Genomic DNA, 67621 nt, shown 5'->3' on the forward strand with positions numbered 1-67621 from the left:
GCCCTTCAGCGCCCCCATATTGCCTTTCGACTGCCGCTTGTCAGAGGCCAACGGTGTGGCTCCCCCGCTTGATCCACTCAAGTCATCTTTATTGCACCTTCTTATGTGAGGTAATCTTAAGGTACAAGTGCCTCAACGTCCCCTGTGAAGATCCTACGTATGCCCTGGACATGATTGCACATTGAATCTCACGTACCATCCAATGGGAGCCTTACCTAGTTAGGCTTCTCGATCCCGATTGTATGGTCTGAAGCTTAATACTGGCAGCCTATGAACCACTTGATCACTTAGTGCTTTGTCCTTTGCAGGTGCATACAGACACCCAGCAGAACAGACTTTATTATCTCGTTGCCTAACGCTCTTCGAACATTCTACTCAAATCATAATATTAGCGCCAAGGTGAGGCTTTTGTTGGTTCACCACATGCACGAGTGGAGTCGTTACAAAGGTTCTATTAACCTTTTTGACTCTGTTACATCAGGGACAGACTAAGAATTACAGTACAGACGGAGATTACCATCGCCTGCCTTGTTGGTAGTCTCAAAGCGGACAAAGAAATCTGACAGGAGTATAGGCGCTTCATACGGTAAGGAGGCTTCATACATATGACCAGAATGTACTTTTCGATAAATCATGAACAGGCATCCGTCAGCAAAGGGGGCTTACGATCCGTAGTAACACACCAACATTCTGCTGAGAACAAGAACGCACGAGGTCGTTTTTGGGTCACACATAACTTAATGGATGCAGAATCAAGACAGATTCTTGGAGGAGAGACAATGAAGATTATTTGACATGAGTTCCCACCTCAAAATCCGCCCTGCAGTCGAGCTATTCTACTCCTAATCGGGATAAGCCTTTGGCATGAAGAACATCTGTATGAAAGGATTCACCCTATACCCTCCTTGCGGTTTTGTAGAACCGGCATCGACTGGGTCAACTCCAGACAGTGGGCTCTCTCTCACTTGACTGTTGCCCCTTGATATAGATAAGACGCCGCTGTCTAGAGCCAAAAACGGTAATAACTGGAGAGTAACCAAAGAATTTCGAGGGGCCCTAATCCAGGATTATCTCTTCATCTAAGTGACGTTATTCCATTTGTAAAGGGGGGTTACTTTACTACCCCAGACCAACAGTCTTTCTGGTTCTCTGCAAGTAGCCTGGACATGTCCAAGGTCAATATTGCCACCCTCAACTGACTGGGCGTCTCTTGTTACCACTCTTCCATCAGGCCTCATTAACAGATCTCGATACAGTTATCAATGTTCATTTCATCATCACTCCTGGCATGAGGGAACGCCGGAGAATACTTGTTGGATTCTTCGGGACCGCACAGCCGTCTTTTGCTTCAAATTGGGCTGGTCAGCCAGATTTGTTCGCTTCTGGTTTCCCAATTGAGCATCTTGTCAAACCCAACAACAAGAGCTAACCTCGAAGTGTATGGAGTTGAAGCAAAAAGGAGGCCTTGACCAACAAGTGGACCCTCTGCGGTGTTCCTCTACCGGATACTGCTCCTGGATCCGCGATGGGATCCTGATACTGAGCCTTCCGCTATTCGAGCATGAGCCGGCAGCCAAGGTCTCGTTGAAAAGATCTTTCTGTGAGACATGGAAAAGCTTGGGAGTACAAATAAATGTTAATTTGGTAACCAATGAATCATCCACCAGGGGGGATTGCAGCATTCTGGCAAGGCAAGGCAAACAGGACCAAGGTCCAGGCCCTCGATAAGAGCTTCATTTTTCTTGATGGTTTGCTTCCAGGATGTTTTGATAGAGTATTCATCATGGGGTGCCTATCAGAATTGATAACTTAACAATACCCCAGGTTGAAATGAGATGACTTCCAATCAGCATGATTCGACTATTGCTCACCGGTCATCATTAGCAATGGGCAGCTGCCACTTTGTGAGAATACCGAAAAGCAATAATTTCTCTCTTTGACATGGGAATGGCGGTATAGCCTCAACCATGGCCATCGATAACCTTGTCCAGGAGCAAATGACTTTGGTGGCGAGGGAAGTTGTGCAACCCCCCAGCTCCCTGGATGAAACTTGGCACGCAGTTGTCCATAGTTCGCGGCGGCGCCTTGCCGACGAACGCTCAAACGATTCAGGAACCGTTGATCCATCACATCCAGGATGGAGATCCCATCGTTAACCCCAAGGGGCAACGAAGAACTGCCGGGCTTACCTTAGTAGCATCGCTTTCTGAAGCACTAGTCTCTGGGGTAAGCAAACATGACCAAAACAAGTAGCGGTGACAGATAACTGTTCCTATGATTAGATGACCAACAGAAATTGCAGGATAAAGTAGCGGCAGTTCTCAGGCTGATGCTCCAACTGCTGAGGCATGCAGGTATCCGGACAGTCTATCCAAGACCCCTGCTCCGACCTGTACGCACACATTTGAGACCCTTGACAACTGTTGTATCAGATTCTTTACGAAATAATTTGACTGACATGCTCATGACTTGCATTGCATTAGCTACCTTATCTGGTGAGTAGGTAGGTAGAGACCAATAGACGAGGTAGCGGATATCCTGATGCAAGATAATAATAGACCCCATTTCAAGGGTGAGTACAGTTCAGATCAGCGATTGGTACATTATAATAGCGTCCTCCGTATCAATCCTAGACCACACCTCCGCGCAGTCGTGTAAGTCGAGGTGAGTAGGTGGACATCCAATGCATACCTTATGCACATCATCGCAGGCCGGTGGGGCTTTTGTCTTGACAAGCCACGGCAATAGAGTGCAGTTATTACACGGCATTTCGTTACATTTGCATTTGGTCCTGAATGATCCATGAAAGGCCTGGTTGACTGAGTACAGACAAGCAAACAAGCAGGATTAGAGGCCATGCGTTATTGATTGGGCTTTGGCGGTGATTCAGATTTACATGGATTATCGACTCCATTTCCATTGTCTTATACCGAACATGGAAGTGAATGTGAGGCATGGAGTGCGTGCATGGGGCGTATCTTTGCTTGATATGGGCTGTTTTGCTATAGCAACTCCATTGGGGGAGTTTGTCAAATGATCAATATCTGGCAATCTTGTGATCCATCCGAGTTTGTCATGGTTCTGACAAATCTGCCGATATCATCTAGTCTATCGATATTCACCTCAACTCATGCCTCTCTCTCTAGGTACTCTACATACCTACCTACCTACCTAGGTACCTACAGTAAATGAGGTGTCTAGTGGGCAGTGGGCACTTCAGTCATCCACTATCAGGGCAACAGGGGTCCGATGACTTTGTGAGCGCCCCATCGGCAGTGGCTTGGCGCCTGTGGGGACACTAAGACCAGCCTGGAACTGCCGTCATGGGCGAAAAACAGACGTAATTGTTGGTTACCTGAGGACTCATGAGGGACCCATTCATTCATTGATGATGACTCTTTCGATCCTTCATCATTTCTCGGTCAAACTGGACTCCCACTCTACTACTCCCTGCCTCCCTCACTCGCTCAGAATTAGGCAGACGATGAGCGTCTACGGTACTTGCTTGACTCATCGAGACTGATACATGGTCCTAGACAAATAGACAAATACCCTCATAGCATTGTCGCACCTCGAGTGACTGATTGACTCTCTCTTCTCACTCCTCCAGCTTCAGCTCCAGCGCAGCAGAAGCAACAGCAGCCGCAGAGAGAAGTACACTGCTTGTCCCGGGCATGCCGAAGAAAAGGAACAACATAAAGTCCTTCAAGCCAGTCTCAACGGCTTCTCTGACTGCGTCAACATCGACGAATAATTCTGGTGAGTGCTGCAGTGCTTGCTTGCTTGCTTGCTTGCTTTGCTCTTCTGTGCTGTACAATCATGCCTGTGCAGCTGGACTGACACAAGCACACACCCCTCCCCTCTGCTCTGTTCTGCTCTGCTCTTAATCGCCCGGCGGCCGGCCACCTCTCGGTTCGCTTCCTTTCAACCCCCCCCCTCCCCCTCCTTCTTCCCCATATCTTCTTCAAACCGCGTGGTAGCCAAAGTCTCACAAGCAATACGCAGCAGACAGGCCCTCCCGAAGCGTCAATGAGTTGCTAGCAAACCTGCGTCGTACCTCGATCAGCCCCTCCTCCACCTCGCAGTCAGCCCTGCCTGTTGCTGCTCCCAGTGTACCCCCGGCCATCAGAGAGATACTCCAGATCCCAGACACACCGGCCCCTGCTCCTCGCCGTCCTGCCCGTCAGAGATTCGATAGCAATGGCAGGAGACTCCCTGCTGGCCCTCCTCCCCCCAGGAGCTGGGTTGCCCGTAATTCATCGGATGCTGCTCATGAGGCCTCCTCCATGAGCCAGTCGCGCTTGAAGTCAAGAGGATTGGAAGATACTTGTTTGCCGGGGACTTATCTCCCGAAACGTGGGAGTCTGATAGACATCGTGCTGCAGAAACTCGCATACGAGTGGGCTTTCCACAGAGTGTACAATCAGTACCATCTGTACTTTGTGCCCAACCACCTGAAGGCCGCTCTGATCCGCTATGTTGGAATCGCCAGTGAAGCTGGGCTGTCTTTGAGTGATCTGAAGCTCATTCTGCTGCCGCCGCCAGATACATTTGATGAGACCGAGTTGAATAGTCTGACGGTTTCGAATCCTGAAGTAAACTACCTCGATCTTTCGGGCTCCGCATGCCGGTCAATTAAACTGAAAGAGATCAGTGACTTGTTGTTCCCTGCCAGAGATGATCAACCCACGACAGAACTACAGGAATCCTGGGACGCTTCCGAGAGTATTCCAAGCCCTCCCCGAACTTTGCTGCCCAACCTCACCCACCTTTCGCTCGCCTTGCATCCCGGACATGCCTCGTCCGCATCATGGAAGCAGCTGCTTTCCCTGTCTCCTAAACTTACCACGCTCACGCATATGAGTCTGGCCTACTGGCCCGAACCATGCTTAACACCGAGGTCTCGCCTGGCCACCGTATCGAGCCCGCAAGGTCGTTATGCCTATGGCGGGACGAACCTTTATTCACATTCGCTTGATCACGATTGGAGTGAGGCTTTACTCGTATTGCGCATGCTGAGTAAGAATCTATATGCGCTCGAGTTCCTTGACCTCACAGGCTGCTGTCCTTGGTTCCCTGCACTGATGGCCGAAACTGGGCATGATTTTGTCAACTGGGCCGATCATTGGGGCAAGATCACTGAGCTTCGACTCTATACAGGGTGGACTCCTGGTCCTGATGCAATGCCATCTGAGAGATTGCGTTATCGAGAGGGAGTTCAAACGGCTAAGGATGTCGAAAGGCACATTAGAACCATGAGAGCAGGCAAGGGAAGATTCATTGTCGTAGAACGCGACAGTTTAGATGATATATAGACAGTAAACTCATAAAAGGATGCACATTGTCTCCCATCATTTGTCCTTCAGTGATTATTCTCCGGATCGATGTCCGGTTGCCCAGAGAGCTTTGAACTTGGCGCCTGATGCAAGGAGGCTGTTTGGTTCACCGAGCTCGACGACGCATCCCTTGTCCATCACAATTACGCGGTCAAAATCAACGATCGTATCCAGACGGTGGGTGATAAACACGACGGTGTGGTCCTTGAACTCGCTCTCGATGACGGCCTTGATGGTCTCTTCTGTCTTTTGGTCCACACTATGGCTCTATTAGTTCCGTTTCTTAGCTCGTAGTTGCATCGTTTGTTCAACTTGCCTGCTCGTCGCTTCATCCAGAAGCACAATTCTCCCGTCGCTCTTCCTCAGCACTGCCCGTGCTAGGAAGAAGAGCTGCTTCTGCCCGTGGCTCAACGTGTCTTGATCAAATGAAGCATCCAAGCCCCCATGTCGTTCGATCGAATCATACAATTCAACGAGACGAAGTGCCTCTTTGATTTTCACGTCGGAGTAGATACCAAGCGGGTCAACGTTGTGTCGAACCGTGCCAGGGAGTACGAACTGGTCTTGCGTCAGAGTGATGAGACGACTGCGGATCGTTTCTCGAGGAACAGAAGATAGAGAGATCCCATCGATAATTATACTGCCAGACGTAGAGTCTAGGAGTCTGAGGAGAGCAAGAAATATGGATGATTTTCCACTGTGGACGAAAGACGGTTAGAGCGAGAGAGGCATTGGGGTGAAAATACTGACCTTCCTGTGCGACCGCAAATACCTACCTTCTCCCCTCCCTTGATCTCCAAACTGACTGCATCAAGAGCTGCAATAACTTCTCCGTCTCTATCACCATACGATGCAGTCAAGTTGTTGATCTGTATAGCCCCTTTATCAGGCCACTGGGCTGGTGGTTGGTGTGTCTCTCCTGGTAAGTTCTCCTCGCCAGTCTCCTCAGCGAATTGCTTAATGCGAGCTACAGCACCAATGGATGTCTCGATAGAAGTCCAGAACTGGATAAGCATGTTCACGGTCTCACTTAACGAGATTAGCTGCACGAGAGATACGCCTGTTAAACCTATATCGACTCCCCCACGAAGACGAACCGCGAGACCAACGAGAAGAAGAGCCAGGGCTGCGGTGGTCAGGTCGAGGACGAGGACAAGCCAACGCTGGACGATCATGAGGAGATAGAAAGGCCTCTGTGAGCGATCTACGAGAGTGTGGTTGGCCTCAATCACTGCATCTCTCCATCCGAAGGCTCGTATGGTTGCTAGGCCGGAGAGTGTTTCGAGGAATTGGGTATATAGAGGGGCCTTTTCCTCGAGATCGAGCAGACGGAGCTGACGAGACGTACGAAGATAGCCACGTTGAAGATAGAAATAGACAGCTCCTAGCAGAGGGAATGTAGCCGCTATATAGGGGTTGGAAGAGGCGAGGAGGCCGGCTTTGGCGATAGCGCCGAAGAAACCTATCCTATTAGTAGAGCATTTAGTTGATAAGAAGGGGCCTTGGCTTACTGGCGAGACTCACAACGAGACCAAGAGGGAGGTGGTTGTCCACCATCCCTACATCCTGCGAGAACCTCCATGTGTTAGCTTTCGAAGCCAACTTCTGCGATGTCAGCTTACCGTGTTGTGATTGACCCCAGGTCCGTCGTGGTAAAGAGAGACAAAGGTGCCCTAAGAGGATTAGTCGACAGTCCATCCTTACGTCAATCCATATGCCTACCTGACTACCGTGGATAACAGTCTCTTGTGCAGGGTTATTCCAGACTTTGCCGCTACCAGGACAATGACAAACCTGCTAAAGTCAGTACCTAGTACGTGCAACGAAGATCTGTATAGGATACCATATAAGAAGTGCAAACCAGATGACTGCGGTAACCTGAAGAGCGGCATAGATACCAAGGTAGTAGCTCGCTTGATCGTTTCCCTTCGTATTGTCATCAGTCCATAATTTCAGCCAAATTGCTAGTCTATGTCAATATCTCGAACAGTAACCGGATGCCAGGTGACAAACTTGGGAAGCTTTCGAGAAAAGCCCAGATGATCTCGAGTACTAGAAGGACTATGATAAAAATACCGCCAGTGCTGCTGAAGTAGTATCGATATACAGTCGAGTCCCCAAGTTGTCTGCGTGTATCTTCTTCACTGGCCTGTTGCCTTGGAGTCGCTTGTGCTAGCTTGGAGGCCTGTTCTTTGATATCGTCAGTTGCAAGTGTTGGGGCTTCGCCCTCATGAACCCTGTTCCTCAGTAAGGAGTGCATATAGCCACCAGTGTCTTTGAGATCAGAGAATGTGCCCTGCTCGGAGATTTTCCCATCCTTGTTAAGACATATAATATGGTCAGCAGACGATAGAAAGTCAACTATGATCACGTTAGCAAGTATATTTGAAAATACTTGGACTGTTATACCCGATCGAGTCGCCAGAACAGTTGTCGTATTCCACTGCCTCAGCAAACCACATTCGCCAAAGAGGTTCTCGAACACAGTATGGGCAGTCTGACCATCCAACCCACTGAAGACATCATCGAAGAGAGCAATCCGAGGTTTTGAATAGACAGCCCTGGCCAATGCCTATATAGTCAGCTTGTGATCGATTGCTCCGTTGGTCTTGACTTACAACTCGTTGCTTCTGGCCTCCGCTGAGGGCCAGCCCCTTGCTGCCTATAACGGTGCTATCACCCTGGGTAAGTTGTCTGAAGTCCTTCTCTAGATCACAGGCTTTAACAACAGCTTGATATAGAACAAGGTCGAAGCGTGAGTAGCCGATGATGTTTTCACGAATTGTCCGGTTCTGAAATGTGAGCTTGGAAACAGATAAGAATATCGGATAGGCATACCAGGAGCCAAGGACTTTGCTCACACCAGGCAATCCCCTTACTATGAACGTCAATTGATCCAGTTATATTGGGAACTTCTCCGAGAAGTGCTTTCAGTAGAGTGGTTTTGCCACTCGCTACTGGGCCGAGAAGTAGGACAAGTTGATTGCGGCCCAGGGTAAATGACAAGTCTCGAAGAATGACACGATCCTCTGACCACGCGATGTCGGCGTCGGAGACTTGAATAACAACTTCTCTCATACTAGAGTTTGCTGTAGATGTCAATGAGGGTTCCCTCAGGATTCCTAACTCGATAGAGTCTCTGTTTCCTTGATCAGGTCCGTTCAACTCCACAACTGATTCTTGTTGGCGAGAATCTCTTCGAGAGTCTTGAGTTAAGAATGTTTGTATTCTTTCAAAAGCGCCTAAAGCAGCACTCATGTCAAGAATTACCTCAAACATAAAGAAAAGTGGTTGTGCCAGGAGAATGATCAGGGATAGAGCGGAGAAAAGTCTAGTAGCATCAAGAGTCTCGCCGGAAACCGAGGCAGCCCCTTGGAAGAGAGCAAATGCCGCAACAGGAGACAGGAGTAATGGGACTTGAGCAATTGCGGACGTGACACTGCTGACAATCCTAAATGGTCTCGAGGCTTTGATCTCATCTGCTCGGAGGTTGAGGATTGTGTCAGATAGGTTTTGAGCTAGGCCTGAACATTTGATGCTCTTGATGTGTCCAATCATGGCAGAAGTTATACCTGGCTAGTATTAGTAAGTTCATGATGGATGAAAGGAAACAGGAACTGACCAACTCGTTTCTGTGTCTTGTCTAGCCAAGAGATCTGATACTTGCGTGCCAGAGGTGAAACGAGAACCGTTGCAATGAGTGCCACGAGCGACACTATGATGGGACCTACGGCAGCATAGCCTATGTGAGTGCTCAGCAGCCAAGTAGCTATGGCAAGTTGTATGATGTTTGCCCAGAACTCGTGGATCTCTCTGACTGCCCTCACAATAACATCGACCTAGGAGATAGTTAGCCTAGTATGTGATTTTGTGAAAGGGTCCTTACATCAGAGGACATGAGCGTCACCGCCGCTGAGTCGTCTGTTATCGTGATGCTCAGATCGGTGGCCTTGGAGAACACGGCAGACACCAACATTCCGCGCAACAGTGTGACAGATCGAGCATTGCGGTGCCAATAAAGGGCTTGTGAGAGAGCAATGCCAGAGTAAACAAGACCGTAGGCTGTGATGATACCGTAACCAACATTGATAGACTGAGAAGTATCGTCGAGGAATACCAGCAGTCGGTTGAGAATGAGTGGTTGGCATATAGTGAATGCCAGAAGCGCCAGTCGAGGAAGAACAACAGTGATGATAGACCATCGCAATGTCATGACGCAACATAAGATCAGCCGGTTTTTGCGAGCCGGGGCTAAGCTGGCATTTAGTACATGGACATCACAGAAGAGTTTAAAGTATGATACTATATATGCTATCTAAGAGTGGGAATGGGAACAGACAGACCTTTCTGAGTATGCCAATGCCTCCAAAGCCCGTCGATCAGTCTCGCCGAGCCCATCTCCTCGTCCAACTCAAACAGATCCATCGGCCGTAAAAGCTTTCGAAATCCCGTCAACAGCAATGGAGTCACCCACGCAAAGACGGCTCGGGCGTACAGTCCGGCCGTGACTTCGGGAGAAAGGGGCCCGGAGCCGGCGACAAGATACGAGGCTTTGCTCCACCCTTCAAGAACGACAATAATCGCTTTCAGAGCAAAGGCCGCTGTGAAGACAGCTGGAATGGCGGAGCTCACGGGAATCAACCAGAGGGTACGAAGGAGGGCGACATCAAGGAGCAAAGACACGGCGAGAAACAGAGTCAAGAGAGAAGATGGACGAGGAGATTTGGCATGTTCGACACGAGAGAGGACACAGGACATCAAGCTTGAGGCAAAGGATACACATGCAGCAGCGACAGAGACGCGATCTAGACGCGAATTAGAAGGGCGCGTAGTCCAGAGCACAAGGAGCACGAGATGAAGCACGGCCAAAAGAGCGATCAACGCCAATTTGACAGTGCGAAGACGGTGGCCAGTGACTTTGACGGAGACATTCCGAAGACGAAAAAGACGAATAGGAGCGAGGATGAGAAGAAGAGCGGCTGGAAACAGCACGAGAATGGATTGCTCAAAGACGAGAGTAAAGTCGAAGCCATCGCGACATTCAGGGCCAACAAAGGGTCCGAAAGAAGCGTCGACAGACGAAGGGCACAGATTTTCAAGAGAATAGTTCATTTTGATCGAGATAGTAAGTGAAGTTGTAAGAAGAAAGAAGTAAAAGAGCTGAGGGGAAGTGAGTGACTGTTATTTTATTTGGGAGACACCCTGGCCGCAAGGGATAAGACGAGAGGCAGAATTAGGAAGGTGGTTAATCACTGTAGTAAATAAGGATAATAGGGTAAATTAATACTCAATTAATATCAACCTGAGAATAACAACAAGATCACATAAGAGATGAAGATAGAGATAGGTAGAGATACAGCAACTCAAACCATAAGAGGAAGGACAAGGGAGTATGACTCAAGCATGCACCAAAATCATATAAAGTCAGTCAGAGCGCCATTTCTCCTGTAAAATTGATGTTTCTATCAATCGCAGCGTGGGGAAGTCATTCGGCGTGAGTCACGCACTTGTAACACCACTAGGTACTAATAAGTTGGAGGCGACAATGCAAGCAAACAGTCGCATTACGAATAGGGAATGCGAATAGTACGACTAACAACTAACTAACTACTAAGTTTTTCAGCCAAGAAAAATATATCGAAATTATACGGAGTACACTGTGCATGTAGATCCCCCGACTGTTGAAGAATTAATAAATAAGACCAATTCATCGATATCATCAAGCCTTGTTTTCAGGGCAGCTTCGACTTGTAGCGATTGCTTTCCTATTAACTCAAGTTCGTTCATCTTTGGTCTTTTAAATCGTGTTAACTCCCTCCATCATGACGTCGGCAGCATCTGAATCTGTAGCGACTATTCTTTGCAACTCCAAGCAGACGCGCTTTCAAATCACCAATCATCGCGAGGTTTGTCACCAATTCATCGCTCATTCTCTAGGCACTTTCTCACCATCGATAGCTTGACATTGATGGAGTCAACATCACCGTGACTTCGGGCGACAAACCTTCTGGCAAGGCCAAGTCAAAGGCAAAAGGCGAGGGCATTGAGATTCTAGCTGGGGCCAAACTTCGACTCAAGGAGGGCCAACGATATGCTCTTGTAGGCCGCAATGGAACTGGAAAGTCCAGTAAGAATGTGTGCTTGGTATTGCTGTTGATGAGGTGCTAACAGTGATAACCCAGCACTGCTCAAAGCCATCGCCGAGAAACTCATCCCAGGCATCCCAGAAGAGACTAGAATTGCTATTTTACAGCAAACAAGACTCACTGATAAAAAGCCTGAGGACAAATCCGACACCAACAATGGCGACAAAGCATCTGTGCTGGAACAAGTCATCGAAAAGGCTACAGCCAAACATGCCATCGAACAGGACATCATAGGTACTCACTCCATCTACCATTTTAACCCAGACCTCACCTAACTCTTTATCCAGACTTGACAGAAGGAATAAATTCCTCTGATCCTTTTACCCCAGTCAAAGCATTGAGGCATCTGAAGCACAGAAAGCATCAAGAGCGTCTCTTCCGTCTCGATAAAGATGCTCGGCTTCGCAGTGGTGCTCGCGGTATGCAAGCTCGCAAGGCACTCACTGCCTTTGAAAAGGTCGTAGCTGAGTCGAATGAATTGTAAAAGAAGTATCCTTCATCTTTCGTCGTCATATCTAACTCACCATAGGCTGGAACAACCCCATGAGGATATCTCAGCCCAAACTCTTCAAGCTGAGACCCAAGAAGCAGTCGATATGCTCGCCGATCTTCAACTACAGGTCGATCCAACTCGCGTATCAGAGATTGAGTCCAAGGCTAAAAAGATTCTGACTGGTCTGGGCTTTTCTGAAACTCTTATCCAGAAACCCATATCGAGCTTGTCTGGAGGCTGGCACATGCGTGCTTCTCTTGCTACGGCTCTGGTTCAAGAAACTGATATCCTCATCCTAGATGAGCCTACCAACTTTCTCGACCTCTTGGGAATCATCTGGCTTCAGCGCTATCTTCAGAATCTAGAAGAAGCAGAGAACCCACCGACACTCATTCTTGTATCGCACGATCGTGACTTCATCTCTCTTTGCACCGATTTGCTTATCCTCAAAGACAAGCAGCTTACTTACTTCCATGGCGATTTTCCCACTTACGAGGCATCGCAAAGTGAGCGCAAGCAATGGCTCACTACCATGAAAGAAGCTCAGGACAAGCAAAAGGCGCACATCGAGAAGTCCATCGCTGCCAACATGAAGGCTGGCAAAGCAAATGACGACACCAACAAACTCCGTCAGGCCAAGTCTCGTCAGAAGAAGCTTGATAACCGCTGGGGCTTGCAGGTCAGCGCCAGGGGCGGTCGTTTCAAGCTCAATCGGGATCTTGTTGGCTTTCACTTGACCGCGCGTGATGATATCGACATTCCACCAGAAGACCGCCCCGTCGTGGTGAATCTTCCTGAGCCACCTGACCTGCGCTTCCCTGGTGCTCTGATCTCTCTCGAGAAGGTTGCGTTCCGGTATTCTGCCAAGACACCACTTGTTGTCCAGGATATCACTCTTTCTATTGGCATGGGGGATCGCATTGGCATTCTTGGCCTCAACGGAGCGGGCAAGTCGACGCTCATCAAACTCCTCGTTGGTGAGACTCGGCCTACATCCGGAACTCTAAATACACATCCCCGGTTGAAGCTGGCATACTACTCTCAACATGCCGTTGAGGCACTGCAGTCTCTCGGTCGCGAAGAACCAGCCCTTACAGCTCTTGCTCTACTCACTCGCGAAGTCGAGGGCGAACTCACAGAAGGAGATCTCCGCGGTCTTTTAGGCCAACTTGGTCTTCCAGGTCGTATTGCATCTGGCGTGCCCCTGTGTAAACTATCGGGAGGGCAAGTGGTGCGTTGTGAGCTTGCTCGTCTCCTATGGCGACGACCTCATTGTCTTGTTCTTGACGAAGTCACGACTCATCTTGATTACGAGACTGTGACTGCGCTGAGAGAGGCATTGAGGGATTGGGAGGGTGCTGTAATTTTAGTAAGTCACGATCGATGGTTTATGCGAGGAGTGATTGAGGGTGCGGTAGATGAGGATGAGGAAACAGACGAAGGTGATGACGATGAGGAAGTTGTGCGAAGACGAATTGTGTACAGGCTGAAAGGTGGTAAGATGGATACATTGGAGAATGGTGTGGATGAGTTCGAACGGCTCATGGAGAAGAGGGTCAAGAAACTGCTTCAAGATTAAAAAAGGTTTATTGACGTGCATGGAGCGTATCCCTGAGTATATAGCAGATCAGGCCTATTCACGGCTCTCTAAAATAACAGGGCTTGCCAGGATCTTGAAGAGACTATGATCAAGCATCTTGATACTCATATTTCCACCTTCAGGTATCTCAACAATAGTTCCATCAATGCACACCTTGCGCCATCTCTCATCCTTCTCCAGAACCGAGATTTTGACTTCGTCGACTTCATCATAGCCAACCTTTTCTCCATCAGGCCACTGCATACCAACATGACTGCCCTCATCATACGCCTTCATCATGACACTCATTGTCCGCTCACCACCAATTGGTCCGAAATGCACAAGTCTAAGCTGTGACTGCAAAGGTTTAGTGGCGGGTGAAATAGCAAACTTTCGCTCCATATTCGATACGAGAGCTGTGAGCACATAGGCATGTGACTCGCGAGGGATATCCTCAAATGTAGTAGAACCTCGACGTCGAATAGACACTTTTGCAGCATATGGGTGAGACTCCTTCAGAAGCCCTTCGGCGACCATGTGGAACCGCTTATCGCCGTGGACACGATATTCAGGTGTGTCACTCTCGTGGACAAGACTTGCATGAAAGCCATAGCTGGCTACAATGGCTCCCTGAAGATGCGTGACTGACGTCTCCTGCTTCTGAATCTGATTTGGGCCCGGGATAGAAGACCGTTCCTTAGATTTGTCTGTGAACTTGACGATATGGGATCCAGATGAGAACGATGCCCGGAAGACCGGAAGATCAGTGCCCACGCCTTGGAATAATGTTCGGAGCCCGAGTACAAGTGGGCTTGGGCCAGGCTCAGTGTAAAGCGGCTTGTGGGTAGAATGGAAGAGGGCGTTTCCTGTGCCCAGAGGAAGAAGGGCAACTGTCGGTGGGTTCTCTGGCACCTGGTTCCCGTCAGAGCCGTTGAGGAGATCAACGACACCACCATCTCCACTCAGAAGCACGATAGTCCTCGCTTTCGAACGCTCATCTGTAGTCCATAACTGCTTTGCATAGTCTCGGATGGTCTCTGGGCTTTCTGTGTGGATAAGACGATATGTCGATTTACCAGAATCGTCTCCTACGATATATGTCCAAATAGGATGGAGAACGTCTTCCCAGACTTTTGAGGCTAGTCCAACACCCGATTTGATCGAGACGATAATGTCCACCTGGCTTGTGGCACCATGCTCATTGACAGGACCGTGCTTAAGATGAGAGGGTAATCCAGCCACAGTGAGACTTCGGAGCCCAGTGGGTATTTCGTCTGTCTTCAGTATCGAGAGTTGAAAGGGCATTTCTTTGTTCTCTGGGTCCTCCTTGAGTATAAAAAGTAGATATTGCGAGGGCCCTGATTGCGAGTTTGTTATCTCGTGAACCAAGACAAGCTCATGACGTGAACCACTGTCGGATGTCCCGGTGCGAGTCCATGACAGATTGTCTTCAGTAACGGAAACATTTTCCACGGTCACCACTTTGGGTGAATGAGGCATTTCCAAAGTAGTAGACATTGCCAGTAGATGAAGAGAGAGAATAGAAGAATATGTGGTATCTTTATTGTAATCAGGCGCTATTGGCCAATCATGAATACGTGTGATAGGACTCGCAGATTCAAACGGAAGCGGCCAGAACTAGAGAGACGGGAACCGAAGTCGCCAGGCTCGCGAGTATGGAGCTGTTTTAAGAGATGAGTTTGTGAATGATGAAGGAACCAAGTCCAAAAACCCTCAGTGAAGCTCATCTCGGCCTTTGTGGGGCTGTGTTGCTGACGAAAAGATGATAGGCACGCCAGCATCGCGCAATCAAACAATTCAAAAATCCCACAGGATCGCCTTCTTTAACCGGTAAGACCAAGTAAATGATCAAAGGTTGTGCTCTTTCTTTTATTAGTTAGATTGTACATTATCATCGACGGCTCGCTTTAGCCAGAGGTCCCCAGTTTTCTCGGGGGTTCATCTGGTATCGCACCAGCTTCTGCTCTCCTCGTCTTCGTGCAAGACGTGCCAGGTTCTCGTCAAAGACGAGTGTCTTGCGCAATTCCATCTCACCAAGGAGGAGCTTGACATCGCCGTTTGGTGCATCTGCTGTACCCTCGACAGGTGCCTCTGAAGTCTGCTGTTCCACGCCCTCCATCGCAGACTCATCTTTAGCCGTTTCCTCTGTAGTCTCGGGCTTCTCTTTTCCAATGATTCCAGCATCTGTCAGAATCTTCCATGCAGCGCTGTTTTTCTTGATACTCGATTCTTTTATCGGTGACTTCTGGCGAATCCATTCTGTTATTATCCACCAGATCGTAGACCAAGGCGCGTCAGTCTTGATACTTCCTGGCCGGCAGTGGCTTCGAGCAGTGCGGTAGCCCAGATGGATCAAGGCACCTCGAACCATGTCCTCACTTGGAGTCACGCAGCTCACCACATTGGCCAAACGGCTCGGAATGATGAAGAAAGGATAATGGTCAACTGTTGCAAGCTGAGCATCCTTGGGATCGACAGGCTCCTTGACCTCGGGACCAGGCAGATACTCTTCGAGAGCTGTTCGCAGCATGCCCTCAAGTCTGGGCATCGTGCCATAGATGGAGGAGTCAGCCTGGGGAATTTGCGCCAGAAGCCTCTCAATAAACTCTTGCGAATGGATGTGACCGCCATACATAGGGCCATTAATGTGCATCTTCATTCCACAGTGTTCGCAGTGTCGATCCGCCGATGGTCCCTGGGCCATAGTGTGCTTGTAAAAGGCGCCACTGCCCTTCTTGTTCGGCGCGGGCTTGCTTCTTAACATAGGCTGTGTTTCCCAAGCACCACAACCTGAGTCGCAGCTGTAGACTAGCATAGTCTTGGAAGCGAGGAACTTGACCGACTGCGGGGACCTGGTCACCTTGATAAAGAATTTGGTGTAAAAGTCGATCGAGAGCGAAAGAAGAGGTTGAATTGCCAACCCATATCTGGCAGCCGAGGTAGCAACAGCGTTCAGAACAAGTCGAAGACCAGCTTCATGGGAGTGCATTCCCTTGATGGGAATTCCGCCATAAAGCGCAAACGTCTTCTCGCAATAGCTGTGACCTGCCCACACCGCACTGTCTGTGCAGGTGATACATAAGAGGCCACCGTCGTCTCTAATAGATTGTACGGCAGCATCAAAGAAAGGTGCAGCTGTACCATAAGGATCCAGGTCGATAACATCGAACTTGTTAGTCTTGCCTGGGTTTCCACCCTTGTCTCTGTTGGACAAGTCGTCTGCGATGCCTCGATACATGAGCGCAAGCGCATCACCTTGCGTGACAGTAATCTTGTCCTCGAGTCCATTATGCTTGGCGTTCATCCTGATAGACTCGGCAGCAGTGTCGGACAAATCGTTGGCTTTGACAGATGTCACAAAAGGTAATTCGTGGGCATATCGAAGCGCTCGCAGCCCAGACGCAGATAACGCATCCAGGATACGAAATGAGGGCTTGACATCTTTCTTGGGTTGTCGTGCTTCGGCATCGTTGGATTTTGCAGCCTCTTCAGTCGCCTGCGCTTTATCCTGTGGTGGGGGGTTCACGGGCTCGGCAGGCTTCTGGTCGTCATCGCCTCGCTTGCGCTTCTTGCTCTGCTTGTTCATTCTCGACTCGTACTGCTCTTTTCTCTTCTCTAGAGACATCTCGCCATATGTCTTGATCGCGAGAACAGACAGATCACGGTTGTATTGCTGGATAGGGTTATAGAAGACCTGCTGAACTTCCCCACGATCCTCGCCAATCTTAGCACCCTGAGGCACCAAGATAGTAGCTTTTCCCTCTGTGACCGTCCTAAACTCCTTCCCCTCGATGGTAACAGTTTCCACGTTGACCTTTTCCTCCGCCATTTTTGCTGTGGTCGAAAATTGGCGATGCGCAATCGTTTTGTCGCAGAGAGCTCGATAGCTGCGATTTGTGCTAAGGATCCGAGTTTTCGAAAAGTTTTTTGTAGGATCCAAGATCGCTCCAGCGCCAAATTTCGATCTTGATCTCCAGAAAACGCGAAACATATAAGAATGTTGCTTGGAAAGAATCTGCATGGCTGGAGAGCTTGTGGTTAACTGAAGCTAAATTTTATAAAATTCTGCCGTCCACGATGGCCCATGACCGTACACGGCAGGCGGTGAGAGCGGATTTTCTAACCATTTGATAGACTCCCGGAATGTTGTAACGCGTAAAAAGTCATCGAGTTTGATTATTGGAAGTTCTCACTGAGTACGAGACGATGAATAAGGTGAGATGATATAAATTTTGGGATTAATTAGGGGTGAAATATGGGTGTTGAAATGAAGCATCCTTTGATACTCCATGAAGTTCGTGGCTTCTACCAATTCATGCTCTCCGAATGGCTTCAGGGTAAGCTACCTACCTATTTTTGGCAATTGTCGATCTTGGAGAACGATCAACAGGGAAGGTCTCCAACTCTCCACGGATCCATAGTGAGTGGAGGCATAAACTATTGCTCGCATCAGACCAGACCGAGAAGTTCGTCGTATACGATCAGATCATCACTTAATTCTCTCAATCTGACTGCATGACTCGGCACTTGGCTTTAGGTCAAGCGGTCAAATTATCAGTCAAATACAGAAACCAATCGAACACATCTTTTGACAGTCAATGTCCATCGACTAACAAAAAAAACTCTGCTTGAGCCTCTGTTGATCAAGGCGCAACAGCTCCGAGCTCTGCCCTAGAACAAGCGAACTCCAAGGATCCCCCCGCCCTGTATGTTGAGATGACGGGGGCGCTAAGACCCATGGAGATGAAAAAATTTGGGGGGATGGGGGGGAAAATTGGATTGCACTTCAATGACGTAGTAACTGTGCCAAAGCATGCAAGTTTGCATGTGAATTCGACTCAATTGTGAGTACTCGAGTTATTCCCAACAAACAGCTGTAAAATGCTCTTCTTTGCGGGCAAAAATCTTCAGAATCCAGCTTATACAGAGCCTACCATCAATTTAAAGACCGCCAATCAATTTCCTCATAAAGAACAAGAGCCGCACACGGAAGCTCCCTTCACCCTCCTCCCTCTTCATGCGTTGCGAAGCTTCCCCTGGAAGCGCCATGATGAATTGACTCGGAGACGTAGTACAAAACTAGGCCAACTCCGTACAAGGCACGGCTTGCATTCGTATCCTGGTGTATCAATCGAGAAGCTCTTGAAGCTAAGCCAGGAACATCATGGCTCAGCACCTTGTTTGCTTCAGCTTCGACGCGGCTAACAAAAGCCATTGGCCATGAGTGATTTGTTGTTGGCTGACAAGTTAGAACTTGCTACCCCTCCACGCATAAGATACTACGTTAGAGCTGCTGCAGACTCTTGAAGCTACTGGGAACAATATCTTGGAATTAACAACCCGGCACTCCCGGAAAACCAACCTGGTTCCCCGTCTTGACCGCCAAAGACAACATCCAAGCTGATATGACTGTATCCAGCAGATTCGACCAGAAGCTATGGGATGTGATAGAGTAGGATTCCGTACTTTTCATTGTGCGGTAGGTAGCTCATTCAACCTGAGCGTGTAGTATGTAAGGTATGTACTAAATAAGGCACTTGTTGAGCTGTCCAAATTCGGTTATATGAAAATGACTTGATCGAGGAGCTGTTTGCTTTTTTCTTCTTCCCTTCTCTTCTTCCTTCTTTTTGGTGTAGATGAAATATTACTTCCTCGTTCCTGCCCTTTTGTCTCTTCCTCTCACTCATGTCCTTCACCTCGTCAACCCCAAGCTCAATCTCACTTCTTTCCAAAAACATCGTCCAACATTGGCTTTTACCTTAATTGTTCCTAGACACCCTTTTCTTCTCCCTTTCAACCCTTTTTAGGCCTATGCCGTAGGCTGCTTCAGGCCTATCCCCCTCTTCCTCCCACCATCACCTTATCTTTGGGATATTATCCCTCCTGTCGCTCGCTCAGGTCGTCGATCCCGCTCGATATCCCAGATCCAAGATCCCTGAACCGAACCGACGAGCCCACTAAAAACGACCCAAGCAGCTTCTTCGGCGCTCACTGACCACGGAGCACCCCACTAAGTAAACTTGCCTACTGTGGACGCGAACCGTTAGCTATCGATCGTAGCTCCACTGCGACAGGCACGTTGCGTAGTGCAACAGCGCTTCCTTGGTTACGAGTTTCAGTGTCTGGCCGAGCTGTGCTTTTGTCGTTTCGCGGGGCTCGAAGCGCCCGCTCTTCTCTTCTCTCATCATGAGTCCACCGCACACCATGACATCCAACGAGGTTTATTTGCTGCCGCTCAACGATGATGGCTCACCTCAGGTGCAAGGTGAATACATCTATCTCGCGCCCAGGTCTCACGAGCCTGTGACGGTTCGTTTTGCCATTGAGGGCACCTCGTCCATCTGCCGTCATGGTAGCCTTTGGGTCAATATCCCTGCCCAAGGCGATGACTTTCGCCGCGATCATTTTCGCGAGTTCAAGTAAGCTTTGGCTCTCATTTTGATCTAATTGATCACTTTTGAGGCAGTTTAAAGCGTCCCAGCGCTATAACAAGCACACGCAACTCGTGTAACTAACACAGTCGTTTTACAGACTTACACCCGATTTCAATCGAACTCTCGAAATCTCCATTCCCATTTACCAACCTGGTGCCTATGCCTTCTACACTACCTACGCTGAGCTGCCCGACCTCAAGAAGGAGCTAGAAAATAGCTCTGAACAGAAGGAGACCCTCAAGAAGACCCCCTTGTACTATATCGATGTTGCGCCTAGACTTAAACTTGACGGCCGGCCATTGCCGTTACCTGCCTTGTCAATCTTCTCCGTCATTAGCAAGTTCATGGGTAAATACCCCAATGACTGGGAGCGTCACCTTCACGGTATTAGCGATCGCGGCTACAACATGATCCATTTTACTCCTCTTCAGGTGCGCGGAGTGTCCAACTCCCCATACAGTCTGTATGACCAGCTCGGCTGGGACCCTGCTTGCTTTCCAGCTGGAGAGGAGGATGTGCAGAAGATGGTGGACAGTCTAGAACGTAACCATTCTTTACTGAGTTTGACTGACATTGTGCTAAATCACACCGCAAACAACACAAAATGGCTTGAGGAGCATCCCGAAGCAGGCTACAATTTGATCACAGCACCCTGGCTTGAGTCCGCTTATCAACTTGACACAAGTCTCTTGGAGTTGAGCGACAACCTGGCAAAGTTGGGACTACCCACTGTCGTCAAGTCTACCGATGATTTGCTACTCATCATGAATGCGATCAAGACCGAGGTCCTTGCCAAAATCAGGCTATGGGAATACTATGCAGTTGATGTGGACCGAGATGCCGACGAGGCGGTTCAGGCCTTCTCCCAAGGAAAGAAATACACCTCTGAGGACGCTCCAGATTTCGAGAAGAAGTTGGAGAACATCAAATCTGCACCAATCAAGGACCAAGTCGAGTTCTTCAGGGAGTTCGGTTTGACAGGCACCGACCGAATGGGTGAGCGCTTTCGAAGACGTGTCAAGCCTGACGTAGCTGCTAGCTTTTTGGCTTCGTCCGTGGGTTCTTCCGATGAGAAAGCAGCCAGGGCCAAGATTGTCGAGATCTTGGAGATTCTCAATGTAGACTACTACAAAGAGTATGATGCTGAAGTGGATGACATTCTTCAGCAAATTTTCAACAGGATCAAGTATGTTCGACTTGATGACCACGGTCCCAAGCTTGGCGAGATCAACAAAGAGAACCCCCTAATTGAGCCTTACTTCACCCGACTCCCTAAAAATGAGACAACATCGAAGCTGAAGCCCGAAGAGATGGCTTTGGTCAACAATGGATGGGTTTGGGGCGGTAATGCACTGGTCGACAACGCTGGTCCTGAATCCAAAGTGTACCTTCGCCGAGAGGTTATTGTCTGGGGCGACTGTGTCAAGTTACGATACGGCTCAGGCCCCCAAGACAACCCTTGGCTGTGGGAGCATATGACCAAGTATGCTCGCACACTGGCCAAATACTTTGCCGGTCTCCGTATCGATAACTGCCACTCGACTCCCATTCATGTGGCTGAGCATATTCTTGACGAGGCTCGCCGGGTGCGACCTGACTTGTATGTTGTGGCCGAATTGTTTACAGGCTCTGAAGAGATGGACTACGTTTTTGTGAAGCGTCTTGGTCTCAGCTCCCTTATTCGTGAAGCCATGCAGGCATGGAGCACGGGTGAGCTTAGCCGACTGGTTCACAGACACGGAGGCCGACCTATTGGAAGCTTTGAGGTCGATGAAGTTTCCAAGTCGGATGTTCGCACCCCGTCGAGTAGCCCCACCAGGCTCAAGAACGGCGAGACGAATGGGCATGTATCGCATTCAAGAGAGATTATTCGCACAATCAAGCCAAGTCCAGTGCATGCTCTATTCATGGACTGCACTCACGACAACGAGACACCGGCACAGAAGCGTGATGCCCGCGATACGCTTCCCAACGCTGCTCTTGTATGCATGTGCTCCAGCGCTACTGGTAGTGTTATGGGATACGATGAAATCTACCCAAAGCTTGTCGACCTTGTCAATGAGACCCGGCTCTACACATCTGCCTCGTCTGGGACGAAGCCTATTAAGATTGGAGGCGGCGAGGAGGGAATTGGCGGCGTCAAGAAGCTGCTTAACCAAATACACACTTTGATGGGCAAGGATGGATACGACGAGACTCACATCCATCACGAGGACCAGTATATTACTGTTCACCGAGTGCACCCTGAATCTCGCAAGGGTTACTTCCTCATTGCACATACAGCTTTCCCAGGCTACGGCAATGGCAACGGTGATTTTAGCCCTGTTCATCTCACTGGAACCAAAGCTCGACACCTGGGTAGTTGGATGCTCGAGGTTGACGCTGGTGAAGACGCAACACAGCAAGTGCTCGGGGACAAGAAGTTCCTGCGCGGCTTGCCTAGCCGAGTTAAGGACGTACCCGGCATTCGCATGGAAATCAATGGTGACGACACTACCATCACTGTGCGCGACAAGTTCCCCCCTGGAAGCATTGCCCTGTTCGAGACCTGGATCCCCGCTGCTGAGCATTCGTCTGGCTTGGACAACTATGTCACCTCAGGGTCCAAGGCTGCCTGGAATGAGCTCAGTCTGACAGACCTCAACTTCTTGATGTATCGATGTGAAGCTGAAGAGAGGGCCGAAAGTGACGGCCGAGATGGTGTCTACGATATTCCTGGGCATGGAAAGCTTGTGTATGCCGGACTCCAAGGATGGTGGAGTCTTCTCAAGAACATCATTAAGGACAACAACCTGGCCCACCCACTGTGTCAGAACTTACGTGATGGTGAATGGGCTCTGGACTACATTATTGCAAGATTGCAACGAATCAGTGCCACTCCAGGTAACGAGGCACTTGCCCAACCCTTGAGATGGCTAGAGGAGCGATTCGATGCCATCCGAAAGATCCCCAGTTTCCTGCTCCCTCGTTACTTTGGTCTTGTTCTGCGTACTGCTTACATGGCAAGCTGGGACAGATCTCTCGAACTCATGAACTCGAGCGTCCGAGATGGCCAGTGGTTTTTGCAAAGCTTGGCCATGGTCAGTGTTCAGCAAGTCGGATATGTCAAGTCAGCATCTTTGTGGCCTTTCAAGTTGGTTCCCTCTCTGGCTGCTGGTCTTCCTCACTTCGCTGTTGAATGGGCCCGATGCTGGGGCCGAGACGTGTTTATCGCTCTTCGTGGACTTCTCATCGGTACTGGCCGTTTTGGAGATGCCAGAGAACACATCCTTGCATTTGCCAGTGTATTGAAGCATGGCATGATCCCCAATCTTCTCAGTAGTGGCGATGCTCCCAGATATAACTCTCGAGACTCCATCTGGTTCTTCCTTCAGTGCATCCAGGATTATACACGTTTTGCCCCAGAGGGACTTGATATCCTCAAGGCCAAGGTCAAGCGTCGTTTCCTGCCTTACGATGACACATGGTTCCCCACCGACGATGAGAGGGCATACTCCAAGGAGAGTACCATTGAGGAAATTATCCAAGAAGCACTGCAAAGACATGCTTCAGGTATGAGATACAGGGAAGCTAATGCCGGTCCCCAAATTGATTCCCAAATGAAGGATGAGGGTTTCAACCAGGAGATCAAGGTTGACTGGAGCAACGGTATTATCTTTGGCGGTAACCAGTTCAACTGCGGCACCTGGATGGACAAGATGGGTGAGAGTGAACGCGCAGGATCCAAGGGAGTCCCTGGAACTCCTCGTGATGGCGCTGCTATCGAGATCACTGGCATGCTGTACAGCACTCTCGATTGGCTCGCTGGGCTTCATGAGAATGGAAAGTATGCCTATGCAGGCGTGGACAAATCTGAGGGTGGCTCCATCTCCCTGGCTGACTGGGCTGGCCTACTCAAGGCCAACTTCGAGCGCTGCTACTATGTCCCCATTTCTCCCGAGGAAGATTCCAAGTACGACGTCAATACGCCAATTGTGAACCGCCGAGGAATTTACAAGGATCTCTACAAGTCTGGCAAGGAGTATGAGGACTACCAGCTGCGCCCCAACTTTGCAATTGCCATGACAACTGCACCGGCTTTGTTCGATCCGGACCATGCCATGCATGCTCTGTGTGTTGCCGATGAGGCTCTTCGGGGACCCCAAGGAATGGCGACTCTAGACCCTGCGGATATGAACTACCGCCCTTACTACGTCAACAGTGAAGATAGTGACGATTTTGCTACAAGCAAGGGCCGTAACTACCACCAGGGACCCGAGTGGATCTGGCCTACTGGCTTCTTCCTCCGAGCACTGCTCAAGTTTGATCTCAAGAGACGAACAACACCTGAGGGTCGCACTGAAGCGTTCCAGCAGGTTACCCGAAGACTGAGTGGGTGCAAGAAGATGATCCAGGAGAGCCCTTGGGCTGGTCTCCAAGAGCTGACGCAAAAGAACGGCGAATACTGCGCCGACTCTGTAAGTCGATATCTTGAGTATGTGGACACTGTGATCGTATACTAATCCCTATACAGAGCCCCACACAGGCTTGGTCGGCAGGATGCCTGATCGACTTATACATGGACGCTACTGAGGAACAAAACAAGGCATAGAGCCATTCTAAGAGGAGGAAGTGATGATGGGACCTGAGGATTGGGCATGGGCTTGAATCAAGCATACAATACCACGCATTAACTACTACTATAGCATTCTCCTGATTAGGTTAATAACAAGCATCTTTAAGCGTTGTAGCATTAACTTTGTTGAGCCGAAAGCCAAAATGAAATTGTGCAGATTAGGTTCTCTAATTTGTTGACACTGAGACGTTGCTAGGAAGACGTTACTCTTATGGGCATATCAATGTTGCACAAAGTTCAAGGATCACGATGCATCGAACCAGAAGGGACTGGTAAGTGCGAGTTGAAGATTTCATGGGTGGTGAAATTGTAAATGCTGTATCAAGGATAGACTCCAAACCTCTTCCCATGCCGAGGAAGCTGTAGGTAATAAAGATGACCAAATAACTAACCAGAGAGTATTTCTGTTCTGGTCTAAATAAAACAAATAAGCAGCTTCATTTTTCCCTCTCCTAGCCTCGCGGCAGAGCCAACGTCACATTCCACCCTCATGCTGGGAATGGAGGCGAGACTCGCTCCGTGGTGACAGCCACCACAAAAACGGGAACAGAAACAACAAATCAGGAGGATACGCCAACCCTCCTCTTCCTCCCAACGCCAGAATATAACTGAAATATGAACAAGAACGCCACGGGGGGCACAGCACAACTGGCTACCAACAAACGCGTGAGCATTGGACCACATGAGATATTGCAGGCGGCATCTTTCAACCATGCTTGAATTATCAAGTGTCTGCACGTTCCTGTGGCCATTACGAAATGCATTCGTTTCCTCCTCTTTCAAGTGCTGATAGAGCCCCCCTCACCAACTAAAAAAGTCGTATGTTTTCGATGATATCGAATAGAGTAAGGCCGTTTAAATGAATAAATGCACGGTTTATATCGTAAGGCAAACAGAATGTCGAAGTGCTTTTCAACTCGGACATGGTAAGGAGAGTCGTTATGAGATCGGAACTGGCGTTAACAAGATCGAGCATGAAGTGAGTATCATGTTCGGTCGCGGACGATCCATCGCTTCTTCTCCTGTGGCTTCTCCTCCACGGGAGCACCGGCGGCAGCACCCGGTAGCATGAAGCCGTGCGAGTTTCGGTTCGATTCATCGTCGTAGGGAAGACCTCCGGACTCTGAGGCCTCCATTCCGGGACCCCAAGATGGTCGAGATGCAGATCCAGAGTGCTTCTGGCCGAGGTGAGTCTGACGATCCTTCTTGCGCAGGTAACGGCGACGCCAGATGCAAGCGCCGATCCAAATGGCTGCGATGCCGACAACGAGGACAACAATCATGATAACCCATTGCCAATGGTTGGAAATCCTGATTCAGTTAGAATAAATCATGGGCCTTTTAAGTAAATTGTCAACATACCAATCACCACCACCTCCATTGTCAGATAGCTTGCTACCAGCTGTTGATGAAGCATCGCCGCCTGTCAAAGTCGTAGAGCCAGTTCCGGTTTTTTTGGTTGTTCCTCCATTTTGAGCAGTCGAAACACTGCACATGCTTCGGAACCAGCCAGCGATCGATGAAAGGCCCTTGGGATCCGCGGTACATGCGTCATCGCAGACGCCCGTAGTGGCGGTCGAGAAAGCGGCGACTCGTTGGTCGAGACAGAAACATTGCGTGTAGGCGGTTGGGCCAGCATCAGCGGCTACTTGAGGAGGAACACAGGCACCGTTGGCATCGTAAAGGGGACCGCAAGCGGCGGCGCAAGCGGGAAGGACCTTCTGGTTGCTGAAGGGAACGATGGTGGTGACAGGGGCTTCACCTCCTTGTTGGGCTGTTCAGGTTGGGTCAAGGTTAGTATGAGGGGATTTGCGAAATCGACCTGGATTGAAGTCGAAGGATGACGCACCCATTTTGACGAAGATTCAAGGACAGTTAAGCCCAGTTCGGAGAGTTCGATAGTCCAAGTTGTGGTCGAGGTCGGTGTCGAGATCGGTGTCGAAGGGAGAAAACGAGCGACGGGGTTGTGGGTGTAAGAGATACGATACAGATACAGACAGTAACGAGAGACGAGGATTAAGGTTGTGTTCAGTGGAACCGGGGGGCGGGAAGTGTCCTTTGTATGTATGTGTATGTGTCTGTGTGTGTGTGTATGAGGAGAGGCAAGACAAGACAAGGCCAGAAGAGGTAGGTATGTACAGCGTAGAAGCGACCTGGAAATGCCGTGCCTGTGTTTAGCCAAGGCTGGCTTGCGTTTGTGCAATACGCTATTGAAAGAGTCGTGTCGTCACCAAACCACTTTGAGTTGAGTAGAGGGGAATAAACAAAGTCTGACCGAAGCCAAGCCCAACCTCTCTTCTTTGTCTTTGTCTTTTTTTTTCTCTCCCCGTCTGAAAGAGGACAATGAGATCAGGACGACCCAGGAGGATTCGGTAGTTGGTCAAACGAAGGATCGATTTCACTTGCTGATCGATAGATAATCGATGTTGATGGAGATGGCTGGGAAGAGACGAGGAACAAGAGAGCCTGGGCAGAGAAAAAAGAGTGGGTGGGAGCAATGGAAGTCACAGCGGGCAGTGAACAACAGCCTGCAGCCGGGGAAAAACTGGGCCTCTATCTCACTGTAAGCGGCAGAGTCGGGCGACTTTGTAGCGGGACAAGACCAGGGCCAGGGATGTTTTGGTTGGTGTGTTTTTCTTTCTGGCAGCGGGTGCAAGGGCAGAAGGGGTCGGGTCTTGTCTTGTCTCGTTAGATGCGACGGTCTTGCCGAACTCGGAAATGGATTGGAATTGTGAGGAGATGAACCGCCGATAGCATTTGGAGGGGACGGGAATGTACAGTAAAATGAATGTCACCAAAGCGTTTACTCACTCCTTCATTCACCTCACAAATCTGGAGAAATCTGGAGGGAGGGAGAGAGAGAGGGAAAAAACTTGCCGCGTAAGTCAACTCTGGGCACTTTCACTGGATGGTAGCAGCCGCCCAGCCCCAACCTATCGGTACCTAAGGTACGAGAACAAAAAAAGATCGTGCCAAGGGACTTGGGGTCCAGGTATCTACGGGAGGCCCGGAAGCCATCTACATATGGTGTCGGTACATGGATCCCTTGTATCTTGGTTCAGGCATGGTTGTATCACGCGGTCGAATCCAGTGGCCTAGGCTTGGCGCATGGGCTTGTCCAAAGGCAACGAGAGAGTTTCTGTACCTTAGTACTAATTATCGGCAACTGTACTCCGTAGTTGTACAACCTGTATTTGGGATGCATCATGCGGAGAAGATCATTCTCACCAGAAACGCCATCTTGCATTGCCTTGCGTTCCTACATATGGGTTACTAATGTCTGCCCCTTGTTTCTGGTGTTTTCGTCTTGTTTTGTTTACTTGTTTGTCCCTTACAGTAGAACAGGAAACGTCTGAGAGCGTCTCAGTTTCAGCACAACATTGACGAGAGCCCACAGTCACAGTCACAGTCACAGCCTGCCTGTATCATCCATTATCATGGTCCGTATTATCCGTAATGTTGAACTGTATAACTGTGCCACCTCGTACAGCGACATTACCGTTACCGTCTTGCAGGACTCTCGTCATCTCGTGTATAGACAGACAGACACCATCTAACCATTTCTGGTTGTATTATGAACTACTGTCCATAGGTATGTAGCGACAGAGAGAGGCCTCGACAGCTGAAGTTATCCCTGGGTGCCAAAAGAAACTCATCAGAGAGACCTCTCAGCTTGGGCTACGTTACCTACATCTTTTTTGTCAGACGGGAGCCCCCAAGTCTGATTGACTTTTTTCCCAGTGGGAGACTACGGTAAAAAAGAGCCGAAATCGTGCCCAGCCTAGGGGAGGAAAGAAAACTTAGGACCTTGATCCTAGATGACAAAAAGATATAGGTAATATAGCCTAAGTTTAGGATAGCTTTTACCAAGTTTATTTTGACACCCCATATCAAGGTCTGTTGTTTTCTTGCCTTCCGAGGCCAGCCCAGGCCATTCAGCGGAGTTGCGTGCCTGAAATAGTGCTTCTCCACTTGCGACCCTTCAGCTGATTGGCTGTGTTTTGGGTTTCTCCGTCATTGCAATTTCCGATATTGCCCAACAGAGAAATCTCATGATAGAGATTTTGTCAGAAAACGGCAGGTCAATTGTGTTCTAGAAGTGTTATCCCTAAGGTATCTTACTTTTGTTAACTGCAACTTTGAGGGCTCTGGTATGTGATTTACTTTACTTTACTGTCCCTTGCCTCTCGACACTATCTTTGACCCGGATACGAATGCAGTAATACAACTTTAAATGCGCTCAAATACGAGAAATTCCCCCCGTCCTCAGCAGCCTCGATTTGGTGAGATATCCATACTTGGCGGGCTTATTAGTGCGTGTAATATCGACAGCCATGACGACGACTTTACGGATACTACTGATCTATAATAACACACACGGATCAACTGTCAGCTCTGCCTCTAGCACTCATTTGCAGTCAATGCTTGACAGTCCAGCCATGATATCGCTGTCAGAATTAGCTTCCGCCCTGTTCTTCAAGCCTTTCATTATTAGCTGCACCGTATTTTAACCGTCACATTGATTGGTGATTGAGTTCATCATGCACACCACACCAAGCCATTGCCAAGATATTGCCCAGACTGAAATATCTTGGAACCTCATTTCTGGGCATGCCATTCATGTTGATAATGTTTTCTCTTAACTGACCGCTAGACTTGACCATTCTATTATATTTATTGCTATAAAATAAATATTAATGTCATATCTAAACCTAAAATATCTATTCCTGACCATTCTTGACTTACAATGAACCCTGCCATGTCATGACGTGCATTTACCTATAATTTTGACCCAGTCATGTGGTCACTTGCTCATTATTGCTTCTATCAGAGCCTCTAGAAACATAACAAACTGCTCAGCACGTTCATCTAGCGTGTCCAAAGTCTGGAATTCTACGTGACAGTTCCTCCCTGTCAGATGAGGGTCTCTAACCTGTAACATATCAAAGTCGGTGAATAATGTAAAACAATTGTCTCGGATTAATATCTTGGTCCACAATCTGATATCCTCAACATTCAATCAATATCTCAAACGTCTCCATCTCTCTCTGACATTTGACCCAGAGTAAAATATGGCACCATGAGACGCTAATCGTCACTACCAAAAGCCCCAGACTTCAATTGATCGTGTTCTCCAGCTTGGCTTCATCGAGCCTTTTTGCATAGTCTGTGGCATTTAGATAGTTCATTTCTTGACGTTTTTGCCTTTGCCGTTCCCCTTGGATTCGTCTTTGTGGTCGGGCTGATTATCGTCTCCCAGTTCCTGCAGATGTTCATCTATCTGGTCGGATAATTCTTTCGGGCAAGGTCTTGGCTTGTGACCAGCCACTTCAATGAAAACGAGAGGCGCGTCATTGGGGCTGTGATATCCATGCTGTCCTGCCGTGGGCGATGATGTTTGGCTTGGTGTTGCTTGAGCACGGCCTCCTTCACCTGATGTGGTCTCTGTAGATGAATTTCCACCAGACCCAGATGGTTTCCCGTTCACCGGTCGAGTGGCTTCACCTTTACTGCCAGTCCCCTTCTTTGGCTGACTGGCCTTCTTTGACTGATCAGGCATGATGATAAGCAGATTCTGTCAAGACTGATGCCAGAGTATGTCAAGAGTGTTTTCCAGATGATAAAGCGTTATCTCAAAACTTCAAGATGAAAGTGTTCTCTGTGTAGACTAAAGTCTTTAACAAGTTCTTGGTGATCATATCCAAAGGGGAAAATGCCTAGCATTTATAGTCCGAGTGAACGAGAGGCTCTCTCATCCGTTTGTATTGCAGATGCTGCAAACTCTCCTAACGAAACTCAAGCCTGACCTCTTATGACTCTAGTGGTAAAGCAGACTGCTTCATACTCTGTTTGTTGGCTCATTGCCAGACCGCAAAGTATGGTCACTGGTTACACTGGGATGCTCTGGGATCAGGGTTGAAGTTATATCGTCGGTGATTCATCTGGAAATCGAGCACTCAGGGGACAGTCTGATGCTCACGCACGCTACTGCATGTGTATCCTATTCTGGACAGTATGGTCGGGTTGGGATAACACACACTCACTCTTGTCTGATTGCTTAGTGAATCGGTGAGAAGGGGTTGCAGTGCCATGCATCATTAGACGATAATGCCATGTCTCTTTGCTATGAAGGTAATATGCCTTCTTACGCGTTCATCGGGCTATCATACCGCATATCAGCAACCTTTCAGCTACAACCATTGTCCGGGCCCTTCTGTCCTCGCAGTAATAAACGCAGATGATGATGCATTTCATCCATTACGGGCAATACATGAAGCTAAGGATAGTGACGGATGAGATATCAGCCGGCTTATCCATATATCCCAAGACTCGAAGTCCCGCTCGGTGATTCTCATGCGGCTACCCGTTGTCTTAATGCATAAAGCCGCTTCGACTCTGGTCTCCAATCAATCACAACCACCAACACTCTCAGCCTGTTGCATCTCTCGCATCTTACGCAATGCGTCCCACAAGGTGAAGCAGTCATCGATCTTGTGAGCGCGGGTGATTGCAGACTGAATCAGCTATAGAGCATGAGTAGTTTCCCACAATGTTTGTAGTTTAGCAAAAAGAGACCAGAGCTACGCATGATCCCAGAATTGCTTCAGACGCGCTATTGATTTGGATGTTACACAAAAGCCATGTGAGCCTATGAGCGCGGCAAACAGGGACGGCAGATGCGATGGCAAACTCACAAGGCAAAGTGTTGATGCGGGTATCCTGAATGATATGCGTAACGGCATGAATCAATGTCGATACCCGTCTAATCAATCCATAAGAATAAATTTGAGATATGCCGGTATCATACGCTCGTAGATCGCTTTGCCACAGATGCACAACATTAGCTTGCTTCGATATCAGGTTGTTGAGAAAGTGGCACCGAGAACCCGATTGATATTCGACCAGAGGGATTCTGGGATTTCAATACTCCCTGGAGTCATTCAACAGTTGATCGAATTTCGTTTGTGGGCTTCACTGTCATGAAGTCCCATGTTTTCTGGGCAAAAGGGTCATTAGCTAGCCTCACAAACGTTTTCATAGGAAGGTGAACCACGGTAATGGATAAATCGCCAAGTCTAAAGTTTGTAAACGGAAGATGGTATCTTAGATAAATCACTTTTGGTTCTTGTTCGCACATCCACCGACTGAGTCTGCAAAGCCTCCAAGTTCAACTCGTTTGATGCTCCTAGCACAATCTAAAAGACGTTACCCTTGGTCTGCTGTCTGTCGATCGGCTTGTTACGCCAGACAATAACACAAATACAGATCAAAGGCAAGAAAGCGCATCCGGCGATAACCATCTCGCGCTGTACAACTCCGTAGGCGTGAACAACGGCATCTCGGATAGGAGTGCCTATGGGGTCGGCCATCTGCAGCTTCATGTCGCCGTAGAGGGCAGCGGTTTGGTTTTTGGCATCCTGGGGGAGAGCGTTGTACATCTCTCTGGGTAGATCATTGGTCCACAGGGCACCAGAGATGCCGAAACCGATAGCCTGGCCGATGGAGCCGAACATAGAGTAAAGTGCGAGCACAACGGCAATCTCCTGGTGGGTGACCTGAGTCATGATGGCGAGAGGCCCGGTCATGGCCCAAATACCACCGCACACACCATGGAAGACCTGACACATGACAAGGTAACCGATGTCGTTTCCGGGCTGTCGGAAGTGAATGAGAAGTGCAGTACCAAGGACACACCAGGGGATACCGAAGACTGCAGGCCAGTAGTATCTTCCATACCAACGGAGGAAGCTGAATGCCATGTTAGCAAATGATCAGATTGGTTGACAGGGTGGCACAACTTACAGTCCGATGAAGGGCGCCAGGATAGTTGAGGTCACAGAAAATGCGTTCAGAGTGTATCCAGCGGTGGCGATGCTGAGACCATGGACGACCTGTAGGTACGAATTGTAATAAGTGTCCCAGGCAAAGATGGACATGTTAAGAAAAGCGCTTAGAAGGCAAGCACCGAGGATGGTTCGGTCCTTGAGGAACTTGAAAGGCACATAAGGCACCTTAGCATACCACTTCTCCCAGGCTGCAAATCCAGCAAGGCATACAACGCCGACAACAAGCATTGCGATGATATAGTCAGTCCTCCAACCGTTGGGAGCGCGAGTGGCAATGTTGAGAGGGGTCAGGATGAGAGAGAAGCCAGCAATGGTGAGGATCATACCAACAATGTCAAATTCGACAAAGTAGTACTTGGTTGAGTCCCAGATACTGCGATGACTCTTCTCTGGCAGGTATCCAAGCTTCCTGGCCTTGATTTCATGGTACATGAAAATGGCAGACACGGGGATAGAGAAGAAGACAAGAATGATACAAAAAGATCCAAACGCCCAGCGATAGGTCGAGTGCTTGAAGAACAACTCTGCAATCTTAGGGCCACCGAAAGTTGAAGCAAGTCGGGGGCTCATGTAAAGGCCGAACATGATCATACGGTTGCGAAGAGAAGTCATATCTGAAAGAACGACATCAATAATGTAGCTTAGACCAACATGGCCAACCCAGTAGAAGGTATGACCAGCAGCATAAGTCTCAACATTCTTACAACAGGCCTTCATAATCATCCCGATGATAATTATCAGAATCATCAGCAGGAATCCTTCGTTTCGGCCGCGGATATCGATGATCTTGGCGATGGCGAGCTTGCTTACACCCGCAATAATGGATCCGAAAACACTGGTAATAGCAAGCAGGCCGTGCTGGCTGAATGAAGAAGTGACGTATGGCACCAAGCTGGAGTGAACAGCCTGAAGGAGAGTATCGACGAAGTTGACCAAGTAGAGGCTGTATCAATGTTAGCTGAGTCTCAATGGCTCATGAACAGGAGCATTAGAGAGCATACAAGATAAAGACAGCCCACATCATACCAGGAGACCAGACTTTGGTGATGGCCTCGACGCGCTTGACACCATCCTGCTTGATCTCGGAGCCTTCATCGGAATCATGCTCTTTTTCCTTGTCCGGGAAATCATTGATGGCATGGTTCTCAGGCTGTATCTGCTTCTCGAAGTCACCCTGGACTTGGGCTGGGCTAATGGAAGCGGCCATGTTTTCTTGATGGGATCTTCGAGCTCCAATGATGGTCAGAAAGCTGGGAATAGAGTTGTAAAGGAGGTTAAACAGTGCCACGAGTGGGTTACACTTGGCTGAGGCCCTTCGTACTTAAGGAAGTGGCATGAAGGAACATAAATGCAACACAGAAACGTGATTAAGGCCGCGGATTTATAGACAGCGTTACATTCTCCAGAAATATTCGCGACATCCTGTCTCGTCTCTTCCTTCATGAGTGGCAAGACAACAGGATAGACTGTCTATCTTCTGGGTCCGTAGGGATTAGTCTTGCACCGGACCTGCCCTGCAGAGACGCCAGTGTCTTGTTCCGGAAGTCGGACTAATGCCAAGCTCTTTTGCAGAGAAAAAGTTCGCAGAGAAGGGCCAAGAAGGGTCGTGGATTCATGGTTCCTGTGTTGCAGTGGATGATTCTGAGTGGAGTTTCTGCGGTAAGACGGATGTGCACCCTTGACCATCGGAGAGAACTCTAGTGTCAGGGAATAATGCTTTGTTGTCATTGGGAGAGGCTTGAAGGATTCATGTTTTTAGATGATCACTTCCGTAACTGGTCTAATACTGAGCTCTGGCCGCTGCAGACGCTCTTTGCGATTCAGGGATGCTCGCTCAAGTTGCCTTTATCTGATCATCAGATAAGCCAATAAAGGAGGATTTAGTGGGGAGACCCATCGTCTAATCCAAGCTGGTACAAAGGATCCCAGCATAATGAGTTCATGGCCGTTGCCGTCGGGTGAACTCTCATAGTCCGGTCCTCGACAAGACTTGCTGGAATTCATATAGATCTCTCTCAAGCAAGAATCAGAAACTTGACGCTCCGTAATTGATCAAATCTGCTGTTCTCGAATGTGGTTTAGCTGCAAGTATGCAGGGTTTATGTAGTTAGTCCTGATATGGTCAATTCTTGACCAGCTCGCTTGGCAATTGTCGTGAGGCCAGTTGAGGTAGCCTGTTAGCCATCCGTTTACCTCTGGCCCCGAGAACGAATCCTTCGATCGAGAAATCGACGAGCTAGCAGAGTTTTACGTACCCATTTGAGGCCGTGGTGGGTTTAAGTTGAGGCGCTTCAGCCCTGGCGGCTCTGTCAGCCACCACCGACTGATCATCAAGATAAGATAAGATCTCACGAAGTGAGGTTTCTCATGTTGGTTCATTGTAGCCCTTGTCCGTGTTTCTCGTCACACTGTATGTTCTGCGTCACTGCAGGCTAACGAGATAGTTCTTCTGCTGTATTTGTCAGAAGATCGTGAAGTTAAAAGGCGAAGTCGGTTACTGTTCAAGTGACGCCTCTTACCTCATCGCCAACTAGTAGGCAAAAGCGCGTTGTTTCCGGTGGACAACGTGAAGCCTTCGCCTCAAGCCGGTGGAGAGCTAAATTGAAGATCCTGGGCAGTTCCGCATCGTTTGAATGGCCTTCCCTTGCCTTCCTCACTAGCACACGATATTTCCATGCGGCCAAGCAGGAAAGAAACGGAGTTAACCGATGTACCTCAGGTATTGGAGTCTTGGTGCAGTGGAAAGTGGAGGGTTTGGAGAAGAAGGATTCTTTTGCAGTGGAACCATCTGGGCTTATACGACCCGTGTTAAGCCAATGCTTTTCTTCTCTCGAGGTCTTGCCTTGAACATCGTTCGAGCAGGCGTGGGGGCCTTGAACATAATCTAATCTCCATTTTGGCAACAGCGAAATATGTAGGATCGAGGCGACTCTTCTTCGGAGATGAATATCTTGACCGATCAGCAAGCCGCCAACAATGGTTCGCCAGAGAAATAGATTAAATGAACTTCACCTTTCTCAGCAGTGAAAGATGGAATACGATGGTCTTCCTTCCTAGAGGCACAATTCAAGCTTACTCGCCGGAGATTATGTCTGACTTCGAGAACACCCTACAAATACAGTACCGGGACAAGCTCTGTTTGTCAGCATTTGCTCGTGAGCCTGTCTAGGAGCTTGAGTTATACAGTAGTAAGGATCCGTTTTGATTTGCTTTCTATCAAAGAGGTCCTCATTTCTGAGGAATATCAAATGAAACGTCTGTATATTAAGCAGCAAAGAATGGTATGCGTTCCAAACCTTCGATTCAGTCATGACTCATCGCTGCAGGTCACCGAGGTCTCTAGGCTCTGAGACAGCATTTGCGTAACGAAGAAAGACTAGCTTGAATGTATTGTTCAAGGAACCCTACGAGATGCTATGGATGATGATGAATGCCCTCGCCTTTCAATAACCTCTAGGATCTTATCTACTATGTAATGCTTCCAACAGGTGGCACTCGCTATCAAAAGTTTCGTTGACCGTCTTCTCCACAATATGGGCTTAAACTTTTCCTAATAAATCAGCGCAACGTCTTAAAATGAGCCAGCAAGCTCTGGGGTATTCAAAATGGCTCAAATAAGCTTCACGTACCATCGTATCGATATAGTCCCTTCCAGCAAATGGGTACTACGTGCTTCGAGAAGCACTACCCAGGTACTAGGCAGCAGAGTATATTTCTCTCGAAGGGATACTTAGGTGATCTAGCGTTGAGAAAGTGAATGCTTTCTCCCGAAGATAGTGAAGTAGTCAACAAAGAAGACTAAGCTACGAACATGGTGCTTGCCATCATGGGTGGGGGTAGAGGTTCCAAAGGATATATGATTGAATTTATACCTAAATGGCAAAGGCCAATAGGTAGTAAAATCACTTATTCTTTGACACTTTGAGCTCGAATCTGTTGCCGGAAACTTTCAATATATACACATAAACCTTTGAATGTTGTATGATATAAACTCAAAGTAAATGTCTAGACTGATATAAGTGATGGTCTTCACCTTTTATTGTCCGGATTCTGTTCTCGTTGATCTATCCTTGCTTCATGAATTTCATTCGAAAACTCGCACAGAGAAACAACAATCGATTATACTAATTAATCAAAGATCCTTTGCTTCAACTGTTTATATAGAGGACGGACGAAATGGCTCCTCCTAGCCCTATATTCACTCCTAACAATGGGAAGTATCTTGGCCCTGAGGAATTCTCTGCTAGTCTCGATGACTACGTCAACCCAAATGCCAATGTCTTTGAAGAACATCATTCCAGTCTTTGCTACACGAACTCACCATCCTTCTTTGATAACGCTGTCTGCAGTTATGACGATTCGTCGATTACACAGGAGGATTGTTTCGGTGCAAGGATCGTCCACCAAACTGAGACCGATATTGACTCGGAAGATAGAAGCCCCAGTTGTCATGTTGAGGAAGACTCGAATCTCGATGGCCCAGAGTCTTCCAACACAAATCCAACTCATCCTATTGGACTCTTCTATCCTCTCGCGCTTGTTGGCTCAACTATTGATCCTAAAATTCTCTCCTCTAATGGTTCAGCGGGCTTTGAAACCCACATCAAGCCTGACGCAACTGAGGGCCTGCTGTTGCAAACAGAATCTACTTCTGCTGACAGAAAAATCATGCAGGATCAGATCAAAGCTGATTTTGATGTGGAGATGCTTCAAGATGCCATGGCCATCCTCAAGCTCCAAAATCTCACTGTCTCGAGTAAGCAAGATCAAGCTTGCCTCAATAAAGACATTTCTATAATGATGGACAAATGGGCGACACAGGAATTGGCGGATAGTCTCTCGGCCCTAGAGGACCAGTCTACTGTTGGCGGTATATACAAACTTCACCAACTTTTACTGTCTCTCATCAAAGACTACCTGAATAAGGCGACCTCTGATTTCCTTCCACGAGCATATCGAAGTCTTCCTGTGGTGGACTCGGACCTGACTTATACTGAGCACCCACGGCTTGAGGGACGGTTTAACCTGGATCGTCTTGACAAACCTGGACGAAACCTTCTTTTCTGGGCTTTCTTAAGACACGAGTTGATGAGCAAGGTTCGCCTTTACTTCGCGATTGTCGATCGTAGCTATAGGCCTCCAGTGGAATTGAGTCGACGAGGAGGTCATAAGTTTCTACCATGGGAGGACGAAGCCATCCGGTGTGTTCATGCCTATATACAGACTTTGTATACAGCCTTCTTTTCTGAGTGGTCTGGAGTTGCGGTACCGGATCAAGCACCCCTGGGACTTGGACGCTCCAGCAGCATAGTCTGCGAGACGACCCAATGGGTAGAAGCACTCGCATACGACAAGTCGGTGTGCGCCACGGTCGCAGCAAGACTACCGAATTATGGCCTACAACCAATCATGAGCCTCGTGGATGAGAGACAAAAGCAGCAAGGTCCAGTAGCTTCAATTGAACCTGCATTGTCTCTTCTCAGAGATGCACGCTGCGGTTGTGATTACGGACGTGCCCATAGGGAAACCATTTCGGGCAATCTTGATAGAAAGAATGGTTTAGTCCCAGAATTATGGATGAGCATCGTACTTCGTCATGGCACTCCTCGCAATTATACACAAGAGAATCTTACCCTACTCCGACAGCGCGCATGGGTTTTCTTCTGGGGTTCTCCAGCTCACCCTCAGCGCGAGGCTTTACTCAACATATCGCAGGACGCACGTAATGTATTATCCGTCCTGAAAGGATGGGAACGTTCTTTCTTTCAAGAAGGGGCCACAAGTGCAGATCTGAAAGAGATACATGAGGTTCATGTTTAGTCTCAATCATCATGCAACAGACTCAGATCCCTGTGACTCGGAGGATACTTAGATCCTTACTCGATGACAAAGAATGAAATATTAGAGATCGATTAGAGTGATCTCCACTCGGAGTTGGAAATGCACCTCAGTAATTCAACACTCAGTACTTTATCTTACACATCTGCAATGGTCCATGGAAATGAGGTAAAATGACTTACAAGACTTCGGGGTACAGGGTAAGTGTTTGCGTCGCCACATGACTGGGTGACCAAAGCTCATGTGGGTCCGTCCTCCTTCACCGTCTCCGTACGTCATCGGCTCTAACTCGTCAGGCGCCACAACTTGAACCTGAATAGTTTCAGCCTTGCATTTGCGTCTCACACAACAACTCTCAGCATTCGTCGCTGTGAGTCTTCATCATCGTCCCTCGCGATGAAGAACGAAACCGATTCATGCTGGAAGGAGAGTCGGAAGGTCATCGCCCCTGACACCGGCAAGAGTCTCGAGGTCCAGCTCGTACTGTCCTTGGTGATTGGTGTTTCTGCCTTCTTGCTCTTCTGTGTACGTTCGTCCTTGGCATGCCTGCAAAATGCTTCACGATCCCCTAGTGATCCTACAAAGCATAAGGTCCAGAGCTGATTCATTAAAGATCCTACGCCCACGATGGCCCGCCCTTTACGCTGCGCGAAAACGGCGGCTCGATCACCACCTTGGTCTGCCTGCCCTTCCAAACTCCATGTTTGGCTGGATCCCGGCACTTTTTAAAATCACCGAAGAACAGGTCCTGGCCTCCGCCGGACTCGATGCTTTTGTGGTACGATACAAACCCTGAGAGGCAGGTATATATCATTAACAGGTCATAGTTTCTGAGCTTCTTCAAAATGGCCATCCGACTCTTTAGCATTATGGCAATCTTTGCAACTGTTGTCCTATTGCCAATCAATAGTGCATTTTCGCACGCCGAAGACGATAAGGGCAACGGTGGTGATGATACATCGACCGTCCCGGGTTCGTTATATGGAACAGATCAGACCGTGTTCTCAGATGCGAGCTTCCTCGACATACTTAAGCACAAGGATAAAACAGACAAAAGCTTCGAGAGGTCCTGGCTCTGGGCTTATGTCGTTTTTACATACTTTTTTGTTGGCTTGACGATCTACTATCTCAACCTCGAGACATTTCGCGTTATCAAATTCCGCCAGGACTATCTCGGATCACAGTCCACCGTAACGGATAGGACGTTCCGACTTACAGGTATTCCGGAGGATTTAAGAACAGAAGAAAATATCAAGGAACTTATTGAAAAATTGGGCATCGGAAAAGTTGAGAAGGTTCTGCTTTGTCGAGACTGGAAGAAGCTTGACGACCTTGTTGATTCGAGAGATGCGACTTTGCGACGCTTGGAGGCTGCATGGGCTACCTTTCTCAAGCACCAGCGCCAAAAACAAAAAAGTAATAGGCCCCAAAGGAGAGATGGTAACGGGGTGCCCCGAGACCAAGAAGATGACGACCAAGCTGGAGAAAACGGACGCCTCTTGGACTCTCAACAGGAGCCATGGGGCTCTGACGATGAGGGCAGACCTAAAGTTAACATACGCTATGGAACCCTTGGTTTGCGATCTCGCAACGTTGACGCTATTGACTACTACGAGGAACGACTTCGAAGACTTGATTCCCAAGTTACAGAGGCTCGCAAGAAGTCATACGCGCCCACAGACATGGCCATTGTTACTATGGACTCTGTGGCTTCGTGCCAAATGGCTATCCAGGCCCGAATTGACCCCAGACCAGGCCGGCTCTTGACCAAGTTGACACCAGCTCCTTCAGACCTCGTCTGGAGGAATACATACGCCCCCCGCGGTATTCGCCGCCTCAAGTCTTGGGCTGTGACATTGTTCATTACGGCTCTCACACTCGCATTCATATTCCCCACCATTGGAATCTCGTCACTTTTGAGTTACTGCACAATCCGGACTCACTTCCCAGCATTTGCCGAATGGTTGCAACAGCACGGCGTTATCTTCTCGTTGGTCCAAAACGGCTTGCCTGCTCTAGTCGTATCGCTTCTCAACGTTGCTGTTCCGTATCTGTACGATTTCCTTTCTAACCACCAAGGAATGATTTCCCAGGGTGACGTGGAACTCTCCGTCATCTCTAAAAACTACTTCTTCACCTTCTTCAACACATTCTTTGTTTTTGCCGTGTCACTGACAGGAATCAATTTCTGGAGCCGAATTCAGGAAATTGCCAAGGACACAAGCAAAATGCCCCGCGCGATCGCTGAAGATGTAGAGGAGCTATCGATCTTCTATATTTGCTTTATTATGTTACAGGGCATTGGACTTATGCCTTTCCGAATTCTCGAGGCAGGAAGTGTATTCCTCTATCCGTTCCTACATTGGCTGTCCAAAACACCACGCGACGCTCTCGAGCTCAAGAAACCTCCGGTTTTCCAATACGGGTTTTTCCTTCCTACGTCTCTGCTTGTTTTCAACCTGTGTCTTATCTACAGTGTCTTGGCCTGGGGATATGTTATTCTAATCGTCGGGACCGTGTACTTTTGTCTAGGCTACGTTGCCTTCAAGTACATGGTACTCTACGCAATGGACCAGCCTCAACATGCCACTGGAGGTGCGTGGAGAATAATAAGCTACCGCATCATCGTCGGATTGCTTGTCTTGGAGGTTGTCATGGTGGGTCGAATCGCCACTAGCAAGGCCTTCATTCAGTCGGTGTGCATTCTGCCACTGCTCCCCTTGACCATCTGGTACAGCTACTATATCAAGCAGAGGTTCGAGCCTCTGACCAAATACATTGCCCTTCGCGCTGTCAGGGCAGATGAGGACCCAGACGATGCAGCTGCGTTGGATGATGCATTTGAGAACGAGGACCGCCCTCGACCCTCACAGGCCATTCTGCGTCGTGGAAGTACCCTGGACGAGTACAAGGAAAAGGGACTGCAATTCGTCAACCCCAGTCTTGTGGCCCCGTAAGTCGTTATTAACCTACCATGTATGACATGAATTCTGACAGATATACAGACTTCCCCAACCGTGGATCTACGATGAGCCACCTCCACCCATCCCCACGGATGACACGCAGACAACAGAGGAGACTGAGCGCCCTGTTCTCCAGGGTGTCGATAGCACACTAGGTATAGGAGACGAAAACGTGTGGAGAGACAACGGAGGAAATAATGTTTAATGACGTTGATTGAAGGTGGCATGCATGATTGGTTTATGGCGCCTGCCTGGGGGTTGAAGTTTGAGCAGGTACCCCAATGCCCGTTTCTTTTATCGCAAGAATACACGTTAGTTTTGAGTCCTTCAAAGCCATGTCTAGAATAACCGAAGACATAGAAAAACCATGAAATTAAAGCGCAGTCGAGTCGTGAAACTCCTAGTGTTAAGCAAGAGGCGTCCTGATTTGCCCCTTCCTCTTTGACTCCCTGACCCGTGATCTCGACAATAGTGCTTGCCTTGGTCAACAATGACTGAGGTGGCCATTTTCTTCTCCATCGTCATCATTCATTTGGCCAACTATCATATCAACAAGCACATATCACGAGAACATTCGCTCATACCTACATATGAATTCTATAAACGCCTTTTGAGATCTGCTCAGATCGTGGCTGCCTACCTCTTGACGTGCCATCGAGCGTGACCTCGCTAAGCGCATGATCTGACAAGGCATAGTCTATGCGGCTGATGCACTTCGACTCCGGCGACGCTCGGTAATCTATTCGGTCCAGTCGGAAGCGTCTTCAACATTCCGGTAGCAAGCCCAGAGGCTTGACTTAAGGGAGCGACACAGGGGTCACGGCAATGACCCTTCTGAGTGGAGACGTCAGAGCGTACGATCAATTCTCCCAGTTCATAGAAGCACGCGATGGCTATGACCAACAACAGCAGCATCGCAGTAGAGAACAAAGCCCAACCCAAGATATAACCACCAGCAACATCCGGGATCACTACAGACCTGTTCCCTTGGGCGATGGAAACCACATACTGTACACGGATCCCAGAACCGGGACCCTTTCTTTGGGCTCTGATGCAACGGGAGGGTTCTTGGATCGCTTAGTTTGCAAGGCCCAATTTCGTCCTCCAATGAATACGACGTCAACGCTGCCCGTGTTATACACAGCTGTGTCTGACACGAGATTCGGGGTCTGTGTCATGGCGACATTTTCGAATGGCAGTGGATACGACAGTCCAGGGGAGGACATCTCAACCAGACCCATCAACCCCGATCCATCGATATCTTCAGACACAGACAAACAGATGATTGTTCTTTACATGATACCGCCTGATGTGCTTGCCGTCATATCTCAGGGTATATGTCGTCAGCATTGCATGAATGTCACCCAACACGATGAGAATGGCAGCTTGTTGGTTGAGATAGACTCACGGCCCAAGGGAAGTTGCAACGAGATTGACTCTGAGGTTGATGGTTTCGCACAAGCGACAACATATCCACTTGAAATTCGAGGACTGCCAGTTGCTATCTGTTGCAATTTGGTGGAGCTTGCCCTAGATTCGGGAGCTGATATGATTCTTTGGGCGTTCTGCGAGCAGGGGTGGGCTCGGGCGTGGGCCTTGCGTGTCGGACATCAAGGCACACCTCATCGTACAGTCGTCGAGGCCAATGGGAGTCTGAGACAGGTCGATTCTAAGGGCGACTACAATATGACAGAAGAGGAGCAGGTGGTTTCAGCGCCAGATGTTTCTTTTACAGCTTTGACAAATGCAGAGATTGCCCTAAAGATAAAACCGGACACGACAGGGCATATGCCACCGACCTACGACCATGGGAGACTTGTTACTAAGATTATATTTCGGGAGTGGTAGATGACTTTATGGAAGACTCGAGAGGGAGCTTGACTGCTTGTTAGAGAGGAGAGGCAAGAGATTCGGCGATGTTCCGGAAAGACCAGAGATTGCATTATCAGTTGATAGCATCAATAAGTAACATGATAGTCTAAGCAGAAGTTACAAGGATTATTACCGAAGAGTGAACAGGGGTTGTTGCAGCAATGACGTTGGCGTGAAGCTTGAGTTTTTAGTCTCGTTGTTTCAGCCCAGTACAAGTCTAAGTTCCGATGACGGCGCTGAAGCTTAGATATCACGGGAACCCACATCGGAACCGTCGCTTCCGATGTGGAGGCTCTCAAACGCCTGTTGATGTGTTTAACGGACTGAGACCGAAGACTAAAGGGAGATAATCATCACCCGTAACAGATAAAACTCAAAGTACGGAAATCAGATTGGAACTGAGAGACAGAACTAGAGAGAAAGAAAAAGATGCGGCTGATATTGAGGCTCACAAACAAGCAAGGATGTCAAAGGCATGTATGTAACGTGTTCATCCCCTGATCAGAAGAAGCAAATAATGAATCGATAATGCTACATACACCCCAACACCGAAGTATCCCCAACTAACCAGGCGAGTGAGTAACTCCAGCAAAAACAGGTATGCACATACTGTAGATTTGTGATATGCTTAATCCTTGTATTCTCAGATGGAGCCGCACGGTTCGCAGCCGCATCCGCAAAGAGTGGGGCTTTGGACCGGGTGGCGAGGACCCACTTTGACGGCCCAGCGCCGGAATTCGGGTGCGGCGATATTGAGAAATCTCTAGAGCAAGAGATGAGATGAGATGGGGAGGTATATAGAGGTGGGCATGGCCCAGTTTATGAAAGGTTTGTATTCTATCGAACAACTTGAGACATTAACTTGATTCTCATATCTTACTTTAAGTTATCCATATACTCTACTCTACTCTACTCTCCTTGATTTTATTACCTTGTATACTGAGTATTGTAATACACTATCAACCAAACAAACAAAATGGATCAACAAAATCCAAATCGCTCTTCAACAACTCTAGAAGGTCGTGAAGACGACACCACCTTCGCACCCCTAAACACCCACCAAACAACAATGAGCCGCATCCGTCGGTCCCTCTCCTACACCCACACACACTCCCACGACGGCTCCCAGAAAGAAGCCCGCGATCCAGATCTAGATATCGACCTTCCCTACCGAACCCTCAGCGCCAACGCCAACCTAGACGAGTACCGCGTTGAAGTCCCAGGCGGTGCCATCCCCGGCCCTATCCAGCCTGAGGAGATCGCGAGAAAGTCGACGAACCATGAGCCTGGACAGGAGAGGCGGTATAAGCTTGTCACCTTTACTCCCGGTGATAAGGAGAACCCTAAGAATTGGAGCAAGCCTTATAAGTGGTGGTGCACTATGTGTGTGGCGCTGACGTGCTTCGTTGTTGCGTTTTGCTCTAGTGTTATCACTGCTGATATCGCCGGCGTGGTTAAGGATCTTGATGTCAGCAATGAGCTTGCTCTCGTGAGTATCAGTCTGTTCGTTGTGGGTTTTGGTGTTGGACCTATGGTGTTTGCACCTCTTTCTGAGATTTACGGTCGACGAATCATCTAGTAAGTCATCTCAGCCAAGATATCCCGTGATTATTGCTAACGTTGTTCAGTGGCTCTACTCTTCTTGTGGCTGTCATCTTCATCATTCCTTGTGCCGTGGCAAAGAATATCGAGACTCTTCTCGTCTGCCGAGCCATCGACGGCATTGCTTTCTCAGCACCCATGACTCTTGTTGGCGGTACTCTCGCCGATCTGTGGAAGAATGAAGAGCGTGGTGTTCCCATGGCTGCATTCTCCGCTGCTCCCTTCATCGGCCCTGCTAGTAAGATACCTCCTCTGAATACCCTCACTTATCGAAATACTAACGAATGCATCAGTTGGCCCTCTTGTCGGTGGTTTCCTCTCTGATGCCGCTGGTTGGCGATGGCTCTACTGGATCCAGCTCATCCTCGCCTTTGTTGTCTGGGTCCTCATCACCTTCACCGTCCCCGAGACTTATGCCCCTACTCTTCTCGCCCGCCGAGCTCGCAAGCTTCGAGCTGCTACTGGTGAAACCGACCACGTCACAGAGCAGGAACTGGATCTTCGACCTCTGTCTGAGCGACTTCGAATCTTCCTCGTTCGACCTTTCCAGCTTCTCTTTGGCGAGCTCATTGTCTTCCTTATCTCCGTGTACATGAGTGTCCTCTACGGTCTTCTGTACATGTTCTTCGTTGCCTTCCCTATCATCTACCAGAAGGGCAAGGGATACTCTGCTGGAAAGACTGGTCTCATGTTCATTCCTGTTGCTGTTGGTGTTCTCCTCTCGGCTGCTTGCTCTCCTTGGGTCAACAACCATTACATCTCGCTCGTCAAGAAGCACAATGGCCACCCCCCCGCTGAGGTTCGTCTTATTCCCATGATGGCTTCATGCTGGTTCATTCCTATTGGTCTCTTCATCTTTGCCTGGACTTCATACACGGACCTTTCTTGGGCCGGTCCTGCTATGGGTGGTTTCCCTGTTGGCTTTGGCTTCATCTTCCTTTACAACTCTGCCAACAACTACCTTGTCGACTCTTATCAGCACCAAGCTGCCTCTGCTCTCGCTGCAAAGACTTGCATCCGTAGTTTCTGGGGCGCTGCAGTTGTTCTCTTCACTGAGCAGATGTATGATCGTCTCAACGACCAATGGGCCTCAACACTCCTTGCTTTCATCAGTCTTGCTTGCTGTGCCATTCCCTTCATGTTCTGGAAGTACGGTGCAAAGATCCGTGGGCGTAGCAAGTACGCCTACGGTGGTGATGACGAGACTGTCGACGATATTGAGAAGGCCAAGGGCCGTGTTGACACTCATGGCGGCGCCCAAGTCCGTGACGACTCCGAGGATGAGGATCTTCGCCGTGCTCGCAGCTATGTGAGCAACCCTTGAGTCAATTACACCCAATTGGCTCTCCAACTTGTCCTTTGGACATTTTCACATCAAAAATAGACCGAGACTTAGACCTAGACTTGGGGGTAGTACCAGGAGGTTGGATTTTAATGCCTGGACGGGACTTGCATAAAGGAATAATATGCGCGGGAAATCATTTAGAGTGGACTTTGATATTTAGCATCATACCCTTGAATTTAATGTCATTTTAATCAACACACTGAACCATCAGTGCTTCTGTCATGTGTCTGCGAGAAGTATCCTAGCCTGATAAACGAGCCTTAGCTGACCATATGCAGCAGAATCGTCAAAAACCCATTTCTTTTCACCACCGGAACCGAACCAAAACGAACAAACAGACACGACGCCTGAACTGCTGTCATCCAAAACAGAAACTAGGTTTTCAGGGGGTTGGAAGGCGTTCATGCAAGCTTATCCTTCATCGGTACCGTTCGGCGATGAAATGGGTCGCATCAGAGCTTTCATCGAGAGGGCCCACTTGGGTAAGAACATGGCTGCAGGGATCGCTCTTCATCTCCTTGTAGTTCCCGGCTCGGCCGTGATGGCATCCCACTAGAGTTGTGGACTTTTGCCCAAACAAGGATAGGAGCAAAGGGGTGTTATCTCCAGTGGATCATCGACTCTCCCTCTCCTAAACGCCGCGAAAACAAAGAACGAAACAGAAAAGCAAAAGAATGGGACCCCTTTAGATGGCGCGGACGGGTAGTGATTCACGGCGTCGCAACTTGAGGTCCTTGGTGAGAGAGTTCTTGCTTGTCTTGGTCTCTATCCACTCCTCGAGGTTGCTGAGGGTGCACTCGGCAATCTCGGTGAGAGCTTCCTCGGTGAAGAAGGCTTGGTGACCACAAACAACTACATTCGGGAACGTCATGAGACGCATGAGCTTATCATCTTGAATGATTGTCGACGAGTGGTCGTTGTAGAAGAGTTCACCTTCAGCCTCATACACATCGAGGGCAAGGCCACCGATATGATTTGTCTTGAGCGCATGGATGACAGATTCAGTGTCGAGCAGGCCACCTCGTGAGGTATTGACCAACATAGCACCCTCTTTCATCAGAGAAATAGTGTTGCGGTTGATGATGTGCCGTGTTTGCTCCATGAGAGGACAGTGGAGACTGACAATATCACACTGAGGGAGAAGGTCTTCGAGAGACTTGTACTCGCCATACTCCTCAAAGGCTGGTGAAGGGAAGGGGTCATATGCAAGGAGTCTGCAGCCGAAACCCTTCATGATGCGTGCAGTAGCAAGACCGATTTTGCCAACACCAACGATTCCGACAGTCTTGCCATAGAGGGTCTTTCCGAGAAGGCCATCGAGAGCAAAGTTACCCTCACGAACACGGTTGTAAGCGCGATGTGTCTTTCGGTTGAGGGTCTGAATGAGAGCAACAGCAAACTCGGCAACAGCCTCGGGAGAGTAGGAGGGGACATTGGCGACCATGATGCGGAGACGCTGGGCAGCATCGAGGTCGACATTGTTGAAGCCTGCGCATCGCAGCAAAATAGCCTTTACGCCAAATTCTGACAGGGCGGAGATGACATTGTCGTTGACGACATCGTTGACGAAGACGCAAATGGCATCGCTTCCTTCGACGAGAGAAACGGTATCTTCATTAAGAGCGAATTCGTGAAAGACGAGCTCGATGCCAGACTCTGCGTGCTTGGCGCCGAGGACTGACGACAAGTACTTTTTGTCATAGGGTTTTGTGCTGAATACGGCGAGCTTCATGGTGATAAGATAAGGATGAGTCGGATTGAAAGTTGAGGAAGAGCAAGAGGAAGAGGAAGAGGAAGAGGAAGAGGAGATGGAGATGGAGATGTAAGGGATAAAAAACTTATAGAGGTGAATTGAGGAGGGAGAAATAAATAGTTAGGTAGGCAAGTATGGACGTGTTGTGCGAGTGCTCTAAGCTCTTTCCTTGATCCAATTTGCGCGGGGTTGGTTTATGAAGATTGGAAGGTAAATATAGACGTTTCTGGGCATTCTCCACCAGAAACGGGGAGCTACAACTCGAAGTATATATATATACAGTCACTAAAATACAGAGTACCTACACAGCAATTATCCCTCTATTCTCTATAATTTAGACTCAATCATAGTATGAACCCACTAAGCACAGCCCCTACGAGGGGAGGAAAAGGAGGTCACATCCATTAACTCTATCCAGCTTCAGCACATACATACATACACCCACCGATCAACCATCTCCAATTACAGCGGTGTCGTCAGCATGTGCCTTGGAAAATCAGACCATACCAATATCTATAGCTTGGACGCCAAGCATTTATGTGCAGCTGCTACAAGAAAGAGGCAATTGTTGTTATTATTATTATCTTTTGAGGCTGACGGTTGAGTTGGGCTTCAAAAGTTCAACGTATGATTAAGCTTTTCACTAACACCCATTTTCAGCTGTCATTGTTGTCGTTTTCTTTGGAGACACATTCCTACGGCACTACCAACGCCGAACAAGTATAGGCGTCAAAATGCATCACCACAGTTAGTAGGTAGCTCACTGCAAAAACAAATCCACTATAATTTGTTCATATGCACCCCACGCTCGCCAAATCAACCGAGGCTCTTCTCACTTTAATCTCACCTCCCATGAAAATGTCCCGGGGATCCGGGTTAATGGCCCCCGGCCCCGAATGGATGGGACTATTTATTGTCTGACATGCAAGGCACGCAGCCCTTTATGGCCTGATTTTAACAATCGAACGTTGTAATTTCTAAGATCGATCTTGATAGGATCACAAAGGCCCCTGCTGGGCTTGAAACGGACAAGGATATACGCAAGGTCAGCTTCGGTGACATATCAACGGTGACCACTGGACGCTTGTGCAATTCGGTGAGCGTTGTAGCATCTCATTTATGGCCTCATTTGAACTTTGAAGGCTTCATTGGTACCATGGGCGCGTGAGTCATCGACAAGGCATTGACACTTCGTATACAAGTGGAGGCTATGTTGCATCTCAGCAGTAGCCTGATATGCATCCTCTACTAAATGAAGCAGTAGTTGTAGAGTATCCTCTCCTATGCTGGTACCTAATTTCATATTTTGAGACCACCTCCATCCAAGATTCTGAGTACCGATATGTTGGTATGCCGCTTATTAAGGAGAAAGATTTTGGATCCGATCGAGAACATGATAGTAGACTGATTATCGCTCTCCTTCAAACGACAAACTGAACCCATTTTTTACTGTCTATTCCTATCCACAATACGCAACAATGTCCGATCTCACATCGCTGTGGAGCAATAGACTACGATGCATTGGCATTTTACGCTTTGTATGGCCTTGAAGATGAGGTATCATCCTGAAGGAATCTCTTTGCGATCATGCTCGAGCTGTGAAATCGGAACCACGAATGAGCAGTCGAGTGCTGCCGTTAGAACGTATCATGCAGTTACAGATGATCTGATCATATTAGGCCAACAAGACCCAGCCGATCGGCTCCTCCACGATACCCGCATGCATCTCACATTACCCGAGCAGATCATATCTAAGGCTAAATACTATGTATCATGCATCTTGTCACCGCGTGTGGAGCAATCCATCAAGACATCGGCCCGGTCCGTATCCCTGCCTTACCTTGCCTTGCGTGTCCGCGGAGATCTCACAACAATCAGTACTTTGCCATTGGACAGCGGAATATCTTGGTTTCTTATTGCTTCTTTGGTCTTTTCTCTAACGCTTATAAGTGCCACTGATGGTATAATCCTTCTTCGGGCCCTTGACCGTGTACTCGATGCCCCACTCCTTCAGGTTGACGGCCTGGAAAGCAAAGTTGTACTTGACATCGTAGTAGTCGTCGATACATAAATGTCCTGCCTCGGCTTTCCATCCCTTGTTCGTCGGTTCTGTGAACTCAATCTCGTGGAAAAGATAGTCTGCACGCTTCAAATCCTCTGGTTTAGCGAACCACACGCTCAGAACATCCTTGAGCTCATCATATCTCCAGACGTAACGACGTGTGGCCTTGAAGCCAAACCCCTGCTCTGTCTTGAACTCTCCCTCTTCGATATAGAGATACTCCATGCCCTGCTCATCATCGCTAGGGGGATCCTCGCTAGCGTTGCCCGCACATCGCAGGCCATCGTCTGTCTTCTTGCGGAGGAGAAACTGCGCAGTCCCACTAAAGTGTCCGCTCGGATGTGAGGGTAATTTGCTCACAAGATCGCGCTCAAGTTTCCATGTGCCGAGAAGACTTCGAAAGACGGCGTGGGCCACGAATCTCGACGTCGTCAGACCATTGGTTGCATCTTTGTGTGTCTGCTCGAGTGATTTTGTAGCAGCATCCTTTGAATCCTGATCGTCACTAGGATTTGAGTATCTCGCTGGTGTGAGCATGTCCAATGGCAGATTGTTATGCGGTAAGCTAGGAACTGGAGGCTCAAGAGGCTCGCAAATCTTCAACTCAAGTGCCTCTGCAATCTCATTCACCAGATAAGGGTAGTCGCCCATTGGGAACTGCGACACTCGGGGATCATCTCTCAATTCGAGTGTCCGCTGAATCGAGATGTCGTCACGAAGCTTGTTCTTAAAGACCTCGGATTCACGACCAGGGGATACATTGTCTGACCATAGCGCAGCCACAAACCTGGCCTGCATCTGCATTACACCCCAGTATGGGGATCTGTAGAATCCCACAAAGCCTAGACCTGGCACTTCGGGGTGGTGAGTTCCGTGGAAAGCCAAGGCGACAGGCTGATCAATATGTTTTGGTGAGAAATGAAGTGCTTTCAGAACATCTTCGGGGAGATAGTTTATGCAAGGTGAAGCGTCAAAGCCTGTCGCGACAACCACCGCTGCAATGTCCTCAATATTTATGCCGTCGGATAGTGTTGCCGTAGATCCTTTGAGGCTTTCAATTTTGCCTTGCGACAAAGAAATCATTCCAGATCGAACGAAATCAGTGTACCATTCGCTGACAGCTAAGTAGGGCTGCTTATCATCATTTGTGCCATCAATTTTGAGCAGAGGCGAGTATTCCGATTGATCAGAGCCAAGAACCCCATTGTAGACACTGTGGACTACCTTTGCTGTTGCTTCGGGGATATGTCCTTGTGTATTGGCCAGGGGTCGAGGACGGTTGTTGAGGTTATAGGAAGAAAAGTCGAGAGGGAGAAAAGGCGCTGCAACTTCTGCAGGCTTAGGACTGGTATAAAGAGGAAATACCCATATCGGGCGTTGGATGACATGATGAATGCTGTACTTGTCGATATCGGTAATTGTCGATGGATCGGGTGAGTTGGCCTCGGAGGAAAGCTGAGCGCCAATGGTTCCAGCAATGTCGACACCAGACATCTGTCCACCAACTACCAGGATCTTCCCACCACCAGGCCTGCCTTCACCAAGAAGGCTCTTCACATCTCTGTAATGGCTACTGTGGACAACAGGGATAGCTGTCTGCTTCTCGAGAGCCTCAGGTATGATAGGCTTTCCAAAGAAACCAGAAGCAACGAGAAGATAGTCAAAGTTCTTTGTTTCAGTTCCAGCATCTGACTTGGTGCTGACGACCCAACCATTAGATGACCCCTTAGGCCGCTCTGCACTCTCAACTCGCGTACCAAGCTTGAGTTCGAAGTCCTTGTTGCTCTTCAGGAACCGCTCGAGATATCTGCCAAGATACTTTCCAACCATCCAACCTTGTGGGAGTTGAGGATCACTGTCTTCCCAGGCAAGTTCACTAAACTGCATTGTATGTCTGCTCTGGTTCGCCCACATAAATGGGTGGACCTGTCTGCCATTGTCCGTCTTCGACGTAGGCCACAGACCTCCAATATCCTTCTGGGCATCGAAGATGGTGACTTTGAATTCTCCAGGGGCAGTGTTGTGTAACAGCGTTTTGGCTGCGACAAGTCCCGAAGGACCAGCGCCTACGATACTCAGCAAAGAATGTCAGAGATAGCAAGGCGTGACTCACCAACAATACAAACCGTCTTGGCCATTTTTCTGACACCGGATAAGTACCTTGAGATACTCATATAAGAGCTCAATGACTCCTATACATACAATCCCTGTCCGGGGCTCACTTTTAGGGTGAGTAGACAGGGCTGAGCGATTTGTAGCAAGAAAGCTAGGATGAGGGGACTGATGTGGGATAAGCAAATTTGAGAGAACAACAGGCCTTCATATAAGACTCATCAATACAAGAACACGCTTCTTCACGCCTGACCGTCAGCGGGCAAACACAATCTTCGGGTGATATACAACATTCAGTGAGAAAAGGCATCCAATGGTTGAGCACACTATAAGCGGTTTAGTCGATCAAGCTCCGCAACTCCCGAGATCTTCCAGGTCGTGGGCGGCTTACCTAAGCGCATCAGATTAAGAATTCATATTTTTCTAAACAATGGATAAAGCTTTATTGGAAGAGAATAACACTCTCTTTGCTTCAGTGGTATGGCTATCTATAAAACCATAGAACTTTGCCTGGAGATTGCTTGTGTTGCTCGGTAGATAGTTTGAGTTGTCTCATCTCAGGATCTAGTGTTGCTTTATGGTGTAAGCGACACAACAGTAACTAGATGTTCAACATGAGAACTAAGAATGGGGGTTTGCTTTGGGGCCAAAAGAGATTATTTAACTACTAGCTAAACGAAACATGAGTTCATAATATTAGTAAGACGAGCAGAAAGATATTATTCAAGTGCCGGTTATGCATGTCATCAACTCCAGCTAAACTCCGAGTCGGTCTAACAACACCACTAACACCATCGGCCCTGACATCACAACCCCCAGCATAACCGGGGGAACTTCGAGTCAGTATGGTATAAGAATCAACCTTGATGGCGAGGAAAATCATCGAATCTCGTCAATCCCCAAGATCCATAATATCAAATGCCGTTATCCTTTCAGAATTAGTAATGTTTGATTGCCCCGCTTTGTTGCGAATGTCGTCATAACTTGTAGCATTCGTCAAGTGCCCTGTAGCTTTAAAGTAGATAAATACTCAAGATTAAACTCCAACGAGATTATCTGACCAGCATCTAATCGCTTCAACATCCAGCAACTCTCATCGACAAATTCAAGATCCCTCTGACCCAATTGACACATCCTCACTTATACGCAATGGCTTCTCATCACGTTCTCCTTCTTGGTGGCCACGGCAAAATCGCACAGCTTCTCACTCCTCTCCTCCTCAAGCGCTCGTGGACTGTAACCAGTGTCATCCGAACTTCTGAACAGACCCCTGCCATCGAAAAACTTGGTGCCGGCCTCCCCGGTAAACTCAATGTTCTAGTACGTAGCATTGAGGACGTCACATCCCAGGATAAGGCCTTGAGTATCTTGAATGAAGTCAAGCCCGATTATATTGCTTGGAGCGCTGGTAGGTCAACATACGAGAACCCTTCTGGTACCAATACTGATAAGATACAGGTGCCGGAGGTAAAGGTGGCGCAGAAAGAGTATGAGCCAGCCCCATCCTCTTCAGATCAGCTCACTTACTGACCCCTCCTAGACTTTCAAGGTGGACCGAGATGCCGCCGTTCACTTCATCAATGCCGCAGCGTCTGTTCCTACCATCACCAAGTTCCTTCTTATCTCATACCTAGCTTCTCGTCGATCTGGTGCTTCATGGTGGCCTGCTGGCGAGTGGGATGAGTATAATGAAAAGGTCAACAACGGTGTATTGGCAAACTACTACAAGGCCAAGATTGAAGCCGATGAGGCCCTCTACAAGGTCTCCAACAAGAGTCCTACTCTTGTTGGCATCGATCTGAGACCCGGAACTCTGACTGATGACCCAGCCACCAAAGTTGAGTTTGGCAAAACCAGGAGCATTGCTAAGAACGGTGTTAGCCGTGAGGCTGTTGCTGAGGTTGCCTCACACCTTCTCGCTGCCGATGGTGTCAAGAACGGCTGGTATGATCTCCTCGATGGTGACGAGGATATTCCAGCTGCTGTCGAAAGAGTTGTGCGCGAGAACGTGGATGCTGCTGAGGGCGAGGCCATCTATGATGCCTGAAGGGTGTCTGCCTGCGAGAATATCACGGTCATATAATACTTAAGTCATAAGGCATTTTGAATTCATAATGATACATCGCAGCTGTGCGATCCACGCTTGTACCCCATTTTAACACCTGGTGATCCATGCCTGTGACGGCGAATTGTAATGACATGACAAGTTATGTAACATTTGCGCTTGCCTCAGACAAATGTGTGAAACATCACCATTTTGACTCCATCCACATAGCTGTTCTTACATATAAAATAAATCATGTCGAAACCGGTTTCTCCGTATCCTCAACCGAGTAGGCGCGTAGTTGTCGAGTTCGCTCAAAGGTGTTTCGATAGCTGCCCTTGCTTGAACCAAGTCGGCTGTTGAGACGGACCCCATTTGTACATTCTTCGGGCCCTCCGAACCATTTGAACCTTAGAACATGCATTTCCTCATTGAAGGTCTTCCAGCTGGTGGTGAAGTAGATCACGGCGTTCCAAACACCTTGCAATGGAAGCACACAGCCACTGGCGACACTGAGGGGAAAGCTGATCCTGTCATGGTGCGTCAGGCTGTACAGCCGGTTGGCGGAGCTCGGAATCCAAGTGATCAACACAGCGAGACCGAAAATGAAGCTGGTGCGCAAGTATGCCATCTTGACTGGATCAAATTGTCTGAGTTTCATAGAAGCATTAGACTTGACGGCACGAAGTTTAGTCATTACTGAGAAGGGTGGCTGGCGAGAACTGTCGGATGTGCAGAGTGTTTCGAATCGTTGAGCTCTGCTAGAAGTCGAAGGCTCAATATGCTCGAAAGCACTAGGTAGGACCCAAGATTGGATACGCGGAGGCATTGCGGCAATAGGAGGACTCGGAAGTGTAGTCTCTTGTTGGATTGCTTGCCTTGGCTCTTCGCGTGTAATCTGAACTTCTGTGACTGCAGTACCATAGAAGTCCTGACGAGGTGTGAGATTCTGAGGATAAAAGTCAGCTTCGTCTGCCTCACTGATATCGGGTGGGGAGGCTACCGCTTCTGAGGAGCCTCTGTGCTCACTACTCGAATAAGGAATATGATCATTCTTCTCGATGTTGCCAATTACATCCATCACCATATGCCTGATCTGATTTCGAGTGTGGAAAACGTGGTACCCAACAGCGATGTAGATCATGATGGAGAGGAATGAAAATATCCAGATTGGGATGTAGTAGGCGTAGAGGCGAACAAGACTCCAGTCTGTCCCGATCCAACACCAGAGCTACACATTGTCAGTATACTAGTGGAAGAATAACAGCTAGAATCCACTTACTGTCGCATCCCCAAATATGAGACCTTCAGAGGAGTTGCGGATTGATATCAGGACAACTGCTGGAATAAAAGGACCGCCGAAACAGATCAGGCAGTATAGCCATGCATACTTGCGAAACATTCGAGGATCGGCATTGCAGAAGAACACTAGAAACACATTTATAGCCATGGCAAGTGACCACCAAGGATCAGACTGCATAAACCTAGAGAACGAGGTTAGTGTTGAACCATGACCTGGGTTAAATATCATACCATTCGAAGATGAATGCCTGTGCCTGGCAAAGATGCGACCCCTCGCCCCTTTCAAGACCATCATAGCCGATCATGGATGCAACGCTCGCGCCGGCATTTGCAATCGAGGCAAAGATGAGAAACAAATTAGGAGTTGTTCGAAGTTTCTTGAAAAGGCCGAAGGTCAGCAGCACCAGAATGATAGCGATCATAGAACATCCTGCTCCGACTCGTTCGATGGTGATGAGAATCTCGATATTCTCAGGCGACAAGGTCGGTCCTCGGTGATGTTCCGGATGGCCTTCCATGTTGACTTTTGGTGAGGCCAAAGCCTTGGAGTTGATGATGCGAAGAAACGAGGAGGCCAAGCGCTCGCTCCGCAAGAGAATGTGATCAAACACAAACGAGGAAAGAGAAGAGGGGTAGCAGGAACCTGAAGAGGAAGTAGATGCTGTGAGCTCAACACGGTTGACTTACACACGGAAGGGGCGTTCGGCGACTGCGATAGAGTTGGCAGTTGCCATCAGTGGCAGGCTGAAGGTGGTGGCTGAGTTCCTTCCACATTGAATCATATGGTGAGCGAATAGCATAGGTAAGAGATGGGATGGTACTTCTCTGATAGTGAATAAATGTTTATTAAAAAAATAATAAGGCCAGTGCTTTCTTTGTTTTTGTTTCAATGCTATTGTTATTTGTTATGCGCAGATTGATTATACCGTCCTTTTCGTTTTGTTATTCGTGTAAGCGTATGACACTTGATCACTTGGGCAAACCTTACGCAAATAACCTTAAACATAGCCTTAAACAGCTCTAGATCCACTAGAGCTCGATAAGAATTAGCTGTTCAGCTAAATGTTGGGACTTCTATTATTGCATGTTGCCAAGGAGACTGCACTGCACTCTCTTATTAACGGAACGTCAAGTCTGCAATAACGAGGCCTTGACATAAACGATCACAACAAGGACCATCAATGGAAGTTTGGCCACAGAGGCTCTTCGGTCAAATGACAAGACAATATTCAAATCCCTACGTATATCATATCAACACGGCGATGGCAGATATACAACTTATATAAAACCAACCAGATTAGCGTAGCATCCAATTGGGGTGGCCTCTTTTGGCCTTCATCACCATAATGGGACAAGCCTGCATGCGTACCTCGGCTTCGCAATGACTGCCACATCCTTGATTTCATGTCGATCGACCTCCATAAACCAGAGGCGAAGGCTTCGCATTTCCTCTCTTCTCATTCTCACCTCAACAATTGATCAACTAAACCTCACATAATGCAAGTTTCGAGGCTTCTAAGACCAATCTCCACTCAACTGCCGAGCTTCTACATCTCCCGATCGGCCCCGCACTCCCGGGTCTTAAATCGCATCACCGGACCTACCGTAATAAACACGACCCTCTCACACATCAACATCAAAGCCTTCTCGTCAGCGAAAATGGAGTTCCCACCCTTCCACAACTCAATCCTCTGCCCTGCACTTGACCTGGTGCCAGAGAACGCACCACCTGATCTGTTCGCCACGGAATTATCCTTCTTTGCTTCCCATCCATGGACGGCTTCTCTGCTCTGCGCGCCTGATGCAATCCCTTTTCTTCCTTCATGTCGCGTTCCAATGTCGCAAGCGCATGATCAACTTTTTGGGAACACACTCAATAATTCTCGTGGCTTGAGGCATCTCATCAGTTACTTTCGTGCGCCAAGTTTTGAGGTCGCCAAGGATCCCACACATAACATCACTGAGATCGCGGTGCTTGTATCGGTGGGCGAAGGTGTAAGTGGGTATCCCGGGATGGTTCATGGCGGAATTGTCGCGGCGTTGTTAGATGAGTCCATGGGTACCATCTTTGATTTGAATGGGACTTTGGGTAAAGAGGCTAGGGCGTTCAAGACTCATAGTGTGACGGGTGGTATAGATGTGAAGTATTTGAAGCCTGTGCCAACAGACAGCGTTGTCTGCATTACAGCTGTTGCAGAAGAGATTGATGGACGAAAGACAAAGGTCAGAGGTGAAATGAAGGATGAGAAAGGCGAAGTGCTGGCGACTTGCTCAAGCCAATGGGTAGCACTTAAACCAAGCTTGTGATCATAGGGGGTTGGCATACATATACGGTGGCGAGCAGGCCCCTGGATTAGAATAAGACTATACATTACTACCTAGACATAAGAAAAAAGGTATCAAGGAATGCAATAGTAACAAAGCAAAAGTGGTATCTGAAATCCGTACAGGAACAAGTCCATCTAATCAAGGTACCCATTATCTCGGCCGTTAGTCATAACCCGATCATTTAGAGCTCTCTCCTCTCTCCGACTTCAAGCCAGGAACAATCGACCTGACCGCATCTTTAACCTTGTGGGGATCTTCCAAGGCTTCGTAGGCGGTCTCTCGCTTACTCTTGTGTCCCTGCTGCCAAGATTCCTCTCGGTCATCCAACTCACTCTCGGCTGAGCTGATACTGCTCTGACTTCTGTTCATGACCATGTTGATCATTCTGCCCTCGTTCTTCTTGACCTTGCGCTGGTTCTCCTTCATATCCTGCAGCTCCTGGTCCTCCCAGTGCATCGTAATTATACCCAGTCCTGGAAAGTTCTTCTCGAGAAACTGCTTCAGATACGGCAGAGTTGACTTGTCTGGTCGGTATGTTCCGGAATCGTTGTCGATGATCAGTTGATAATATGCAGGGTCATGTGGAGGATGCTCGTTTGGTGGACCTCCAGGGACGTCTTCCTGCGGATGTGTCTTGGTATGAGGGTGTACATCATCTGAAGCAAGAGGCTTCTTAAGCCGTCGAATGAAGAATTCACCTGAACAGGCGATATACGTCTCAACATCCGAATGCATAGTGTGCTTGCTCAACATGTCGATACCAAATTCTTTGCCAGTCTCTGTAAATCTGAACATGCCGTCCAAGGTCAGAACATAGGTAAAGGTGCGACCTCCTTCGTCGAAGTGAACAAGCTTAAGGAATTGCTCCGAGGCCTCGGGTGAGCACGCATCAAAATCACGGTATTCTGTCGATGCGTTGAAATTATAGATACGACGATGCTGACCGTGTAGTGCTTTGTTTAGGATTGTGCCGCGCAAGCCCGCTGAAGAGTAAATCGACGCAATAATGGGTCTAAACTCGACAAAGCGATGATATAGCTTGGGAGGCACTGGTCCTTGAAGCTGCATCTCGTTTGATTGGAAACTGATACTATGTTAGCATAGACCATTTTAATCTTTGACAAGAAACATACTCGTATTTTTGTGTCTTGCTCTTCTTGTTCCCGGCTTGGTCAACTTGCTGATCTTCATCCACTCGTGCATCGTCCTCGGCATTAGCGTTGACTTTGACACCGGCGATTCGACCGATCAGAGGACTGAAATGTTTGACCCATGTTGTTGGTCCAACAGTGTACATTTGCGCATAAGGCGGATCCGACGGTCCCAGAAGCTCCATGCTCAAACGCAACAGAGGCGTCATGTGAATATTGTGGGTGACAACACTGGTGATAGCTTTGGCGAGATATGCTCGTTTGCTCATCATGCGCTTCTTAGCCTCATAAACACGGCCAGGAGCAGGAATGCCTTTCCAGTCTGGGCCTATACTGGGTATTTTAATTGTGACATTGCCCAACCTATCATCATGATCGGGGAAATCTTCATCGTACATTCGGCACTTGAGAGTGAAGCCTGTTGGCGGGACGTTGGCGACAACCCATTCATCTTCCCATTGCGGCTCGGTCGTCTTCCTTATGGTTTTCGTACGGTGGGTGAGATCGGGATCCTCCTTATGCCGCTTCGGCTGGGTACCTTTTAGAGTCGCATGAAGGAAGGGATCTGAAGAGGCTGTAACAAAGTCGCCAGGAGCAAGATTTGAGGCGCCGTGGAAGATGAATCGAATGGTATAGCCTTGCGGCGCATCAGGAAGAGGGGTCGGGTCGAAGCCACCGGGAGGCCCTTTCGTAATCTGATGTACACGGTCTTTGAGGCCGGTTCCAATCTTTGTAGGGCGCTTTATAGCGTGAGCATGGTGATGCTCCTGTCCGTTTTCTTGTGGGTTTGCACCGTTTGTCTGTTCTTGTGATACTCCATTGCCATTCTGTGTCGCTGTCTCGTCGTGGCTGTGACCGTTGGTTTGGCCATCGCCGTTGGTGCTGCTGATTGGAGCGGTCATTTTCTTACTTGACCCTTGTTTCTGCTGAAGAAGGCGAAAGAAGGATCAAGATTGCGATCTAACGAGTTTGCGCCGGATGATATACTGCTCGATACAGCAACCAAAAACTCTGCGTCACTGGAAGGAAATAATGCCCTATCATCCGGGTACCCGAAGGATGGTTTTGTTATGACGATGAAAGGGGGAGGGTTGAGTTCAATAACGGTTAAAAGAGGCTGGTTCCTAAGGGTCCTGTCCTCGATAGATGGTGTGATAAGCGCCGTCGCAACCGTGGCTCTGGAACTGAACTAGAACTGCAACTATTATAATGGCGGCAGACGGTGGCTTATATTTGGAGAGCGCCAGGCCAGGCCATGATAATGGTCCCGTCTCATTCACTTAATCTCGTTACAGTGGCATGAGAACTTGACAGCCAAGGCTACACTTGGTCTACCCACGACAGCTGTATAATTCAACACCTCTTGGCGCCATGAAGCGTCGCAAGCTCTCATGGCCAAGTTCATTAAAAGTATCATTGAATTTGCTATTTTCTGACGTCACCTCGGGTTGCGTACAGGGAAATGCATGGAGGACTTCACGGCTATAGCGGCATTTGATGTGCCAAGGGCTGGGCTATAGCGGCTATGAGTGCCGCCCAGCGTGGAAACCCCTTGAGATTCACCCACTTGGATGGGGCTTTTTAGGGGACCCTGATCACTTTTCTCGGCGCAGCCTAGCAATTCTTTACGCGATGGCTTCGGAACGCGGCTCGCCTGTCACAACGAGTTTTAGTCCAACGATGAGATCTGCGTCGTAAATTTCGATTTTGCTTGTTCATGATCGACAGTCTACAGTTTCAGATATTCTCTCCAACCATTATCTACTACCACTTCTGGTAACAATATTCACTTACACGCAAGCCGTCTGTTTGCTTCTCAACATTGGATTACCGGTACAATCCTCAGCTCAAGTCAAGACGCTAACACGTGCTACTAATATAATTACCTAGTACCTAGTTCATTGAAGGCTCAAGCTCGGATCTCGGATCCAATGTTGGCCAGGCCCATCTAATCATTCCACTGTCAGGTCTAATAAGGCTGTTTACTGTCCATCATTCAAAATCTGCCAAACCCATGTCTAGGTAATTAACCTTTATACGAAGCAGTCAGCCCAATCTAACTAAGGTTGTTTAAATGTCCGAACGCGTTAGCGATATAACTCAGAAACTCTTGTTTTACGAAATAGCGAATGAGAAGTCATTCCGCCACCTTTATTGGCCTGCTCTTAAGCTTTCTGATGCTTTATTTATGCATGTTGTTACTGTTATTGCCAATACAAGACTGACACCTAATCTCATAGTCACGGGACGTATCCGTACATGCAAAAAATGCATATCTACTCCGTACGAGGAGACCAATAGAATGATCTTCTTAGTATTCGGCAACTCCATGAACGGGTTCACTCAATAATGATACATTCAGCCGCACATGGCTTCGCTACTTGTCTATCCAGCTACGGCGCACACCCCACGTGGACTCTCATGGTCTCATATCAGCATCTAAATCAAGTCTCAGCCGTTCCTTAAGCTGCTTAGGCAACTTGGTATAAGATTTGAGATACGGAGTACCTTTTATTAAGTTTATTTTGATACCATATATTAAGGTCTGAAGTTTTCTTGCTCTACGAGGCCAAGTCATGCCTTGACCCGTCTGTGCCGTGGTCATTGTCAGACGCTGGTTATTGTCAAGTAGCAAGCAAGCATATTAACCTGAAATCATTTCTTTTCGTGTATCATTGAATAGTCTGTGCTATTCTTCATGCATATTGTTTCTTCGTGGATGAAACGCCGAGTCATTGCTATACACTCCTGATGTTCACCATAGCAGTGGCCTCCCTTAACCAATGCATATTTCACATAAACTGCAGACACAGATAAACATAAAGCGATTCCAGCACTAATTAGTTAGTGAAACATTAAAAGAGACCATAAACTGAATCTATCACCCTTCCAATCCTCCATACACAACCATTCGAACCACACTCCCTCTTCTCAACCTCCGCATTCATAACCCTGCCCCCTTCAACCTCAAGCTTAAATCCCGCGCGGCCCTTGATATGTCTTCCATCCATTCTCCCGAAACCTGCCATAAGGAAGAATCGTGTCGCATCAGCGTTCCCGGGCGCCTCGGCAACTTTATTGAAAGACTTGAGCGCTTCATTCGAAGGGACGAGGTAGACAACCCTGGAATTCTCCTTTGTGCGACGTCCGGAGAATGACATGTCAAGACGATCTCTGGGGAACCATGGGGCAACGGTGTACAACAGTTCTCTGGCGCGAGAAGTCTCGGGGTCGGCAGCCAATATATCCTTCATTGACTTGGAAGGGGAGTGCTTGATGGTTGGTAGAGAGCGGTAATTTCTGGCTGAGTCTTCACCGAAATAGGTGCGCAATGGATCGAGAATGTTGTCTATTTTGTACACGACACCGTTCGAAGCGGGAACACGAATTGGCTTGCCTTTCTTATCTTTCAGGAGACTAGCTTGAGTGCCAACGTGCACATCAGTCTTCGTCAGGCCTGGGTTGGTGATGATGTCACCCTTCGAGTCGGTATGAACTGAAAACCCTTCGATCGAGATGATGTTTTTATTGTATAGTTCATGTGGAGCGAGTTTGCCTGGCAAGATATGTGCACGCAGGAGAGCGGCCAAGAGGGTATAACCAGTTGCTGTGGTCAGTTTCTCTGTGAGGCCATGGACCTTGGCAATCGCCTCGTTGGTAGGGGCGAGGATAGTATAGTCAAGACCAACGTTGTTGTCATTGAAACGCTCCTCAAATGCAGGTTCGGGAATTCCAGTGCCATCTCCGGTTGACTTGAAGAGTTCATAGAATGCAGTCAAGTCCTTGTGCTGTTCCAGAACAGTGAGGACAGCATTGGTGCGATTGACCTTGGCTGATGCTCCAGCCAAGAAGTAGATGGAAGCGCACAGCGCTGCTTTGAAGAAGTTGGTCATGTTTGAAAAAGGAGTGTCGAGTGGTAATTGTTCTGCTGAAACTCATGTCCCATATCGTTAGTCGTGGAGCTTCGTGCCATTTTATAGATATTTCGATACTATCATTGGACTCTGCAGCTTTGGCGATGTTACCCAAGTCTAGTATCACGGCGCATAAAAGAAGGTAAATTCAGGTTTTCTTGATTTTGGAGATTTTCAATGCAACGCTCTTTTGCGCCGTGATGCTTCATGCTCTTATACTCGAGTTGAAGTATGTGCTACTCCTTAGTTGAGAATAATTACACCAGAACAAGTAACCGTGCACTGAAGATCAAACACACTGTTGAACCTTGATTCGAGCCGGGATGATCATATTACTCACGGGCCAGCTTTATTCTCAGCCCTTTATGATTATTTTAATATGCTATGCGGCCGTAGTCTTCTGCGACAGCGCCAGAGCTTGGAAGTGCATCAGTTTCTGCATAGAACGCTTTTGTGGCATTCGGGGGCATAAATGGCACAATCAAGGAACAATTAGACTTTTATGAGAATACTGACTATTTTCTTGTATAAACTTTTGAGTTTTATCTAAAATCAATCAGTGATAACGAAGGACGACATCCGACAACGCAATGTGTAATGTTTATTTGAATGCCATTACTCTAACTACTATCAAATTCAACAATGACTTGAACATTCGGCTCTATCAATTACGAATCTTACACCATATAATATCGCTATATGAAGCTCAGACAGCGTTCGGCTTGCGATTAGACAGAAGTGAATAACAAGTGAAGGAATATAACATAAGTGCTGAAGAGGATTCTACTTACACACGCATCGCTTACCCTAGAGCAGTATGATTTTCGCTGCTGGGGATACGGCTACCTCAATATCCACGGCGAAAAGAGATCCGGGGGAGCTGGTGGCTGAAGCGAACTGAAGCGAAGCCATTATACCACGCTGGATCGAAGCTCTTCTGACCACCATCCCCTTCTTGAATGTTACTATTTTAATCTTTTGGCCCTACATACGAACTGCTTAACGCGGATGACGTTGACCAGAATTCTAGGTACCTGTTCCAAAATATACTCTGTTCTTGCAGCACATATCGGCATAGCGGGTGTACCTCCGAAACAAGGTACATTTCTCGTCGATAGGTGCCGTCGCTCAGGGTCCCGAGTCACTTTTTACATCGGCCAAGGATATGTAATCACGACATCTGCTTAAATGCGGTATTTTGTCCGATTGATGAGTGACATTAACTCCCCGATCAACAGGTGTTCCTATTGAGCCAAATGTACTCGTTCAAGGTGATAAAAAGCCTGATGGATGGAAGTATCTTTTAGCTGTTAGTGACCTCCTTGGATTCCGTGAGCTTCTCCCAATCGTCATCCCTAGTGGGGCTTCCAGGCAAGCTGATTGGTACCAATCGTCATTCCACTACCACTGCCCCGCCGTCGATCTGACTGCCCCGCCATTTGCGACCCTGAGATCCAATTGAAAGAGCTTATCGAGCTTCTGAAGCCATTGATCATACGGGGAGCTCAACAGAAGAAATCCAATCCCATTGTTCCTGTTCCTGTTCCTGGGCCTGGCACCGCATCAGCACCGCATTTCACTCGCCTCGTCCCAACGCTTGCTTGCTCAGTAGGTACTGTAGGTATAAAGCTCCACGCTCGCCTCCTCTTTTTCAAGATGCGCCCTTTCTCTCCTGCATCCATCTCTCGCGTTACTCGCACATCCACTCGAATCAATCCATTTTTTACCCAACCTCGCAACTTTTCTTTCACACAAGCCATAATGGGTGTTCAGAAGACCATCATCTCCGAGGGCAGCGGCCCCTCTCCCCAGGTCGGCCAAAAGGTCACCATCGAATACACCGGCTGGGTCAAGGACGAGTCCAAGCCTGACAATAAGGGCAGCCAGTATGTTCATTCGTACGCCCACCGCTCTTGAACGCAGTTGACAACTCTCTTCACAGGTTCGACAGCTCCGTCGGCCGTGGTGCCTTCGTCGTCTCCATTGGTGTTGGCCAAGTCATCAAGGGTGCGTCTCCCTATCTAGTTTCGGATCCATAACGCATAGAACAATGAAGCTGACTCAAAACAGGCTGGGATGAGGGTGTTACCCAAATGAAGCTCGGCGAGAAGGCCCTTCTCGACATCACCCCGTAAGTGATCTCGACGTCCTCAGATTAGCTGATATCTGGAATGCTAACAATCGCTGGCAGTGACTACGGCTATGGTGCCCGGTAAGCTCTCCAACTCGGGCCATTGGCCGTGATGCCTCTGGCGGCCAAGCTATACTTTGGGTAAACAGCTAACACAGATAACAGTGGCTTCCCCGGCGCCATCCCTCCCAACGCCACTCTCCTCTTGTAAGTTGATTACAGGCTACCAAATAAATGAACGGCCTACTGACTACTCCTTCAGCGAGGTTGAGCTCCAGAAGATCGGCTAAGTCCCCCAATTATCTACCGCTATCCTTCGATCGACTTTTGAAAACATGAAGCTTTGACGGGCTTATGATGAGCTACAAATGCTCAACGAACACAACGATTGACCTGGTGCTCAGTATACCCCTACAGACATGTGGCATCAGGGTGAAGTGTGGATTGAAGGAACCAAACATGGCGACTTCTACATATTTCCTAGGGACGGTCAAATAAAGAATTAATTGAGATCCAACGGTGAACCTTTGTGATGACCACTGCTGGCATGAGTTATTAGTGAGCCAAAGGATGCACCAGTAAATTGAGAGATGTAATCAAGCATCTTAGTGCCCCATCCCAAGCTGCTAATCAAGTATGTTTCTTTGTGGCGTAACCGAAGCTCTTGCTTGGTATGGCATCATGCGTAAAAATGCCCCGCGTACATTGACCCCGCCGTCAAATCCCATGATGGACCTGCATGATTCTGAGGGTACCTGAAGAAGAAGGTCCAGATCGCTGTAGTACCCTGAAAAGTCATGCCGATGTGTCCGTAAGGGTTCTATACACCCGAAACTAACCGTGTCAGGTCAATGGAATCCAACAGAAGCTTAGAATCAGAAGCAATCAAGTGTTAGACCTATGAGAGGGGCGTCACCTTCGTGTAGCGTTCACCCTAGCAACCTTGAACGTCCATGCAGTTGACTTGCTACGGGGCTGCTGTGCCACGCTGAGCTTGTGTACTTGAGGTAGTAAAGGCTTCAAAATAGGCTTCTGTTAGGTGAATGATTCATAGAAACAGCTCAAAATTGTTCATTGCAACAAATACGGTATAGGTATATTAGGTACCTAACCTCAGTGAATACAAAATGAACTGATAACAAATGCATATTGATGCCTTGCAATGAACGATACCTTAGGCCAGGTGGCTTATTAAAGCTGAGGCGTCCGCTGACAATACATATGGTTAGGTAGTGGGGCAAGACAGCTCTGCCTGGGGACTTGGACCATTACCTCATCACCATAGGACACTCCATGTCGCACTCTCTTCCACTTAACTTTCAAAGTCAGAATCTCTGTTCTTACAAACCACATTTGACCATACTCACAACACGAATTTTACGACTCTACGGTCTGCGACGAACATTCAAATCGCTCGCGGATAACTCTTTCTCCTTTCTCCGTCTCTCACCGTCCCCTTCTAGTCTTTGGCGGGGTTGAGCTCTGCCTGGTGCTGGATCGCCCTCGCAACGATTGACTGACGCAGCGTTTCCAACATTACCACCTCTTCTAAAACGGACAAGCTGGGGAAGCGAAAGCTCTCCAACGGGGAGTCACCTACCCATAAAAGAATAATGGCCGTAAGTCTAGATCCTCTGTGCTCCCTATCTCGGCTTGTCGCCTGCCAAATTCTTGCTCGAAGCATCAGAACATGTGAAACGCAGCCATTTGAGAGACCTTCACCGTGAACATGCAAACATGACCCGAAGAATCTAACACTCAGGCTCAACAGGAACAAAAGCAACCAGAGGTCGACCTTGCGACCCGAATGCAGGTCGATGAGTCTGTTGTTGGACATAACGAAATCGACGAGTCCCTCTACAGCCGACAACTTTATGTGCTAGGCCACGAGGCCATGAAGCGCATGGGTGCTTCTAATGTGCTCATCGTCGGTCTAAAGGGACTCGGCGTGGAAATTGCCAAGAACATCGCTCTGGCTGGTGTCAAGAGCCTTACCCTCTACGACCCTGCTCCAGTCCAGATTGCGGATCTCTCGTCCCAGTTCTTCCTTACACCCAGCGATGTCGGAAAGCCCAGAGATGAGGTCACTGTGCCTCGTGTCGCTGAGCTCAACGCCTATACCCCCGTCAAGCTTCACCAGTCACCTGGCCTTGATGCTGAACTTTCGCAGTTCGACAAGTACCAAGTTGTTGTTCTGACCAATGCGCCTATCCACCAACAAAAGGCTATCGGCGACTACTGCCACAGCAAGGGCATCTATGTTGTTATTGCCGACACATACGGTCTTTTCGGCTCCGTTTTCTGTGACTTTGGCGAGAAGTTCACTTGCATCGATCCTACTGGCGAGACTCCTCTCAACGGCATCGTGGCGGGTATTGACGAGGAGGGCTTGGTGTCTGCACTTGACGAAACTCGGCATGGACTGGAAGATGGCGATTACGTGACATTCTCTGAGGTGGAAGGAATGGAGGCACTGAACGGAGCCGAGCCCCGAAAGATCATGGTCAAGGGCCCATATACCTTCTCAATCGGCGACGTTTCTGGACTCGGTCAATACAAGCGAGGTGGCATGTACCAGCAGGTCAAGATGCCTAAGATTATCAACTTCAAGGATTTCACCACTGCGCTCAAGGAACCCGAGTTTCTTATCTCAGATTTTGCCAAGTTCGACCGACCTCAGCAGCTGCACCTCGGTTTCCAGGCACTCCATGCTTTTCAACTTACTCACAACCG

The 67621-nt window shown here is 48.4% G+C and overlaps 22 protein-coding genes across 22 annotated transcripts in view; 11 read left to right on the forward strand and 11 right to left on the reverse strand.

The window, feature by feature from the left end:
* Positions 1-3323: 3323 nt before the first annotated feature.
* FSUBG_6575 (uncharacterized protein) lies at positions 3324-5315 on the forward strand (the record flags this gene model as incomplete). Its single annotated transcript, XM_036684788.1, has 2 exons — positions 3324-3340; positions 4013-5315. 2 exons carry the CDS (start codon positions 3324-3326, stop codon positions 5313-5315), a joined length of 1320 nt encoding a protein of 439 aa, XP_036537868.1.
* A 54-nt stretch (positions 5316-5369) lies between these two features.
* On the reverse strand, positions 5370-10448 carry FSUBG_6576 (multidrug resistance-associated 1; the record flags this gene model as incomplete). The annotated part of the gene is made up of 15 exons (XM_036684789.1): positions 5370-5595; positions 5803-5976; positions 6087-6379; positions 6434-6798; positions 6848-6902; positions 6959-7009; positions 7059-7130; positions 7215-7300; positions 7350-7697; positions 7746-7908; positions 7955-8128; positions 8175-8908; positions 8959-9175; positions 9223-9587; positions 9680-10448. The coding sequence occupies 15 exons, from the start codon at positions 10446-10448 to the stop codon at positions 5370-5372; spliced, it is 4092 nt and encodes a 1363-aa protein (XP_036537869.1).
* A 710-nt stretch (positions 10449-11158) lies between these two features.
* FSUBG_6577 (positive effector GCN20) lies at positions 11159-13554 on the forward strand (the record flags this gene model as incomplete). Its single annotated transcript, XM_036684790.1, has 5 exons — positions 11159-11242; positions 11295-11463; positions 11519-11716; positions 11770-11962; positions 12012-13554. The coding sequence occupies 5 exons, from the start codon at positions 11159-11161 to the stop codon at positions 13552-13554; spliced, it is 2187 nt and encodes a 728-aa protein (XP_036537870.1).
* Positions 13555-13608: 54 nt separating this feature from the next.
* On the reverse strand, positions 13609-15054 carry FSUBG_6578 (uncharacterized protein; the record flags this gene model as incomplete). Its single annotated transcript, XM_036684791.1, has 1 exon — positions 13609-15054. One exon carries the CDS (start codon positions 15052-15054, stop codon positions 13609-13611), a length of 1446 nt encoding a protein of 481 aa, XP_036537871.1.
* A 412-nt stretch (positions 15055-15466) lies between these two features.
* Positions 15467-17404, reverse strand: FSUBG_6579 (N2 N2-dimethylguanosine tRNA methyltransferase; the record flags this gene model as incomplete). Its single annotated transcript, XM_036684792.1, has 1 exon — positions 15467-17404. One exon carries the CDS (start codon positions 17402-17404, stop codon positions 15467-15469), a length of 1938 nt encoding a protein of 645 aa, XP_036537872.1.
* A 2357-nt stretch (positions 17405-19761) lies between these two features.
* Positions 19762-24600, forward strand: FSUBG_6580 (glycogen debranching enzyme; the record flags this gene model as incomplete). Its single annotated transcript, XM_036684794.1, has 3 exons — positions 19762-19994; positions 20107-24466; positions 24523-24600. The coding sequence occupies 3 exons, from the start codon at positions 19762-19764 to the stop codon at positions 24598-24600; spliced, it is 4671 nt and encodes a 1556-aa protein (XP_036537873.1).
* Positions 24601-25610: 1010 nt separating this feature from the next.
* Positions 25611-26477, reverse strand: FSUBG_6581 (uncharacterized protein; the record flags this gene model as incomplete). The annotated part of the gene is made up of 3 exons (XM_036684795.1): positions 25611-25935; positions 25987-26398; positions 26474-26477. 3 exons carry the CDS (start codon positions 26475-26477, stop codon positions 25611-25613), a joined length of 741 nt encoding a protein of 246 aa, XP_036537874.1.
* A 3332-nt stretch (positions 26478-29809) lies between these two features.
* FSUBG_6582 (uncharacterized protein) lies at positions 29810-30184 on the reverse strand (the record flags this gene model as incomplete). The annotated part of the gene is made up of 1 exon (XM_036684796.1): positions 29810-30184. One exon carries the CDS (start codon positions 30182-30184, stop codon positions 29810-29812), a length of 375 nt encoding a protein of 124 aa, XP_036537875.1.
* A 1636-nt stretch (positions 30185-31820) lies between these two features.
* Positions 31821-33678, reverse strand: FSUBG_6583 (siderophore iron transporter mirB; the record flags this gene model as incomplete). Its single annotated transcript, XM_036684797.1, has 3 exons — positions 31821-32373; positions 32428-33414; positions 33473-33678. 3 exons carry the CDS (start codon positions 33676-33678, stop codon positions 31821-31823), a joined length of 1746 nt encoding a protein of 581 aa, XP_036537876.1.
* A 2969-nt stretch (positions 33679-36647) lies between these two features.
* Positions 36648-38291, forward strand: FSUBG_6584 (uncharacterized protein; the record flags this gene model as incomplete). Its single annotated transcript, XM_036684798.1, has 1 exon — positions 36648-38291. One exon carries the CDS (start codon positions 36648-36650, stop codon positions 38289-38291), a length of 1644 nt encoding a protein of 547 aa, XP_036537877.1.
* Positions 38292-38705: 414 nt separating this feature from the next.
* On the forward strand, positions 38706-41477 carry FSUBG_6585 (uncharacterized protein; the record flags this gene model as incomplete). The annotated part of the gene is made up of 4 exons (XM_036684799.1): positions 38706-38834; positions 38923-39087; positions 39137-41262; positions 41315-41477. The coding sequence occupies 4 exons, from the start codon at positions 38706-38708 to the stop codon at positions 41475-41477; spliced, it is 2583 nt and encodes an 860-aa protein (XP_036537878.1).
* Positions 41478-42097: 620 nt separating this feature from the next.
* FSUBG_6586 (calcium permeable stress-gated cation channel 1) lies at positions 42098-43120 on the forward strand (the record flags this gene model as incomplete). The annotated part of the gene is made up of 1 exon (XM_036684800.1): positions 42098-43120. The coding sequence occupies one exon, from the start codon at positions 42098-42100 to the stop codon at positions 43118-43120; it is 1023 nt and encodes a 340-aa protein (XP_036537879.1).
* Positions 43121-44120: 1000 nt separating this feature from the next.
* On the forward strand, positions 44121-46070 carry FSUBG_6587 (multidrug resistance; the record flags this gene model as incomplete). The annotated part of the gene is made up of 3 exons (XM_036684801.1): positions 44121-44722; positions 44773-44984; positions 45040-46070. The coding sequence occupies 3 exons, from the start codon at positions 44121-44123 to the stop codon at positions 46068-46070; spliced, it is 1845 nt and encodes a 614-aa protein (XP_036537880.1).
* Positions 46071-46776: 706 nt separating this feature from the next.
* FSUBG_6588 (d-lactate dehydrogenase) lies at positions 46777-47823 on the reverse strand (the record flags this gene model as incomplete). Its single annotated transcript, XM_036684802.1, has 1 exon — positions 46777-47823. One exon carries the CDS (start codon positions 47821-47823, stop codon positions 46777-46779), a length of 1047 nt encoding a protein of 348 aa, XP_036537881.1.
* A 1957-nt stretch (positions 47824-49780) lies between these two features.
* FSUBG_6589 (FMO1 flavin-containing protein) lies at positions 49781-52044 on the reverse strand (the record flags this gene model as incomplete). The annotated part of the gene is made up of 2 exons (XM_036684803.1): positions 49781-51972; positions 52020-52044. The coding sequence occupies 2 exons, from the start codon at positions 52042-52044 to the stop codon at positions 49781-49783; spliced, it is 2217 nt and encodes a 738-aa protein (XP_036537882.1).
* Positions 52045-53167: 1123 nt separating this feature from the next.
* FSUBG_6590 (NAD dependent epimerase dehydratase) lies at positions 53168-54065 on the forward strand (the record flags this gene model as incomplete). Its single annotated transcript, XM_036684805.1, has 3 exons — positions 53168-53426; positions 53477-53505; positions 53559-54065. 3 exons carry the CDS (start codon positions 53168-53170, stop codon positions 54063-54065), a joined length of 795 nt encoding a protein of 264 aa, XP_036537883.1.
* A 250-nt stretch (positions 54066-54315) lies between these two features.
* FSUBG_6591 (cyclic AMP receptor A) lies at positions 54316-55882 on the reverse strand (the record flags this gene model as incomplete). Its single annotated transcript, XM_036684806.1, has 3 exons — positions 54316-55293; positions 55345-55546; positions 55596-55882. The coding sequence occupies 3 exons, from the start codon at positions 55880-55882 to the stop codon at positions 54316-54318; spliced, it is 1467 nt and encodes a 488-aa protein (XP_036537884.1).
* A 1141-nt stretch (positions 55883-57023) lies between these two features.
* Positions 57024-57671, forward strand: FSUBG_6592 (thioesterase superfamily; the record flags this gene model as incomplete). The annotated part of the gene is made up of 1 exon (XM_036684807.1): positions 57024-57671. The coding sequence occupies one exon, from the start codon at positions 57024-57026 to the stop codon at positions 57669-57671; it is 648 nt and encodes a 215-aa protein (XP_036537885.1).
* A 198-nt stretch (positions 57672-57869) lies between these two features.
* On the reverse strand, positions 57870-59745 carry FSUBG_6593 (C2 domain protein; the record flags this gene model as incomplete). The annotated part of the gene is made up of 2 exons (XM_036684808.1): positions 57870-58776; positions 58826-59745. 2 exons carry the CDS (start codon positions 59743-59745, stop codon positions 57870-57872), a joined length of 1827 nt encoding a protein of 608 aa, XP_036537886.1.
* A 1953-nt stretch (positions 59746-61698) lies between these two features.
* FSUBG_6594 (uncharacterized protein) lies at positions 61699-62736 on the reverse strand (the record flags this gene model as incomplete). Its single annotated transcript, XM_036684809.1, has 1 exon — positions 61699-62736. The coding sequence occupies one exon, from the start codon at positions 62734-62736 to the stop codon at positions 61699-61701; it is 1038 nt and encodes a 345-aa protein (XP_036537887.1).
* A 1677-nt stretch (positions 62737-64413) lies between these two features.
* On the forward strand, positions 64414-65178 carry FSUBG_6595 (peptidylprolyl isomerase; the record flags this gene model as incomplete). Its single annotated transcript, XM_036684810.1, has 6 exons — positions 64414-64643; positions 64700-64764; positions 64828-64888; positions 64949-64969; positions 65054-65095; positions 65151-65178. The coding sequence occupies 6 exons, from the start codon at positions 64414-64416 to the stop codon at positions 65176-65178; spliced, it is 447 nt and encodes a 148-aa protein (XP_036537888.1).
* Positions 65179-66501: 1323 nt separating this feature from the next.
* The window catches only part of FSUBG_6596 (ubiquitin-activating enzyme E1), a gene marked incomplete at both ends in the record, with an annotated part of 3306 nt that continues 2186 nt past the window's right edge, over positions 66502-67621 (forward strand). The window contains 2 exons of the mRNA XM_036684811.1: positions 66502-66507; positions 66660-67621. The exon at positions 66660-67621 is cut by the window's right edge and continues 1408 nt beyond it. Of these exons, the coding sequence (XP_036537889.1) occupies positions 66502-66507; positions 66660-67621 (968 nt within the window). The remainder of the gene's footprint in view (positions 66508-66659) is intronic.

Source organism: Fusarium subglutinans (assembly GCF_013396075.1).
Source record: "Fusarium subglutinans strain NRRL 66333 chromosome Unknown NRRL66333_c0000069, whole genome shotgun sequence".
NCBI classification, from domain to species: domain Eukaryota; kingdom Fungi; phylum Ascomycota; class Sordariomycetes; order Hypocreales; family Nectriaceae; genus Fusarium; species Fusarium subglutinans.